This window comes from Alnus glutinosa, chromosome 4 (genome assembly GCF_958979055.1).
Source record: "Alnus glutinosa chromosome 4, dhAlnGlut1.1, whole genome shotgun sequence".
Lineage (NCBI taxonomy): Eukaryota > Viridiplantae > Streptophyta > Magnoliopsida > Fagales > Betulaceae > Alnus > Alnus glutinosa.
In genome coordinates this window covers 14,268,025-14,340,113 of record NC_084889.1, presented here as the reverse complement: position 1 = coordinate 14,340,113, position 72,089 = coordinate 14,268,025, and the positions used below count along the sequence as shown (strand labels likewise).

The 72,089-nt window shown below is 35.8% G+C and overlaps 2 protein-coding genes across 3 annotated transcripts; one reads left to right on the top strand and one right to left on the bottom strand.

Moving 5' to 3' along the window:
• Positions 1-22,586: 22,586 nt before the first annotated feature.
• LOC133867046 (glutamate receptor 2.8-like) lies at positions 22,587-50,641 on the top strand. 2 transcript variants are annotated; one of them, XM_062303720.1, is made up of 5 exons: positions 22,587-22,840; positions 32,716-34,046; positions 34,281-34,593; positions 49,532-49,938; positions 50,033-50,641. In XM_062303720.1, exons 1-5 carry the CDS (start codon positions 22,696-22,698, stop codon positions 50,591-50,593), a joined length of 2,757 nt encoding a protein of 918 aa, XP_062159704.1. In that variant the 5' UTR covers positions 22,587-22,695; the 3' UTR covers positions 50,594-50,641. The 2 variants fall into 2 exon arrangements, with proteins under 2 accessions (XP_062159704.1, XP_062159705.1); XM_062303721.1 differs by having other exon boundaries at positions 49,532-49,971; positions 50,006-50,641.
• Positions 50,642-54,095: 3,454 nt separating this feature from the next.
• On the bottom strand, positions 54,096-66,414 carry LOC133866147 (histidine kinase 5-like). Its single transcript, XM_062302698.1, has 13 exons — positions 66,033-66,414; positions 64,445-64,637; positions 63,279-63,335; positions 62,828-63,055; positions 62,649-62,742; positions 62,332-62,538; positions 61,133-61,263; positions 61,032-61,039; positions 57,478-57,554; positions 57,054-57,250; positions 56,191-56,757; positions 55,092-55,268; positions 54,096-54,537 (listed from the first exon to the last, which is right to left on the bottom strand). The coding sequence occupies exons 2-13, from the start codon at positions 64,508-64,510 to the stop codon at positions 54,415-54,417; spliced, it is 1,932 nt and encodes a 643-aa protein (XP_062158682.1). The 5' UTR covers positions 64,511-64,637; positions 66,033-66,414; the 3' UTR covers positions 54,096-54,414.
• Between the last annotated feature and the right edge of the window lie 5,675 nt (positions 66,415-72,089).

Here is a 72,089-nt window from a genome sequence, read left to right as displayed (position 1 = left end):
TCTGGTTGATTTCTTGGGTTTGGTTGCCCCGGAGTGATTTTTCTCTTTAGTACAAAAAGTTTCCACTTTGTAACCAAATATATGTGTCTATCTCTTTATTGCTTTACATATTTGGTTTCATGCTTGGTTGTAGTTAATTTAGGAGTCCAAATTTATTTTTCAGTTAACACCTATGCCAAGACAATTAGCAGTTTTAGGGGTAGGGGTAGGCATAGGCGGTTAATAACCGCTACCACCTACTCTTTTATATATATTAATAATAATAATAATATACAAAGACGACGTTATTTTGGTACGTTTGATATAAAGTTTTCATTTTGAGTTTAATGAAATTGATCTTTATTCATCAAAATAATAATAATAATAATAATAATTTTTAAAGTCTTCTAATTATTTGTAAAAATGCCCAAAACATCTAAAATTGGCCCTAAAAATAGGCTCAAGGAAGGTCGAAAATACCAAAATATGTCAATTTCTAAAAAGTGGTTATGTGGTACGATTATAACATAATTTTCCTACAAACTGGTTTATAGAAAATTTCATACAAACTAACTTTTAATAATGACATGTGTACCTTGTATGTGAGAAACACATGTTTTTTTTAACTGCATGTGAGACATGTCGCTTTTAGAGATTGGCTTGTATGAATTTCTTACAAACAAATTTGTAGAAAATTTTTGTCGCTACAATTATAAGTTTCAATAATCGCTAACCGGTGGTTATTGATGAGCTTTAAATATTGCATATTCAAGCCCCTTAACTGGCATATATTAGGCTCTTAGTTTAGTTATGATATGATGCTTTGCATTGTTTCTATATTAACAGCATTCTCATGACTTAAAGGGAAAACATAAGTACTTCTTTAGTTTTTAAGTTTTAAAAGTAGTAAAAGCGAAATCCAGCATTCTGCAAAGCAAATGGCTCGAACGCAGCTTACCTAAGCTCAACCGCAGCACCTAGCTGAATGAGCTCGAGCGCAATTTACACTGAGATTGAGCGCATTACCCAAAACATCAAGCTCGAGCGCACCTCAAGATAGGCTCAAGCGCAACCCGAGTTCGAGCGTAGATCTAAATGAGATCGAGCGTAGTCGCGCGGCAGACACTGACAGAAAGGCAAAATTAGAAAAGGAAAGAAGTTTTACTTCTCCTACTTGGACTAGAAGTCCTAGAAGACCACAAATTGGACTAGGGTTGCTCTTGTACTCTATAAATAGACCTTTAATTCGTGCTTTAAGGGTATGCCACAATAGAGAATAGAAATCAATAGGATTAGTGGCTAGTTTTAGGGAGAAAAGTGCTTCAAAGTTCCAGCAGCTTCTTGGGATGGATTTTTCTCTGACAAAGACAATTTCCAACAACTCCATGAGCAGCTAACTCCTCCATAGGTATTGATGTAGCCATTTCCAAATAATTATTGTGTAATTGTATTTTTCCTTGAGAATTTTATGAACATGAATGATGGTTGTTTAATCTTGAGATTATGCTTTAATGTTTATATTCGATTTTAATAAACCTCTTATCTTGTCTTAGAGAGTTGTTTAGGTGGACGATTCGTGCCAAACGAAGATAGGTTATTCTTATCTCTTAATAAAAGAAATTTATTGACGACATCTTTAGGTGCTTGACAAACACACATGAGTCATATCATTCATGTAAATGAAACTTTTCATGTTAAATGCAATTTACCATTATTATGAGATTAGTGGTGAAATTAATTCCATATATCTTCTCCATACTATCTTACTTTTATGTTTTTATTTAGTTTCAATTACCAAAAAAAAAAAATCAAATATCTTTTATGAATTATATTAGAGTTAATTTCAATAACTTAATAACAACCCACAGTTCTTGAGATTCGACACCTTCACATAGATCTTATCCTACAAAAATTCGTTCTATTGCGAGTGATTTTTATTATTGATACGCTCACGACCACATCAATTGTTTTAAAACCGCTAACCGCTTTTGGCGGAGCGGTTGCGGTTACGAAAATGCAATAATTGCTTAACCAGATCATTTATTAAGTGTCATCACATTAACTAAAATTACTATACATATCATCGATATAAAAGATCAAAATTAAACCTTAATACATAATTCAAATGCTAAGCTTACAACATCCCCCAAAAGTACTAATTACCATGAGCGGCTTCCAAAATCTTGCAATCAGTCTTCAAGGATTAATCGGATCGATATCACTCCATCAAAATGTGCAAATTTTAATTACTCGCAAGCGCACGAATCGTTTGCAATATAGTGTATGTGCAAGTGCGAGATCGTATCTACAGAGAATTGCGTTTTTGCAAACAAAATTTAAATCCAAATTAATTTAATCCTAACCTAGTTCCAAAAATTAAGAGATTGTTTTTATGAATAAAAACCAAAAGAATAAACAAAATTAACTAGAGTGAATGTAAAAAAAAAAAAAAACACTAAAGTATCGGAATCCGCACTCACAAACTCATAGCAACATATTTCCATGATCGGTAATATTTCCCAAAGTTCTCACAATAAAATCTTAAGTATGTTTTACTTTTGCTCCAAATAATTAATCAAAACCATCCCATGTATCCATTCTTTACACAAATCACAAAAGAAATTCAATTTAAATTAAATCATTAAGTGTATCCGTAAATCAAAACATCAATTGTATCCGTAGAATAAATCACAAGGGATATCCAATTTTTTTAAACAAAGAAAACCAAGCACAAACAATTCTATGGAACTATCTTAAATCATCAAATGTATCATTGAATCACAAAAGATATCCAAGATTCATTCCACAAATTGAATTAATTGAAGTAAAACAATTGAAAATCAAACTCATTAAAATTGGAAAATATTACATCACATGAGAATATTGTTGCTAATCATAAGTGATGCTTCATCATCAACTTTAGTTGAAGGTTTAGCCTCTCATGGCTAAAAATAACATGCTAAGGAATTGAAAACATTAAAAATTAAAAGAACTTACAAGAAAAATTGTTGCAAGAAGACATCAAAATTTTGCTCTAGCCTCACACACCTCTTTTTTACAAGAGAAAAGACTCATATATATATATAGTGCTAAGTAGGGTCTCGGCTGCTTGGATTAATTGGAAAGAATAATGTTTTCTTGCCTTGTAAAATATTGTCCGTGTCCTGCTTGGAGTAGGTCTTGACCTGTTATGGAAAATTCTCCTGTTCGGTGTTTTAAATCAAGCTGGACTTTCCTTGTTGGGTGCTGCATGTCTACAAGTCAGTGCCGAGCCAAGCTTGGAAATAAAAATGTAAGGGCTGCTGGCTGGAGAGTCCCATGCAGATTTGGTCTTCTATTCGGCCTTCAAGGAAATATTTGGTGCTGCTTTGTTTTGGAAGGGGATCTGTGTTGCCAGGTCACGTCTTGGAGAAAACGTGTGTGCTCTTAGTTTACTCACAGGTCTTCAGGTGCTGTCTTGGTCTAGAATTGCCCCACTTCCACGTACACTTGTTTACACAAGTTGGTGCTGCCTTGTTCTTGCATGGGAAATATCCGTATGTGTCCAGTTCTTAGCATGGAAAGAACCTGCCCAGGTGTGCTTTTTGGAGAGAAATACGCTGCCAGTTTTGGAAAGACAAGGAGAAAATTCAGTGCTGCCAGTGCCAGGTATGCGCCTCTAAGTTTCCTTGTGTTCAATGCTGGGTCACGTGGCATTCAAGTCCACTCATATCTCTGCTGCCAGGCTTTGCTTTGAGAGAAAAATACACTGCCTTGAGTGTTTCGGTGCTGGTTTGTGCATGAGTCCCATGAATTGGGTGCTAGAAATTAATTACGTGTAGAGCTGGGAATTTCCTTAGAGACCCACTTTGTCCACCTGTGATGCATGTGTATCTTCCACTAGACAACACACAAAATATAATTCTCTTCAAATTTGCAAATTTCACATAGAAACCGCTATTTTCTCTCAGAGTCCTGCAAGATACTAAAATACCAAAACTAACAAAAAAAAATCAGAAAATAACAAAACTAAGGTTTAACAAATGCAAATTAAGGGGTCCACATATGCAATATTTGACACTCATCAACGACCGCAACTGCTTCGATGTCCATCTTGAATCTAATATCTAAAGGTAATCCAACTATAAAACAACACATGTTTTGTAGGTAGAAAATATACAAGCGTAAGTCCACGATTGAATGAGCAATAATACACATGGTTGCAAGTTATCATGTAGTGAACTCAGTTATTTATAAATCACATACAGCAATGTAAGATTACAGTTTATAATTTGACAATGTTATCATGAATGCAATATGGATATAATATATGTTATAATAAGAGAATCATATCATAACTCAACACCCTATAGTCTACCCAGGATATTAACCCCTTCCCTACAAAGTTGGCATTGTCCCGAGGGACCTGTAATACAACACCGATGCCCCGGGTATTGTACGCTACCATCCATCATTAGCAGCCTAACCGAGTTGGACCGAAGGTGGCCCACGTTGCTAAAAATGTCAATCTACTAGACCATCAATCAAACTTGGTTGCACCAGTCACAAGAATCATTGGATCCAATGTCAAACATAAAAATAAACATTTAACCATAGGGTTAACCTGTATAGTAAGCACATGGTTGTTATCCCGCATGTACCAGTGTACCATATCATTCAATGCAATTTAATATTCGCCCTCTTTTACATGCATGCTTTTAAAAACTCATCATCCCTATTATCTTGTTATTCATCACTCATTTTCACAAAATAGAGTTCATATTAATCAAAAGTGTATTTCATATGAGTTATAAACATGCATGTTTGGTACACAAAATAACCATGCTATGCGGGAAAAATAATAACAAGTATCCATGTGAGTTTTTACTCACTTGTATCCTAAGGTTCTTCCGTAAAATCCTCCTAAGGCTCCACAACCTCGAAATCTGGTAAAAGACCTATCATTAGTCTTAATCTCGAGCTAAAACTAATTGTATGCTCTAAGCTCAAAGTAAGCCTTCTGCCTGACCCATGAATGTTCGGGACACAAGGATTGAATGTTCAACCACAACATCGATCATTCGGTCAGGGAGGGTCGAACATTTAGCTCTGGGCAAAAACCCATTTTTGAACCAAAATTCAACCAAAACACTTCTAAGCACGCCATGCGGTCTTAACATGACTCCTAACACGGTTCTAAGCCATAACACCACATTAATGCAAGAAAAATTGCGTTCAATATCATCAAAATGCTAAACCAACATTAAACTAGTATTAAGACCAATAAAACTTCTAGAGAATTAAGCCTACGAGCTTATGTTATAAAAACAAACCGACAGCATAACAACAACAATAGAAGCGAGTTAAGTTAGGAAGATTACCTTCTTAGAGCAAAAAGCTAAGTACACCTTCACTCCACCAAAACACTCTCACACACTCACTCTAGGATAAAGTTGGCTCAAAGGAGCGGAAATGAATTAAAGATGACAAGGGTGGAGGTATTTATAAACGCCAAGGATAAGGATGAACAGATTTATGTAGTACTGCCACCTGTCAAAGGTTTGGTCTCAAGGTCAAATGTTCGTGTACTATTAGGGTTCCTGCAAACGTTCGGTGTACGATTCAATTGTTTGATGTACGATTTGACATACACACCAAAGAGTGGGATATACCTTCTAACACACAGTCAACTTTGCATATGTGAATGCTCGAACATTTGGGCCTCCAACATTGAATGTTCAGATCTAGGGTGACAAGCAAACATTTGAACTTCCAACATCGAACGTTCGGCATTAGGGTTTGACTTTGAACGTTTGGCCATGAACAGAAGTCAGTATTCTTACTTCCAACAATCTCTAACGAACCTTATCAAACTCATTAGCCATTCCAAAGTTTAATTAAACCTATATAATTTGTTGGGGGGTATTACATTCCTCCATCCTTATATAAAAACTAAAAACTTTTTTTTTTAAAATAAATAAATAAATAAATCCTTAAACTAAAAAAAAAAATCGAGTGGTCGTCAAACCACCCCCAAGAATTGTTTAGGGTTGGCTCGGCCACCCCCATGTGATCTGGTGGTGGCCGAGCTACCCAAAAAAAAAATGTTTGAGGGTGGCTCGGCCATCCTCGAAACACATAGGGAGTGGCCAAACCACCCCAAAAAAGTATTTGGGAGTGGATCGGCCATCCCTGTGTGATTCGGTGGTACCCAAGCCACCCCAATGGTGGTTTTTTTTTTTTTTTTCTTATCTATTAATTTTTTTTTTAAAGTATTATTATTATTATTATTATTATTATTATTATTATTATTATTATTATTATTATTATTCAATTCTTTATTAATTTTAAGAGTATTTACATGAACTTAGTTTCTAAACTTAGGATATTTTGTCATTTTATGTTTTTTCAACGATTTTGACTAATGGAGGGGGGGGGGGGGGGGGGGGGGGGGGGGTGGAAGGGGGTTTATTAATAAATGGTAGTTCAAGTTGGTTGAGTGTGATAGGTAGTAGTTCATGGAGACAACTTGTAAATGAGTGTTAGTTTGAGGGATAAAGGTAATTAACCCCCCCCCCCCCCCTCTCTCTCTCTCTCTCTCTCTCTCTCTCTCTCTAACAAAATCATATTCATAGGATTATATTAAATATTAGATTTTATGAACTATATTGCAAATATTAATATAGTTTTAACGCATCATACTACATTGAAATATGGATTAAAATCTACACCCTCTTTAGCATAAATTACTTCTGTAAATAGAGATGGAGTTAGCAGCAAATAAAAACTCTATACTCTATAGTCAAAGAAAAGTGTTATTGTCAAGCTAGTGATTGATATCAAAATTTAAATGATCCTTTGTTTGTTACTACCTAATGATTACTTATAGCAAAAGGTCATGTGATCATCACATTGTTCATCAATCAATTAACACATGATATGTTTCTTAAGAAATTATATTTTTATTTTATTATGTTCTACATACAAAATAATTTTAGAAAATTGAAAAATTAAGTGATGAAACTCTCAAAATTAATCAAACATCAACCAAATATCAACATATGATAAATAAGATAATCAACACATGAATGAGAAAAATACAAAAATGATACCTCGTAGATCTTACTAATGAAGAAAGCCCAACCGCTTGGATAAAAATTTGAGACCTAATCTGGTCAAATGATGTCACTACTAATGAAAAACAAGTATATGACTTACTGAACTCGTATATTGTAACACCTTGCTTCGAAGACATAAATTTAAAACGTAAGATAATGAAAAAATGTATGAGAAAATATGTGATATGAGTTGGTATTTAGCATGGGTACTTAGGCAAGTGATTATTACAGCAAATAAAGTGTTAAGTTTGAAATTAAACCTCGTTCAAAAAGGAATGAAACTCAATCTTGTTCTAACGAGAATGAAACTCAGTCTCATTCGAAGGAGATGGAATTTAGGGAATGTGTTGGATGTGTGACGCGTTAAGTGAAGCCGTATTAGTACGAGATCATATGGCAACATTACGCAAAGTCACGACATAAACAATAAAAATAAGGGGTTTAGGGTTTAGGTCATTTGTGCTACCCTCGTCTTTCACACGTGTGTGTGTGTGTGTGTGAGTGAGAGAGAGAGAGAGAGAGAGAGAGAAGAGAAGAGACGAAGAGAAAATAGAGTGCTTTGAGAGAAAAGAAGGAAGGACTTTTTATCTTTTAAAACAATGTTATAGTCTTTGGCCAAGTGTCTCAGCTTCCCACAATAATAGCAAACTCCTTGCCCAGCGAGGCGGTTGCCAGTGTTCGACTTACCACACTTCTAACACCCAGGACATTGGCCTCCTACTCCATGGTGCTGACTTCTGTCCTGTTTGCACATTGCTCATCTTTTTGTTAGAATAGTTATGTTGCCTTTCTTGTCGACCTCCTCGTGGTGCAGATCTTTTGTTCTGATTAAAGAAATTAGAGTTGCCTTTAATGTTCTCTCCACCACCAAATCCTTGTTAATGAGATCAACAATATTTTTTAGCTCAAATCTCGCCACTTGATCCAAGATCCTAACCTGTAACCATTTCTCAAACTGTTGGGTATTCAATTTTTCATTAGGCATTAAATATGGGTCAAAATGCAACAGTTCCACGACCTTTGCGGCATATTGCTTCTCCATCATAAATCCTTTGACGAGATCTGTGAACTCTTGAGCCTTGGCCAATCGAACGAATTGGGGGAAGAATCGATCCATAAAGGCCATCATGAAGCCTTTCCATGTGACAGGGGCTCATTCCCCTATTTGTAACGCCTCAAAAAATTAACTAACTAGTAGTTAACTCGGCACGCCTCCCAAAACCTATTTACCACATAAATAAGCCATAAAGGATCTCTTCCTATTAACTCTAAATTAAAAATATGCATTAGAAAATTAAATACTTACACAGGACATTTGTCTAAAATAAACTATAAGCATTAAATTACCAGAGAAAAATACTAAGTCTCCAAAGTCTAACATAAATTAAACTTGAACCCCAAAACTCATAACAAACTACTTAAAAATAACCCTAAAACATCATAAAATAAGGCAAGTCTCCCAATATATCGTAATAAAATTAAAATATTCTTAAAAATCTAAGCTCTCTAAATTATTTACATCTTCAATGAGCCACTCTTTGATATTTGGTTGACACCGAATACAATATACCAAAAATAACACGTCAATAAATTCATCAAGCTTTCCCTTCTATTCATTCCACATGAAATTTCACAACTTAGTCTCAATATCCTCAAACAATAGTTTGGCTATATCCTCGTCATCTAACTGCTGACTAGTTGTAAAACACAAACATGATTTTACAGATCTTAAGAAAACAAGTGTAAGTCCACGACTTAATGAGTCAAGAACACATGGAAGGTAGTTATTGGTTTAGTGAACTCAAGAGTTTGATAAAAAAAAATGGTTTCGTGGCCTCAAACATCGTATCCTATGCAACACCCTTGCGGATAGTTTTAAAAACCAAACATTAAGTGCTATGCAATCCAATGATCAAACATACCCAAAGAACTCATCAATATCAATAACCATACTAGGTTCGAACACATATCACATTAAACCCCCAAGATAAATTGTTTAGAATCATTGACAAATTAAAAAAACAGTGTTTCTAGCCGATTAAACAATAGAACCAAGCCTATACGACAATATAATGGGCAAAGAGATCAAGAACACACACACACACACACACAAGGGTATTGACCTAACGTAAAACTCACATGCAATGGAATAGAATACAACAATAGAACAATTATTTCACATGCGGGACATAGAAACTCCCAAAAAGACCTTTGGAGCTGCTAGTTGTCTTTGGCAAAGCCCACGTGGCTCGGTCGACTGAGACACATGTCACCCAAAACTTTGGGCCCAAGTTTTTCCATGTCACCCTGCCACATCGTTGACATATCTTGGTCGACCAAGCTCCACCTAGCAAAATCCCTAGTTTTTGCACTCGGTCTAATTTCGATTCATTTTCGTGTCTCGTTTTCTCCTATTTTTCTAAGGTATTCTCATGCCTCATATTTAAGTATTCTAATGAGTTTCTTTATGCATTTTGATAACAATTTACCATTATTTTATATTATTTATTTTCTCTGGTGTCACATTAAGTATTTCCCATTTTCCATCTGTCTCATTTGATAAGTCAACGTCTATGTTATCACCTAATATCAATGCCACATCAGCATCTAAAAAAAAAAAATGATTTGTCATCACATATAAACCCCTCATTACGCTACAACCTCATTTGTTTCAGTTGCCTCTCCATAACACTCCAAATTAAGTTCATTGTTAGAGCTTCTTCAAAACAACAAGCAACAACCATAAACATTGCAAGATAATTCAGACTTCCGGAAACACATCTTTCGTGACCAGAAAGAAGATGTTGCCACTAGGACTAAGCACGGGGGCGAGGATTTCCCCTATTTTTCCCCAACCCTGCGGGTTCTGAAAATCCCACCGTGGCCGCAACTTTGTTCACTAAAGCCGCAAGGTCGCCCGGGGGGAGGGGGGGTGGTTTCTACGGGTGTGGGTTTTGCAGGTTTTGGAGGGAGATTGATCTGAGTCAGAGAGAGGGAGATCTGAGTCGATCTGGAAGATTAGAAGTGGAGGAGAAGAAGGATACAGAGGCCTTCCTCTGCTTTCAATGACGATATGAACGTTTGAACAATGAGGCCTTCCTTTGATTTCCTTTGGTTTCACCGTTTCAATATGTTGAGAAGAAGGAAGAAACAAAGGAAAAGGAGAGGAAACGAAAAGCGTGAAGAAACAAATGAATGGTAAGGATTTTGTCTTGATATCTAACAGTTAGGAAAGGCTTTGGAAAATGAAATTTCAGACGTAAAATCAAGCTTTGGGTAGAGGGAAAATTAAAGACAGTTCATTAAGGAAGGACGTGCGAGTGGAACTGTGGAAGCCATCAAGCTAGTTGGATTTTTGTCTTGAACGGACAAGATTGGCTAAACGTTTTATATTTACATGTTGGGATCCAGAAGTCATAATGGGTGGTCTACAACAATTTTTTTTGGCTTACAACTGTAAGCCATGGGAAATACAATAATTTTTTTTTTTTAATTGAAAATTTTAAATTGAATGGTACAGCTGCAAGCCACGCTTGGGTTTTAGAGGTGTCCCTTTTAACATTTGTTTTCCTTAGATCTTTCTCATTTTTAGGTTGCTTTCCTTAGAGCTTCTTCTATTGTATGGTAAAGATACAACCGTGAATTCGAAGGTAAGAATAAACTCTAACAATAAACTCATTATGGAAGCAAGGCGGCTGAAGAAAAAAAAAGGGTATCAGCGTAATGGTGGATTCAAACGTGATGCACAGATCTCGTTCTTTTTTTTTTCCTTTTTTTTTTTTTTTGTATGGATGACTTGAAACTTGTTGATGTAGCGTTGACATTAGGTGCTGACATAAACATTAACGTGTCATATGCGACACACGTAGCAAATGATAAATTGTTAACCTTGACAGCAAAGTGATAGATGGAACAATTTAAAATCTAGGCAAAACGTAAGGACCTTATTTTTTATTTTTTTTAATTAGAAACGCAATGACTAAATCCAAATCAAATAAAAACTTAAAAGACTTCATATGATTTTTTCCTCTTCTTTTTTTTTTTTAAGAAAAATATACATAACCCTCTCAAACTACTATTTTATTGTCAATGTTCCCCCAAAACTACTAATTGTGTCAATGTCCCCTCCTAAACTACCAAAACATGTCAATGTACATCCTAATGACAAAAATACTCTTCATACAATTATTAAAATCTTTTTTTTAAAAAAATAAAATAAAATAACAAAAATTTATAAAAAATAAAAAGTGGTTTTTCTTCTTTTTTTTCTAAAAAAAAAGAAAGAAAAAGAAATTTGTTTTTATAATTTTAAGTTTTTTTTCCTTTTTTTTTTCAATTTTTCGTTTTTTTTTTTTTAATATTTTTTTTTTCGTTTTTTAGTCTTTTTTTTTTTTTTTTTGTTAAGTTTTAGTTTTTTTTTCGAATTTATAAGGACATTTTTGTCTTATTAAAAAAAATTTATGGCTATTTTTGTCTTTTTGTTGGTCTTAGGGGGACATTGACATATTTTGATAGTTTTAGTGGAGACATTAACACAATTGGTAGTTTAGAGTGACATTGACAATTGAATGGTAATTTAAAAGAGATAAATGTATTTTTCTTCTTCTTCTTCTTTTTTTTTTTTTTTTTAATGGTTCTAATGGGGTATAAAAAGAAAAAAGTTTTGCAGACCAGAGGTACCCAGTGCCAATTATACTATAGTTTTTTTTTTTTTGAAAGGCAATTATTCTTTAGTTAATTAGTCATAGAACTAGTGTACATTTAATAAAAAAAGAAAAAAAAAACAATTTCCACATAAATAAAAGATATATAGAAGAGTTAAAAGAAAAGCAAAAAGTAACAAATCATCAAATCATGATTGGACGGTTATGGACTGTTGAAACGGAGAAATGGAAATATAGTCAAATGGAGAGGATAGTTTAGGTCTTTTTCTCGTACATTTTTCTTTACGAAATAAATAAATTTAAAGAAAAACTTCGTAAAACTATTTTGCATAATTTTTTATTCATCTTCTCGGTGTGTTCTTGCCCGGATACAGCAATGCAACTTTTACAAATTTTAGTTTCAACCTTTTTGTTGAATCATGGTATTAAATCTATAGTCAATTCTTCAAAATTAAGAGTGAAGATGAAACTTTTTATAACTTTTGTAAATAAATTTTGTGATAATACTATTTCTTGTCCGAATATGCGTTATCAGCTAAAACTCTTATTTGATATTTGAACACATTTCTTTAAAAATGATGTTTTTCAATAGAGTAATGTTAGAAATCATATTTTTATTCTACAATTATTTCATTATGCTGACGTGACACTGTCAATCTACTATTGGATCAACCCTATGAAAAAAAAAAAAAAAAAATCAAGGTTAGATTAGTAGTGCCACATCAACATAATAAGATAGTTACGGGATAAAAATGTAGTTTCTAACATTATTTTTTCTAATAAATATCTCGATTAGAGATAATATATACTCTATCTTTTTCAAAGTAGATAAGTGACTTCAAATGATGTAACACCCCGATCCTATATTGGGAAGAGCAGAACAGCCGGTTCCTGAGCAACCGTTCGGACGGGCCTTTGAAGGCGTCCGGACGCCCCGCGGTGTCTAGAAGCTTCAGCTGTTGCAGCTGTCTGGACGACCGAGCTACATCGTCCGGATGCTAGGTCAAGCTACTTCGAGTTCGACACGGAGTTGAATTTCAAAAGACACTATGTGAGAAAGTTCTGCCAGACGTCCGAACGATGTGGCAACACGTCCGAATGCTACCTAGTGTTCCAAAATATTCTGGGACTCCTTTACGGATGCTGAAAGGAGTGACAGCGTTGATCGTCTGGACGCTTGGTCAAGCTGTCCGGACGCGATCCTGTTTTGGGAAGAATATTGCTATTCTGAAAAGGCGGTTGCAGAAGACCGTCCGAACACAGCTAAGTGACCGTCTGGATGCTCCTTGCTAGAGTCTAAATTTGAACATAATTAAGTTTTCTGTAAGCCTATAAATAAATAGTTTTAGGCTTGTATTTTGTAAGAATTCAGTATAGAATTTCATAGAACTTTGAGAGGGTGTTTAGGGATAATTGAAGATCCGCTAGCTCTCTAGCTGCTACTAGTGTGTGCTCAACTGTTCGTGTGAAGTCTATCTTAGGGGTTAACCCTAAGGTAAAGGATTCCATTGAAAACCCTTTCAAGTAGGAGACTTGATTGGGAAGCGTTCACGATGAGTTTCGTGTCAGAGTCATAGGGATGATCGCTACATGAGGGTATGTAAGTGTTAATTTCTATGTACTAGCTTTGTCTTCTGAATAAAGGATATCTTGAGTTTGGCTGTCCCAGAGTGATTTTTTTTTCACAAAGTTTCCACTTCGTCAACAAAATATTTATCTCTTTTAAATTTCACAATTTAAATATTTTATTGCACACTATCACACACTTGGTATATTAGAAGTTAAATTTATTTTTCAATATATTCAATTAAAAACTAATAAAAATTAAAACAATTTAAAAATTAATTTTAAAAATCAAAGAAAAATTAAAATATATTAAAAAAAAATGAAATCTTGGCCAATGAGGGTGATTGACCACCCCCATTTTTGCTAATAGGGGTTGCCGACCACCCCTATTTTGGACAAAGGGGAGGCTGAGACACCCCCATGGTGAGTTTGGGGGTAGCTGAACCACCCCCATGGCTCTAGGGGTGGTTCGGCCACCCACAAAGAGCAAAATGGGGGTGGCTCGATAACCCCCATTTGGCCTGTAGTGAGTTCGGCTGCCCCAAATCATCCGGTCTGGGGGTGGCCGAACCACCCTCGTGGCTCATAGGGATGGTTCGGCCACCCCCAAGGGCCAAACACCCAAACCACAGGAGTGGTTTGGCCACCCCTATACCGGCCAATCTAAGGTGGCCGAGCCACCCCGAAGGCTATTGGAGGTTGTTTCGGCCACCCCCATTTTGCTTTTTAGGGGTGGTTCAGGGCCATGGGGGTGGTTCGGCCACCCCCAAGCTGGCCGTGGGGTGACTCAACCACCCCATTGGCCAAAATTGGATTTTTTTTTTTAATATTTTAATTTTTCTTTGATTTTTAAATTTAATTATTATTATTTTTAATTAATTATATGACACGTGTAAAGGGTATTATTGGAATATTTCCACAAAATGAGCCTTTTTGACACTCTTTGATAGTTTGGGGGTCATATTAGTACACTTGGTAGTTTAAGAGGCTACTTTAAAAATGACTAGTAGTTTGGAGGGCTTTTTTATAATTATCCCTTGAGAATAATGAACTGTCACTTAAGGCTCATTACATAAACTGGTTATTTAATAATTTACTTACCAAGTCATGGAGTTACATACTTACTTCTCTTCCACTGTAAAACACCTCGGTGTTTTCGAGATTAGTAGGTTGCCAGGCAGTAGAGTGAGAAATTCGCTGGAATAAAAATGTCATGTGAATGGGTAGTATTGTCAGGTTGGATTAGTTAATAGTTCACTATTATAGAATATTTGTTTGAAAGCTCTGAATCTATAATTGATGATAAATGTTTTGTTTCAAGATTTATTGTTAGAAATCTTTGATTATTTAATTCCGCTTTACATTATAGACACTACAAAAAATCAGCATTTTTGAGCCGTTTTTCGTTAAAACGGCTCCACTTCGATTTGTCTTTCTAAAACCGCTCCATGTTGAGCCGTTTTAAAAAAAATGTCTCCATTTATAATAACCCTAACACTATATACTATATATAGCACTAAATTAACCAAAATATGTATAAACCCTAACCTTATACACTTTATATAGCACTAATTAATATATATAGTATACTATATGATGTGCAAATTTTAATATGTTACTCGCAAGTGCACGAATCGTTTTGCAATATAGTGTTATGCAAGTGCGAGGTCGATCCCACAGGGAAATGGTCAAATATTAGTGTCTTATTTAATTAACTTCATTTTAACCTAGTTCCAAAGGTTTGAGGATTGATTCAAGAACAAAAGACTAAATAAAATAGATGGAATGAAATATGCAAATTAAAAGGAACTAAGGCTAAGGAATCCACCCAACCAAATCCAACAACTCACACTCTTGGTTTCCACTTGAACACCCAAAGAACATTAAGCTTAGGGTGTCATTCAAGTTTCTCAACCATAAACCCTAGAACTATTAAATGAATCCAACACAAAGACAAATCACAAAGAGTACCAATTTGAAATCAAATCATCCAATGTATCATTCAATCACAATGGATATCATCATTCAAACCGATAAAACAATGTATCCATCGGTTGAAACACATCAAATGTCCTATTTCCACCACTAACCACATTCATTGCAAAAGATAAAGCATTAAATGAATGGAACTTGAACAACAAATATGATATATCATTAAATATGCAAGTGGTACAACAAGAGTGTGAGTGTCATCAATGGAAAGGTTTCATCCTCAACCTTAGTTGAGGTTACTAGCCTTCCATGACTAAGAACACCACAAGAAAATGAAGAACAATCATGGAAATAAAAGAAAAGCTTTACAAATAGGAAGTGTCTGAGAACAAAAGCTACTGAAATACACTACAAAATGCACGAAATTAAACCTATCTACTGTTCTCTCCCTTCCTCCTACAAGGAGGCATGGCTATGGCTTTTATAGAAGAAAACTAGGGCTAGAAACCCATGTAGAATGACTCCTCTACCCTCCTCTAGGGTTCCTCTCTTGCTAGAGACAACCAAGAACACGAAACCAGCGTGTTCTGCTGCAAAAATCAGAGGGAGAGCTGCTTTTTGTCATGGAGGAGCTTCTGATTGGGTGTTCTGGCGCGCTCTGCAAAAGTAGGTTCTGGGAAATTTCGATCGATCGACTTCGGGCAAAGTTTCGATCGATCGATTTTTAAGTTCGATCGATCGACTTTTCAGGACCTCCGAATTTCCAGTCATTTCCTTATGAAATTTGCCATTCCTCTCTTATTGACCTACAGAAACAGAAAAACACAAAAACTAACCAAAACATCAGAAAATAACAAGGCTAAAGGTCTAACTAGTGCAAATCAAGGGGTTCAAATACACAATATTTGGCACTCATCACTATATATATAACACTACATAAGTTGTATTTAGGGTTGTAATCGAGACGAGTGGAACTTTTAAGATTTCAAGACCGACTTTTTTATAATTTAAGCTTAATTAAATAGTTGTACTACGGGTCTTTTGGGACAATGTCAACCCTACCAAGAAGAGGTTAAGGTCTTGGATAGGTCATACAGAGTAAAGCTATGATTAAACATTTATATATATATATATATATATATATATATATATATATATATATATATATATATATATATATATATAGCATGATTTCTTGCATTAAAATATGAGTGATTGTTTCCGGGACTATGTCACCATACTTCAAAATAAACCACACCTTTTACATAACTAATAATGGAGATGACACATATCATTTTATGAAAAACCCGCATCTAATAAATTGAGAATATGGATAATTGTAAAAAAGCCCATCAAACTACCAATTGTTTTTAAAGTAGCCCCCAGAACTATCAAGTGTACTAATATGACCCTCCAAACTACAAAAGAGTGCCAAAAAGGCCAATTTTGTCAAAATATTCCTATAATACCATTTCTACGTGTCATATATTCAATTAAAAAATAATAAAATTTAAAAAAATTTTAAATTAATTTTAAAAATCAAAGAAAAATTAAAAATATTAAAAAATAAAATCTTGGCCAATGGGGGTGTCCGGCCACCCCCATTTTTGCTAATAGGGGTTGCCGGCCACCCCCATTTTGGTCAAAGGGGTGGCTGAGCAACCCCCATGGCGAGTTTGGGGGTGGCAAACCACCCCTAGGGCCACGGTGGTGGTTCGGCCACCCCAAAGAGCAAAATGGGGGTGGCTCGATCACCCCCATTTGGCTTGTAGTGGGTTCGGTCGGCCCAAATCGACCGGTCTAGGGGTGGCCGAACCACTCCCGTCGCCCATAGGGGTAGTTCGGCTACCCCCAAGGACTAAACACCCAAACCACGGGAGTGGTTTGACCACCCCTAGATCAGTCGGTCGGCCACCCCGAAGTCTATTATAGGTTGTTTTGGCCACCCCCATTTTGCTGTTTGGGGGTGGCTAAACCATCCCCAAGGGCCATGGGAGTAGTTCAGTTACCCCCAAACTGGCCATGGGGGTGGCTTAACCACCCCATTGGCCAAAATGGGGGTGGCGGCCAAAATTTGATTTTTTTTTTTTTTTTTTTTTTTTTTTTTTTTTTATATTTTTAATTTTTCTTTGATTTTTAAATTTAATTTTTTTTAATTGAATATATGACACGTGTAGAGGGTATTATAGGAATATTTTGACAAAATGGGCCTTTTTGGTACTCTTTGGTAGGTTGAGGATTCATATTAGTACACTTGGTAGTTTAAGAGGCTACTTTAAAAACGACTGGTAGTTTGGAGGCTTTTTTATAATTATCCATTGAGAATAATGAACTGTCACTTACGTCTCATTAAATAAACTGGCTATTTAATAATTTACTTACCAAGTCATGGACTTACGCACTTACTTCTCTTCCACTGTAAAACACATCGGTGTTTTGGAGATTAGTAGGTTGCCAGGCAGTAGAGTGAGAAATTCGCTAGGATAAAAATGTCATGTGAATGGGCAGTATTGTTAGGTTGGATTAATTAGTAGTTAACTATTATAGGATATCTGTTTGGAGGCTCTGAGTCTATAATTGATGATACATGTTTTGTTTCAAGATTTATTGTTAGAAATCTTTGATTATTTAATTCCACTTTCAGCTATAGACACTACAAAAAATCAGCATTTTTGAGCTGTTTTTGGTTTGAGCAATTTTAACAAAACGGCTCCACTTCGATCCGTTTTTCTAAAACCGCTCCATGTTGAGCCGTTTTAAAAAAAAAAATGGCTCCATTTATAATAACCCTAACACTATATACTATATATAGCACTAATTAATGTATATAAACCAAGATATATATATATATATATATATATATATATATATATATATATATATATATATATATATATATATATATATATATATATATAAAAGTTCTTATTATATTTAGTATATATATATTATATATTATATGAGTATAAACCCATTATATATATATATATATATATATATATATATATATAGCACTACATAAGTTGTATTTAGGGTTGTAATCGAGACGAGCGGAGCTTTAAGATTTCAGGATTGACTCGTTTATAAGTTGAGCTTAATTAAATAGTTGATCTCGAACTAGAGTCGATCTATGAAATGTGTGTTTAAGCTTGGCTCGTTTAAAATTCGGGCGAGCTCATTGAGAATGCCATTCGAGTCGATCCGGGTTACTCGACAAGCTCGACTCAACATGTCTTCTTTTTATCATTCTAAAGTTGATGTAACTTTTAAAATTATCATTAAATTAAAATCAAATAGTGGTCCATCTCAAAACTAATAGTGATTTTAAAAGCCATATAAACTTTAAAAAGATAAAAATAGGACAAAAAAAAAAAAAAAATTCTAACATTACTCATGACCCGCGGGTTAATAGTTTAAAAAGGGAGTATGCATAGAGTCATCTAAATGCGTTTGTGTCTTTTCTTCAACTACAAAATAATTCGAACAAAAAAACTAGCAACTTGAGAAATTGGGGAATTTCGGGCAGGTCAAGTAAGAAAAAGTCATGTCCGCAGCGGTGGTACGTTGGAGGGGTGGAAATTTCACTTTTTTAGTTTGATGGTCTATGTGCCAATGGGTGAATTTTTTAGGCTAATTGTATTTTTTTTTCCATTTAAAATGAACCAAAATATAATTAATAGGACTTTGAAGAAGATTATGATATAAGTAGAACCTTTAAGTTTATTGGAGTTTGGGTTTGTATCTCATTTTGGTCCTTCTCTAACTCTATATAAACCCATTATGGGGCCACTGGCCATAAGGTTCTCCTAATTAACTCGAAATTCACCTAATTAATATGAGTATAAAATGAGAAAAGAGAAAGAGATTTTGTCTAGCCAAAATTAGAAATTGGAAAAAAGATTGAAAGGCGATTGGAGCTTTCTAATCAAATGATTTGATCTTTATATTATTTTAATCTAGGGAAAATACTAATTTTTCTCTTCTTATTTAGATTTGAAACGGAGAAAATAATTGATGAAATTTTTGTAGCCATTGGTTTAGAGTTATGCATGTTGATCCTTTTACATAATTCTTGATCGATGACCATCTCGATTCTTGGAAACTGGAAAGGCATGTACATTCTATATATTAGTGAAACACATATCGCAATTAGTGTATCTCATTAACTGGATATAAAAGTTTCCAAAATAGTAAATAAGGCTGTCTTTAATATTGCACCGTTACTCTGATTTTAAGGGGAAAAGATATTCAATTCAAACCTTGCAGCTGAAAATATCAATAAGGTTCTTTATTGTTCACATCCATATCTAATTAGGCATCGACTTTTCTAGTCTTGGGACTCTGAAAATTGAACATTTGAAGTCATTCTTTTATTTTATTTTATTTTTGAACAGGAAAAGTCAATCTTTTATATTAACACGTACACTGATGGAAGTATTTTTGGCTCGTTTTGTTTTGTCACCAACGAGCATCGACAATTATCCCCAATTTCCAGTAAGACAAAAGAAAAGAAAGAAATCACTGGATTTTACCAAACACTTTCATTTTCCACAGATACAGGGTGGCACTTCTAGTTTTGTTGTTGTAAAGTAAACAATGACGACTATAACTACTTTGACCGAAAAATGTTAGGTGTATTTACAAACTTTTACAAACAAATGCTTACAAGCTGACGTGGAGTATATGTAGTGTTTTCTTAAACATGTGTACAATTAAGAAATGTTATGTGGGTTCGAGAGAAAGAGGCTATACATCTGGCGAGAGAAAGAGGCTACAGATCCTGACCCCGACTACCGACTCAGATCCCAATCCAGATCCCGTCCACCGGCAAGCTCCTGACACTGTCGCAAACCCACGCAAGAGAAAGAGGCTACAAATCCGGAGAAAGATAGATCCGTCCGGCGACATAACCCGACCCTGACCACCGACACAAACCCATACTCGGACCACCGGCGCCTCGACCCACCAAACCCACGTGGGTTTTCTGCCGAATCTCTCGCCGGACAGACCCACCAAACCCATGCCAGACGGACCCAACCAAACCCACAGCTAATGCACTTCATGATCAACTATATCCACACATACACACAGCTAATGCACTTCATGATCAACTATATCCACCCGTTATCACATTCAAGCTTTCTACTGACTTCATCCAAAAAAATTCACTAAACTCTATTACATCTCGCTCGTATCAAGCTTTAAAGCCATATGGCCAGGGCCGGCTGGAGCCTTAGGCGGATTAGGCGACCGCCTAAGGCCCCCAATTTAATAAGGCCCCTAATTTAAAAATATTAATAAAAATTTATTTTAAAAAAAATAAAAATTGAGGCCTTAAATATGATCAATACACTTAAATAAGGCCACAAATCTTGGTAAAAATAAAATTAAAAAATGCAATAATATAATGCATGGCCCAATTTAATAAGGCCTCAATTAATGAAGATTTATTTTAAGAAAAAAAGTGCTTACAAAAATAAGAATCATCAAAGCATTGTTTTCGGTAATGCCCCTAGTCAATGCCTTAAAATATGCTGCCTAGGGGCCTTCTCCCGTCAAAAAACTGCAGGTTAAAAAAAAAAAAAAAAATTCAGGCCTTAATTAATTACCAACGATTTGTGAGATATGAAAAGTCTAAATTAAAGGCCTTTAATTTTTTGTACGTCTAATTACCAACGACTTGTGACTTATGAGATATGGAAAGTCTTTGCATTAAAAGCCTTCAATTTCTTTGAACGTTGACGTTCAAAATAGAATTAATGAGATATGAAAGCTTCTCGTCTAATTTCCAACGACTTGTGACTTATGAGATATGAAAAGTCTCTGCATTAAAGGCCTTCAATTTCTTTGAACGTTGACGTTCAAAATAGAATTAATGAGATATGAAAGCTTCTCGTCTAATTACCAACGACTTGTGACTTATGAGATATAGAAAGTCTCTGCATTAAAGGCCTTCAATTTCTTTGAACGTTCAAAATAGAATTAATGAGATATGAAAGCTTCTCGTCTAATTACCAATGACTTGTGACTTATGAGATATGGAAAGTCTCTGCATTAAAGGCCTTCAATTTCTTTGAACGTTGACGTTCAAAATAGAATTAATGAGATATGAAAGCTTCTAAATTGAAGGTCTTAATTACTCACATTAAAAATTGAAGACTTTATGTTCAATGTTCAAAAAATTGAAGGTGTTAAGTCCAACGTTCAAGAATCAAAATAAAATGAAAAAATAAAAAATAAATGCTAAGAAGATGAAAAGTCTCTAAGTTTCCATTTTAAATCCTATTCTTTATAAGTTTTTATTTTTTATTTCAATTTCCCTATTCAAGTCTTATTTGAATTTGAATTTCTCTCTTCTCAATTTTCATTATTTCCCAATAGCTTATCATTCAAGTCCTTAAAATCATTCCATATCTGATTAGTGATTAAAAAAAAATTAATCACCAAAACTCAATTAATCAATTGCATTAATTTTTTTTATTCGGTTTTAGGAAACATTCTAACACTAATTTGTCTTTCCTTTGACAAATCAAGTTTTACCATTCTATTTTTTAAATTAATTAATATTTATTTTTTATTTTTAAAAATGTCTCATTTAAACTTTTCGCCTAAGGCCTCAAAATGTATTGAGCCGGCCCTGCATACGGCTCCACCTTCCCCTTCAGATTAGTATGCATTGCATGTACGTATGTAAAGTTTCATAGGCAACTATTACACATTTTGTCAGTAATGAGCTTAATAGCCAATAGGTATGAATGCACTTTGGATGCATGAATGATCATGGTCCTCCGCCGTACTATTAATGCCTAGCTAGTACATCAACTGAAATTCCTAGATTATTTCTTTTATTTTAATTTGCACATATTTGTGAAACCAACCTCACGATGTCAGAATATTCGACAAACAAATTTGCGAAACACCCAACCTTATTTTTTTTTCATTAACAAACAACTTTAATTTTTTCATTTCTCTTTTAAAGAAAATTTAAAATCTATTTCTACTTTATATATAATCAATCAATTCATTCATTCTTTCTCTTTTCAAAACTTTTTACCAAACACATTGCACTTTGACACTTTGGGTAATTGCATAAAATTTCTGAACATCCATTGTCATTGTAGCATTCACCTTCTTGTGTTGACAATGATTTAATTAGTAGTTTTTTCTTATAAGTAGCAATCATATAATAGTTGGTTGGTTGCTTCCATCCTATACGCTTACGTACGGGGCTTACTGTTCTTACTTTTTCAAGTCCTACCTCTCGAAATCGTACCATAAATAGGACTTCTTCTGACTTAAGGCCAATCAAGCTTCCAAGATATTCAAACATAATAATCATGAACATCAATGCCAGATTTTATTTTTCTCTTTTACTCTTCATTATTATTTCTGAAAGGTTCTTGTCGGCCGGGGGACAAAACACGACGGTCCCAGTTAACGTTGGAGTTGTTCTTGACATGGATACATGGAATGGGAAGATCAGGTGGAGTTGCATAAATATGGCTCTGTCAGACTTCTATGCCTCTCATTCTTACTACAAGACAAGGCTGAGGCTTATCACCAGGGACTCCAAAAGCGATGTTGTTGGAGCGGCTGCTGCAGGTTCTCTCTCTCTCTCTCTCTCTCTCTCTCTCTCTGTGGTTTTTTTATCATTTCCGAACAGCAGTTTAGGTGATCATTACGTAAGAAACGCAGCTTTTGTTTTCATTTTTTCATTCATTTCCTCCAAGATGTTCTTCTTAAGGGATTAAAACTCTCTGCGGTTATAGCAATAGATTAATGGGATGAAGCCCACTATCATGCATGATGCATGTAGATATCGTTAAAGCTTCATCACCGGCCATAACATGTCATAACATCAGAGAGATTAGATTTAATAATTCGTTTTGGTTATTCTATTTAGTATTTAATAATTCGTCAAATTGAATCCAATTCAATTGCTTACTTATTCCATTTATTCATGTTCAATGACTGAATTTTCAAGTTCAACAAACCCATTTTCAACATCTCACGCGATGAATAAAAAACTTGAAAAAGTCTTTCATTTGACTATATTTCATTATATATAGACAAATACCATCCATATTATCTATTGAATTGAATTCAGAACTGCATGTATTTATGATTCATTTTCTCTAAACAAATAATCACTAAAAATCTGTCAAGTATAAGTAATACATCAATGATCAAACTATCAAGGTGTGGTCTTTTTTTAACTATTATATTCTTATAATACCTTTATTCTTTTAAAAATAAAAAATTAATAAAATAAAAAACTAAACTAAACTATTATTTAAGACAAAAAACAAAAAAACAAAAAAAAAAAGAAACAAAATGTAAAATAAGTCTATGTGATTGGTCTTCATTACAAATTGCTTCCTACGGAATAAAAAATAGGGATAAATGCAAAAATTAGTTTTTGCAATTGGCCTAAATTACAATCACTCAATGCGATATAAAAAATAATTCAGAAATCCTTAGGGTAGGCCAAAATGACAATTTAGTCCCTGAAGGCAAATTTCATCAAAATACTTGACGGATTCCTTTAGTGCGTTACATCAGCACCAATAAAATGATGACACGTTTCTCTCTTAATAAAAAAAATATTTATATGTAAATATATTAAAATTAAAATTATAAATTTAAAAAATAATATTTTTTATAAAAATAAAATTAAAAAAAAAAGAAAAAAAAAAAAAGAAAAAGGGAAAGGTGTGGCTGCCAGGGGAGGGGTGACCTGCGAGCTACCTCATAGGTGGCTGGGGTGACTCACCGGATTGATTTTGCATTTATCCACAAAAAATAGTTTGTTCCTTTCTATTAATTCATTCCCTAGGGTTTTTTTTTTAAAAAAATAAAAAATAAAAATAGTTCAGTTTTATTTTTTTATTTTAGTTTTTAATAAAATATGGGTATTATAGGAATATAACAAAAAAAAAATGATTTTTTTTGACATATCTTAATAGTTTGATGTATCATTTTAACACGCTTATCACTTTACGAGGCTATTTTAAATCGTACGGTTATCAGTTCTGGGAGATTTATTATATTTTTATTAGAAAATAAATCAAATAAAAGAATATGGCATAAAACACATTACGGGCTACGTATGGCTTGACCCGTTAAGTCTCCGGTCAATTGGAAACTGAGAATTGGACTAAAGAGCCCTGTTTGTACGAGAGAAATGCCTCGTTGGACTGAGCCTAGGGTAAACTTGAAGAACACGTTCTAGATGAGTCACATCCAGACTACAGAGATATCCTGTTGGGACGAGAAAGAATATCCACGTGTTGCAAAACAACTGAAGCGACATGGCTTCTAACACACGCCCTGTTCGGATGAGCATAAATACCCGTCTTAGACGGAGATGAACAGTAACAATAAAAAAATTTCGTTGGAGACAAAATCACCCCTCTTCCTTCTCGTTTTTGGCTTCCTGAGGCTGTTGAAATTCTAAGGAAAGCTAAAAGACTTATGCTTCGTGTTGTTTCTGCATAAAATGTTTTTGGTATTTTTTAGTGTTTAATGAGGGCGAAAATAATAGCTAACGAAAATAATTTTTAGTTTGACCATAAAATTCTATTTAAATTTTGAAAAACGATTTACGGTTGAAATCGTTTTTCAAATTTAAACTCTTTATTTTTGCACGCACGTTTATGGAAATTCGTTACCGCCGAGCATTTCAGTTTGTTTGTACCTCGAATCTACCGCAAAGGTTCATAATTTTGGTATCCGATTGTAAGAATCCGGCGGCACTCGCAAGGTTTTGGCGATGGTTGGCAACCGGAATACAGCGACATCCGGCCGCCGTTACCGAATTCTGGTGAATCAAATTCTAGTTAGTTTTGGCCGAAATCTAGCCAAACTGGTCGGATTCCGGCCAGTTCAGCCAGATCTGGCTAAACCGTCCGAATTCCGGCCAATACGGCAGGATCTGGCCAGAGGCCAATCTCGCCGAATTCTGACGATAGTTGTCGAATTCTATTATTCGCTGTTTTTTCATGCAAACCAAACGCCGAAAAATATTTAAAAAAAAAAATATTTTATTTAAAAAATTAATTTTGTCAAAAATATTCCACGACAAAAATCAATTTACGTCTAAACAATTATTAGAGTTTTAGTTTAAGAATGGAACCGATAAATAGGGCACACACATGCATCGGTAGGATAGAGCAAGGATGTACTTTAAGGTAGCTGTAACACTGTTTTGTTTTTAAAGAGTGGAACCGATTTAGGTAAAAGAATTTTTTATTTCAAAGTCTTGTTTTAAATATATATATATATATATATATATATATATATATATATATATATATATATATATATATATATATATATATATATATATATATTTTTTTTTAAGGATTTCAAGTGTTTAAAAAAAAATTAGGGTTTCGAGTAGTCGAACTTTCGGGTAAAGTGACGATCATTCGATGATGAGCGAATGTTCAATGAAGCCTAGAATGAGATAATTTTAACTTTTAAAAGCCCAAAACCCATTCCCAACTAAGTTTTTCCAAAACATTTCTCTCCTAATATGATTTTCGGCTAGATCACTCTCAAAATCTTCCAAAACCTTGAAGATCCAAGCTTTATTGGAAATATTTAACAAGGGTATCTATGCTTTTGACAAATTATTTTTCAAGTTTGTTAGATTTTCAAAGCCTAGGTTTTTAAATTGGGGTTTTCTAAATTTCTTGATTATTGTTGAAAATCATGACAAATATATGTTATAGAATTGTTGTAGGATGCATTTTGAAGGTTAGGTAGATTGATTTCAACACACCTAATCCTTAATTTTTAACCCATTTGGATTTGGGGAGATTTTTGCCCAATCCGGAATTTTAATCGATTTCCTTGAGCTTCCATGAAATTTTTTATGGAAAATGGATCTCACTGTTCTTGAGACTATATTTTGGCCGAGACCCAATCCCTTCGAACACCATGTGTTTGATGGAATGCCTAGGAAACCTACCTATCTTGTACCATCGGGTCTCTTACTCAATCGGGATGCCTAAGGAAAGACCGGTAGGGTCAATCGATCCCTTCATTTTCGTAACCATTCAATGAGATTGTTCTCATAAGATTTTATTCCGTACTCAAATTTAATTTCTCGCACGAGTACCTTAACCTACCCTAGCTTTTTGATCACCACACTCTGCTATGACCTAACCTGGTTCTTCACACGGTTATTGCTTTAGCTGGACCTAGACCTTGTTAACCGTGTTGGAATCTAAGGATTTATTAAGAATAGGAAGAGTCACACGTTAGATAAGATAGAGTTTTGATTATTTCAATCGTAACACGTCACGATGCAGCCGCCGGTAGGAGGGCTTAAGAGACAGCGCGCGGGTAGCAGAGACAGTAGCTTCATCCTCCCGTAACAGACCTGGGATTGAGGAGGTAGATGCCAAATCATCAGAGTTGGGATCTATCATGCCTGCCATTTCTAAGAGTACCTCACCGACCACCTCACTGGCCAGAAGCGAAAGGAGTGCCACCCATTTAGAGGTTTAATGCCTCCAATTTTGTTGATACAAATGCTTGAGAGAGGTACTACAATAGCTATGATTCGAGGATCGATCGTACTTGTTGAGGGGCAAGTGCAGTTCGTTGATTTCTATGAGCAGTACCTGAGAGTGACGCGGGTCTTTGTGCATCAGTTGTGGAAGGATATGGTCTATTACATTGTCTCAGTATCACCGAACCTAGTTTACGAGTTCTACGCAAACATGCACCGATGCACGGCTTCAAGGATGGATCCTTCAAGTCAAGACTGCGAGGGAAAACTTTTGATGTCACTCTCACTCTGATTAGAGAGCTCACCGGCACAGTACTCTTAGTCCGTGAGTTTCCATATCCCTTGCCTAGGGAGTAACTTCCATCACGACTAAAGCTCAGTTGGTGTTTTGCCAACGGTAAACCCACGATGATATCTAAGATAGGTGTAGGTTTTGGCCTTAAGGAGCTACTAGTGGATTTCTGCCTCATCTGCCGTATTGTCGCTGCAAACCTTTATCTGATCTCCATCACCGACCCTATTGCCAATGAGAGGGCTTACTTTTGGTATGCGATGTTGTAGTAGCATCTTATAGACTTCGGCTCATACACCATCGACTTGATTTGGAATCTGCTACGAGCCTGTAAGACTGCAGCGTTACCTTTCAAAGGTCTGATTATGCTCATTGCCAAGAGGTATGGCATTGATGCGGCCATTGGACGGGCCATCCGAAACGCTTCAAGGCCATTCAAGAAGCATTTCATCCAGAGGATGAGCGAGTCGCATCTACTGAGATTGGTAGCACCCGAGCAGCTAGCAGCACCAGTCTAGCCATCAGATGGAGCGACGACCTCTAAGCCTACTCCCACAACCCAGCGCTCGTGGCTCAGCTTACTTGTGAGGTTAGACAGCAACATGAGGTGGTGACCAGCTAGCTAGGGGCAACGATCACCCATCTGTAGGATTCAACAACATGAGGTGGTGACTAAGTGGTGATCAACTTGATGGACACATAGTCGTATTCGACAACGAGCAAGGCAGTTTTACAAACGATCGGCATATTCAGATTCGCACAATCGCAAGCGTCAACGAGATCCAGAAAGGGATGAAGAAGGGTGGAGATTCAATAGAGGATTTCTTTGATGGATACAAGCCACTTGATGCAGCCGTCTAGACATTCCTTTCTTTTATGTTGGTTTTCCAGAATTTTATTTATGTTATATTATTTTGTTATTTTTGGAGGATTGTATACAGTTTTTCGTACGAAATTTTGGGGATTGCATCTTTTTGATTACTTTGTTTGTCGTTGGATTACAGTTTCCACCATGACAGTACGTGGTAGCCTTTTGATTATACGCATTGTGACTTTATTTCCTTTTATAACAATTTCATCGTGCATGTGGTTTAAATTCATATTGTTGGTAAAATATTTAAATACATTTCGAAGTTTTTATTCTTTAAATCCTTAGAAATTAGGGTCCCATTGAAATTTCAAGGACAAAATTTTATAAGGAGGGTAGAATGTAACACCTTGCATAATTAAGTGCAATTATTTTAAATAGTTACCGATTTACCACTCACTTTAATTTTTAAATATTTTTTAAATGTTGAAGTGTAGAAATTATCTTTAAATTATAAACACAGTTGTACCTATACTTGTGTTTCACAAAAAGTGTTCAAAGATTTTAAAATTTCTGAAATTTTCTAAGTACCGAATGATAAATCGATGCCATTGATCATTTGATGCAAACCGTAGGGCAATGAACGTTCAACTCGGGCACCAAACTATCGACGGTGGCAATAAAGGTTAATTATGGCTTTATCCACATGATTAGAGTTCTACGTATAAGATAAGAGCTTTAAGCGTATTATGTGTTTAATATATGGTGGATTGCCATATAATGATGGTGGGTACTGGTACGATATATGCATTTTACCCTATGGTCCAGTTTAGTTCAGAGTCGCCTTGGTGCTAATGGTTTATAGTGTGACCAGCACAACAATGTTTGAATCGTAATCACTACGAACGGATGTCCTTAGTGGTGTGGATCACCTGGGATCGGACTTAGTCGGGTTACTTTTAATGAATGGTATGCGTCAACATTGGGGCTCGGGACAGTGCTAACCCTACTGAGAAGTGGATAAAATATCGAGTAGAATATATGGAGAAAGTTAGGATTAATATATATAATTATGTATATAATTTTTAATTATTATGTTTTTTGCATTAAATGTGAATTGTCCCGAAAATTACACTTACTTTACTCTAACACTATCGTTGCTACTCATCTAGTTATCGTTGAAGTTCACGATAACTAGACGAGTAGCAACAATAGTAAAAGAATTCGAGTCGAGGTACATAAGTGCCAACTTAATTAGTCGCGCATGAGTTTGATTATGGTTTTGAATTTTATTAAACTTTGTGCTTATGTTTAGAATAAATTTGCAACAAGATTTATGACATTATTACTGATATTTTATATAGATGATTTTATCAATGAAAGCTTTGGTTTTCGTATATAATATTTATGTGGTTAATATTTTGTGGTTGTTTCATTATATTTCCTTTTCATTAAGAATGACAGTTCACTGCCTTAACCTTAGAGGGTTCGGAGCATGACAACAATCCCCCATCACAAGTCATGGCCATTATCATTACCATCATCTTTATAATTACTATAATACTCTTAAATTTCTAATGTTTGAATCTCAAAGCTACTCATACTATAAGCCATGGTAACATCCTACTTTTTCTTTTTTCTATTTTATGTTGCTGCATGTACCGTTTATTTTTTATTTTTAATAAAGAGTAAACAATTGGATTCATTTTCATTATATAGAGTAAATCAAGCAATTAATTACTATCATGAAGAGCAAATGAAGGGAGTGATTTTAGGTTCCCTAGTTTTCAAATTGTGCAGACCTCTTTATAAATATAAGTTCATTGCAATGTATTACTTATATATCAAAGTGAATGTGAGAAAAGATGTAGTGTCCTTTAAGTTTTTGTAGATCATTAGGGTTGAACCAAGTTAATCTCGTATGGTACTCTACCTTCTCTATCCTTCAATCTTTTAACGTAGTAAAAAAGCGGGTCAATGAAGTCTTGCTTGAATCTCTTCACTTGCTTCATTTTCCTTGCTAATGATTTTTATTATCATCTTGTTAATAAACTACTGTTCGTTACATTCTTTTCATTTTTTTTGTATTTAATAAGAAATATTGAAATTTCTTTACGTATATTTGTAATTTTGCTTATTTATTTTTCGCTCCTAACAGCTTTCATTAAAGCAAATAATTTGAGAGACTAATATTATAATGGCATTTTTAGGGACCACCTATTGCAGATTAATCATTGAAATAGAGGTGCCATTTTAATTGCATTGTTATTTTTTTCTGTCTTTGAAGTTGTCATAGGTCAACCCAAAATAGGCATGGTGCATACTAAACACTAATCACTAAAAATCTCTCAAGTATATGTAAGGTATCTATAAATAAATCCAAATTAAGCTTCTTCATCTTTATTTTTTTTTTTTAAGTAAGAACTCAAATTATCATTAAAATCATGAAAAAATAATTTTCTCAGTAAGTACAATATCACATATAAAATCAAGATAATCTTCCATCCAAAATTCTCCATAGATTGTTTAATAGTCACCTTCACCAGATGAGAAGCTGCCATGTTTGCCTTCATTTTTATATGCCTCACATGACACGATTGAAAGCTCTTAAGCAACATCTTTGTGTTATCAATTAGTCCATATGATATTTTGAAGACCAAAATTTCTACAAAATTACATTACCTTGCATGATGCGAAAGCTTAAGCTATCGTTAGGTAAGTTATGTAAGGTTTTGAGGAACACATAGATACCAACACATTTCCATTATTGTCTCTAACAATTGTGTGAAATCCTATCTTTTTTGTTGATATATCTATCGATGCATCCAGTTCATCTACATTACCCCAAGAGGCGGTCAATCCATTTCGGGATCACCATAGCATGCTCTTGTTCAAAGTTATTTCTCATATTTTGTGCATCTCTTCAAAAGTCCTCAACTGACTCCTTAGCACTTCATACTAAATAGGAATGATGAGTGAGAGACCCTCCAAATAAAAGTGTATTTCTTCATATCCATATTCTTATAGCTATTGTGGCCACCAATTCAACATCCTTCGCTTCAAGTTTCTCCAATACCCTGTTAAATATGAGTAGGAAATCATCATCTTCACTTGAGCATTTTTGAATTTTTCGAAAACAATCAGCCCATAAATCATTGGATGACGGACATCTCCACATAATATAGCTAGGAATCTCCACATCCAAACCCACAGATAGGACAAAGTGGATCATGCACTATCTTCCTTCTTAAAATATTTTCTTTTGTTAGCAGCAAATTATTGCATGCCTTCCAAAAGAAAAACTTCACCACCCCTAGCGCCTTAACCTGCCATATCCTTTTCCACACATTATTAAACATGGGGGATTTTGAGATGCCTCCTCTGACCTGCATCTACCTTTCTTTATCTGGATGATAGGCACTTTTTACTAAAAATTCCTCATTTGATGTGTCAATCTAAATTACTTGATCAATTGTGTATTAGGGCTTATTGCCAGGCTACAAATGCTTTCAACTTCCTCTTTGTTTAAAATCTTCTTGATAAGGGGCACTTTCCACCAGTTAGTATCTTCATTTATTAACTCCTTCGCACTTGCATCCTGGGCTAGAATTCTCACTAGTGTTTGTACTGTATAGGATGAAGGAGTAAGAAGTCATTTATCCTTCCATATGTTAGTGCTAGATCCATCCCCCACTCACCAAACTAACCCTGACTTTAAACGATTCTGAGAGTTCGAAATACTTTTCTAAGCATAAGAAGGCTTATATCCCAATTGAGACTCCAAAAAAGTTCCATGCAGATAATACTCCTTAAAATTCAGGCCATAAACGTGTTTGGATTTTGTAGAAGTCTCACCTTTTGTTTAGCCAACAACACTTTATTAAAATTCTCCAAGTCTCAAAAACCCAATCCACTATGTGACTTTGATCATCCCATTTCGACCCAGTTCACCCATGCAACTTTTGCTTTGTTCTCCTTATGTCTCCACCGAAATCTAAGCATCAAAGAATTAATTTCCTTACAAAATGACTTGGGCATTTGAAACACGTTCATGCAATAAGTAGGAATGGCTGGAGGAGAATTTCCTTCCCTGCTTGAGATGAAATTTTTTCCTTACAACCATTTAGTCTACTCCAAATCCTGTCTTTTATGCTTTTGAAAAGTTCTGATTTTAGAATGGCCAACTACAACCGATAACTCCGAATACTTCTCATAACAATTAGTTTACTCCACCCTTGCCATATCTAGGACAGTATCCCTTACCTCCCTTCCTGTATTCCCACTGAAAAATAAAATGACGTTTTCTTCATATTTAATTTATGTCCTTATGCTTTAATTATCAAAAGTATACTTCTAGATCAAAAATACTTATTAATTTCAAATACAATTTATGATCAAATCCAGTCTAAGATAACTTTTTTCCCACTAGAAAAATCTAGATCCTTGACACTTAGAGTTTACAAAACTAGTCAATAATTAATTTACAATATAAATAAACGGTCGAAATCCTAAGTCTTTTAGCCAGTCTTAGGAATAACTCCAAGACTAATTATTCTCCAATAATCAGTAAGTTATAGACCATTCCGAAAAAAATGAAACAATTGATTTAGCACCCAGTAAGTATCATATGGATTGAGCTACATCCTACATGTATGCATGCTTAATTCCAAGAGTATGCACTCTTAATTCCAAGAACTTATAACCATTCATTATAAACCCCAATTCTGCCTAAACCATAATGGAAAGGTTTCATCAATTATTCTTAACCTATTGAAAATTGAGCTAACTATTATTGAAAATCACAATTAAGAGTTGATTGTCATATAATCATATTTCTCTTTGTTTTCAAAACACAGCTTTATACCTGATCAAAAATGCAGAAGCACAAGCCATCATAGGGCCACAAAACTCGATGCAGGCACACTTTGTCATCAATCTAGGGGAGAAAGCTCAAGTGCCCATTATATCATTCTCAGCAACAAGCCCTTCTCTTACTTCCCTACGGAGTCCATACTTTTTTCAATCCACTCAAAATGATTCATCTCAAGTGAAAGCTGTAAGTGCAATTATTCAAGCTTTTGGGTGGAGAGAAGCTGTGCCAATCTATGTAGACAATGATTACGGAAAAGGTATAATGCCCTACTTGATTGATGCCTTGCAAAAGATTGATGCTAGGGTCCCCTATCAAAGTGTCATTCCTCCATCAGCCACGGATGACCAAATTGGTCAAGAACTTTACAAGTTGATGACAATGCAAACAAGAGTATTCATTGTGCACATGTCACACAACCTTAGTTCTCGGCTATTTACCAAGGCGAAAGAGATTGGAATGATAAGAAAAGGTTATGTTTGGATCATTACCAATGGGATAGCCAATTCATTTAATTCCATAGAAGCTTCAGTACTAGACTCAATGCAAGGGGTATTGGGAATAAAGACTTACGTTTCAAAAACAAAAGAGCTTCAAAATTTTACAATTCAATGGAAAATTAAATTTCAACAAGACTATCCAAACTTTATCAATGCTGAACTGGATGTTGTCAGCCTATGGGCTTATGATGCTGCTTCCGCACTAGCCATGGCAGTTGAGAAAGTTGGGATCACAAACCTTGGCTTTGTAAAGAAAAATTCTTCAAGCAACCTAACTGATCTTGAAACTAGGGTCTCTCAAAATGGTCCCAAACTTTGCGAAGCATTATTGGGTGCAAGATTTACAGGCCTTTCTGGAGAGTTCAATCTTGTTAATGGGCAACTACAATCATCAACTTTTGAGATAATTAATGTGAATGGTAATGGAGAAAGGGGGATTGCATTTTGGACTCCAGAAAACGGACTCATAAGGAAATTGAAATCGGCAAACACAAGCACATATTCCACTTCAAAGAATAATCTAGGACCTATTATATGGCCAGGTGATTCAAGCTCTATCCCCAAAGGTTGGGAGATTCCAACAAATGAGAAGAAGCTACGAATAGGAGTTCGAGTAAATGGTTTTAGTGAATTTGTTAAGGTGACTCTTGATCCTAGCACTAACACAACACAGGTCACTGGGTACTGCATAGACGTCTTCAATGCTGTAATGGAAACATTGCCATACACTGTTAGCTACGAGTTCATTCCCTTTGCGAATCCTGATGGTGGAAGCGCCGGTACTTATAATGATTTGGTCTATCAAGTATTTCTTGGGGTAAGTAAAAATCTTCTTACTATTTTAACAACTAATATAACATTTCTAAACAAATCCAAGATAATATATACTATAAAAAAAAATTATGCTATTGAAGAAGAAATTAACACAAAAATCTCTAACTTCTCTCTCTCTCTCTCTCTCTCTCTCTCTCTCTCTCTATATATATATATATATATATATATATATATATATATTAATAGAAATGATGGAAGTAAATAATTTTCTTGACAGAACTTTGACGCTGTGGTAGGAGATACAACGATCATAGCGAACAGGTCTAACTTTGTGGACTTCACATTACCATACACAGAATCTGGGGTATCAATGGTTGTGCCAGTCAAAGACAGCAGGACAAAAAATGCATGGGTGTTCTTAAAGCCTTTAACTTGGGACCTTTGGATGACAAGCAGTTGTTTATTTGTCTTTATAGGCTTAGTGGTATGGGTTCTTGAACACCGAATAAATGACGATTTTCGCGGGCCTCCTTCGCATCAGATTGGGACAAGCTTATGGTACGCCTTCTCCACCATAGTTTTTGCACATCGTAAGTTCCCTTCACCATGTTCTAATTAATTTGAGCGATTCAAATACTCAATACAAAGCCTATGCACAATATACCACTTTCAAACACTTGTATGCCTATTACAACTATAAAAATTTCTTTCATAGAAATCAAAAAAGTATGGAATTTCCATTCTTCTACAATAATTTAGTACTTATCATAACCAACAACTTTAGGTTTGGTCATCGCTAATTGTGTTTCCTCCAACTTAACTACAATAGCATTTGTTGATATTTCATCGATGATATATTGTTGTTTGATACCTAGTTGAAATCCACTCCTTCTAAGTAGACTTCATTATCAAAATTCATTAAGACAAAGGACTCTCGAAAATCCCATTAAGCTTCATTATAAGACATGTTTTGGTGATCATTCGACGCCACCAAGTTTTCATCTGTTAAATCTTTCTTAAGTTGACAGTCTCAACGATAGTGTCCTTTTCGGCCACAACTCCCAATAGAAATCTTAAGTCAAACTAGATATTCTATCCCAGTAGGAATCCTAGTCAAACTAGGAATACTAGTGACACATGAAATTTTAATCTTACTAAGAATCCTTGTTGACTTGGAGTTCAGAATCCTTATCTAACTAGTGATAAGTACTCTAATTATATTAGAATACCTTAATTAAACCTTTTTAGAAATGGGTTTCCTAAATGGGAACCTAGTCCTATTAGGGAACCTTATCCAACAAGGTGTGGAAATCTATTCATATTAGGTTTCCATATTCCAATCAAATTGGAATTTTGTCTTGTCTTAGATTTAGGAATCAAACTCCAACTCCCACTAGGAGATCAACAAATCAATAATCCTAAATCATCTAGGAGACCAAAAAAAAAAAAAAAAGGGTCCAGATTTAATAGGATTACAAATCCTATTCCAAAAAGGAAAATTGTAACGCCCCGAATTTGAGCTGCAAATTCGTATAAATATGCATTGTAGAAACCATTTAGTTTGTGTTTTATAATCATCTTTCTTTAGACCTCTCGTTTTAGGTTATCTGAACTCGTTCATGTTCGTTGCCTCACACTTAATGTCTTACCTGCTTTTACTAGAATCCTACCTGTCCCAGCATTAGTTATATATTAGGACTTCGAACACCCCTGGGTCACTTTGGACCCTATAGGTCCACTGATTAGCCTTCCTTCCACTTGCTACTACATCAGCTTGTTGATGGCTATCTCCTCATCCATTTTATTAATTGGGCACAACATGAAATGCATGAACAAACACTCATGCAATGAACACACACCACACAATCCTATGAAATGTAGAATCATCCTCAATAAGTACATCCATACTTACTCTCCTTGGTGTAGTTTCTTAACTCATTTTTTGTAATAAATATATACAAAGAAGATAATATATTCATCAGTCCTTTTTCCAATATGAAATGTGTATATTTTTACATCACTTTATTCATTGTTTTTAGTCATCAATTAAAAGGTGATTACTTATAAGTCTTTTCATGTTTAAGCTTTATGTTCAAACACCGAAACGTGGTGACATAATGTTTAAACATAAGTCTTTAAGTCAAAGCACTTTAATAAGTATTTTTAGAGTAATTATGATTATCCACAAGAATTCTAAGTACTAAAACAAGACAATAACATGAGAATATAAATGTTACAACGATTCATGTTTAAGCACCGAAACACAGCATATTTCCCTTGGTGACATAACATTGATTCATGCTCAAACATGAATCTTAACAATTAATATGGAGTGCTATATAATAAATACATAAGTAATAAAAATTACCTATGATGATTCAAGACCATCACAAGGCTAAAATACAACAAGAATATATATATATATATATATATATATATATATATATATATATATATATATATATATATTTATATATATCCACAATTTCATAAAATTCACAATAATATCAAATAAGATCAAAGAGAGGTATATGTGTTCTTTTAGGTCATTTTCTTGAATTCTTTTCTTTTTAACCTTATTTCTTTTGTGATCTGTATTTTAGGCAGCAACTTAACATAAAATACATCTTAGAAATCACTTATGGAATACTTAAAAACATAGAAAACTTACCACACAATTTTTGAACAAAGTCCTCTTTTAAGCCCAAAGTGGCCGGTTTTGGAATTGCTAATGTTGTTTTGGTTTCTAATCTTTGTTCTATAAAGCTAGGCCATGAAAGGGTAAAGTAAGAGGTATATCTAGCTCCCCTAAGGCTGCTGGATAGAAATACAAAAGAGAGAAACATAAAAGTTTCACTCAATCCTCACCTTGGCCGAGTAGTGGAGTTTTAGGGCTGATTGAGTTTCTGATTTTTATTTATACCTTAGGCTGTGAAAGAGGAGGGACAGGGATGATCTTAAGCCTTCTAAAGGTGTTGGACAGTAGCTTGAACCAAGGGAGACAACAGCTTAAAGCAAAACAGATAAGTTCCACTCTTTTTCTCAAGTTAGCCGTGTGACTCTCCTAGGAAACATCTTTCTCTTTTACATGGATTTTTGAGTTTCTAAAATAAAGTAAAGAAGGCCAGCATGCTGAATATTTATAGAGGACCAAAAGGGGTGGGGTTGGTGAAGAAATCAAGCCACGCAGAGTGCAAGAAAGGCTCCTGGAATTCAAGAAAATGATAGCCTCCATTGTTGACAAAAAGTCTCTTTCACACTCAAAAGTCCTACTTTTCGTCTAACTAGACTTAGCTTTCAACTAAATTGCCTAAACTAAATAAATATCAACTTGTCTCAGTTGTGGAGGTAGTTATGGCCAACTAGTATGGAGATTTTAATTCATTTATGTTAAAAATTCGACAATTGGATTAATTAGGCACCAATTTTGACCAAAACGCCAACTGTCGCCAAATTGAATTCTGACTTCACAAGATTCAAATATAAACTTTATATATACTATATTGAGTCTTTATAAGCCCTAAAAACATATTTATCATGTCCAAATTTAGAGGTCAAAGTTCAACCAAAAGTGTCACTTGTTACTAAATAGTCAACTATAAATCTAAAAAGTCAACCAGTGGACTTTTCACCAAATTTTACCATGTAATATATATTTCTATTGTGAGGATAAGGGGCTTTGAATCGACTAATTCTAAGTTCGTTTGACCTATTTTTGATTCAAACAAAGTTTTAAGCTTAAATGCTAACTTTATGTTTTAAGGGTTTTAGAACTTGATCTTTTAGTTTTTTAAAAACACTCTAGGTTTGGTTATAAAAACTTATGGATATTGTCTTCCCAACAATATCAATAAGTTCTTAAGAGCTTGGATTTGCTGGGCGTTACAAAAATCTAAGGTCTAGGGTTTCATTGAAACGTTAGGAAAGCCTTCCAAGGGAGGCTGCACACCATGGGGTGCTTTCTCCCTTGGCTGAACCATGTGGTCGTGCTGCAACCCTGTGAGGCAGCCCCTCCACCCCCAGCCACAGGTTCAGCCCATGGTTGGTGGTGCACCAAAGTGCAGCCACAAGTTGAACTACTGTGCATGATGGCCATGGGTTCAACATGTGGCACCATGCATGGTGGTTCGGTCACCATAACTCCTAAGACTGGATGACGACACCATGGGCTGCAAGATTTATTTTTTAGTAACTATTTTCTGCTCAATAAGGATTTTTCCCAAATGGCAAGTATCTTGCTCATTTGGCAAGTATCTGTTAGTCTGATATTTTATTTGGCAAGTAGCTGTTGTTTATCATCTTGTATCCAATAAGGGTTCTACCCAAAATGGCTAGTAGTAATGGGTGTGGATGGCACGTAAATCCACTAGGGTTAGGATTAGGGTTTCACCCTAACACCATTTAATCTCCCTACTGTAATCAAATGGGGGTAGAATACATTTTATGAATAAAAGCCATTGTTTATTCCCTTGAGGTGTGATTCCTCCCCTTTCTAACGAGACGTTGGTTGATTTCCTCTATTCTTCCTGTTAAACTTCAGCATTTATAATCCTCTGTTGCGTCAATTTTGTATCAGAGCACCCTTGATTATCTTCCTCCAGATAATCCTTGATCCAGCTGCCACCATACTTCTCTGTCATACCTTACCAAGCAAACCACCAAACACCCCAAGCCACACCGACCCCCACCAATCCACACTATACAAACTACTTCCCTAATCGCAACAATCAACCTTTTATTCCTGATTAGTACTCATAGCGGAAGAGCGTACAACACTACCCAACTCACCCAATAGTAGGGAGATGATTTGTAGTTGAATCTGGCCAACCAGATAGGCGATCTGAGCAAGAAGGTGGACACAATGTGGAATCACCACGTGGAGAAACCAGGAGGTTCAAGCAAGAAGAAAGATGGTGAAGAAGCTAAAGGGGAAGATCAGAATGGAGACGATGACGCACAGCAGCGTTTTAACGCAGCCTTCCATGACTTGGACTATGCACCTCGCTATCCCAACAACACTAGATCACGTTACCACAAAGGAGAAGAGAATCCCTATTTTGAGGGCTATGCTAATCAGGTAGATAAGGCAACGAAGCGGGTTCGAATTGAAGTACCCAACTTTCATGGTAAACTCGATCCCTATGCCTTCCAAGACTGGCTAACATCCTTAGAAGATTACTTTGAATGGTTTGGACTAGTGCCTACACGACAGGTTCAGTTCGTGAAGATGAAATTGAAAGGGCAAGCTTGGGTTTGGTGGCAAAGCGTAGAAGAACACCTTAATCGCCTTCGTCGACCACCCATTGTTGATTGGGACGAGATGAAACTCAAACTCCAAGAAAAATACCTGCCGGTTGATTATGAAGGGTTCTATTTGAGGAGATGTTATTGCTAAGGCAGGGACACTTATAAGTCGAAGAATTCACCAACAAGTTTTATGAATTGTCCATCCTCAGTCCTATATCTGAGACAGATCACCAAACCATCGTCTCGTTATAAGTCAGGCCTACGGGAAGACATTAAGAAGGAACTCCTCACTGTGCGGCTTGTCAGTGTCAAGGAAGCATATCAGTTGGCATTGCGAATGGAACAGTAGTTACGTAATTCCACTACAAGCCGCACGTTCCAAGGATGGAACAACCTTCCATCTCACAGTTCCACAACCGCAGCCTCACGAATGGTCCCCAGTGGACCAGAATGCTTTCCCAACAGAGGGGGTAACCAGGCGAGTCGTAACACGGTGGAGCGTGATAATCTGAAAGGAAAAGGTGTAATTCATAGCCAGCCTTAAAAGGGTAAATAAGAGTGTTACCAGTGTGGTGGCAGAGGCCACTACGCAGTAGTTTGCTCTATAAGGGAGCAGAAGTTCACAATGATTTGCGGAGAAACTGAACCACAAGATGAACCCAATGAATCCCAACTAGCCCCAACTATGCACGAGGACCACAATGTGGAGGTGCTAGAGGAGGTCTTGGAGTGTTCCAACCTACAATTGTGTGTCATTCAAAGGTACTAACTGGGCAGAAGAAGCCGGAGCTAGAGGCGGACGACTGGCTCCGAAACAACATTTTTCATACTAGTGTTGAACATAATGGGCGGGCGTTGAATCTCATCACTGATAATGGAAGTGGTATGAACATTATTTCCAAGGATATCATGTGCAAGCTAAAGTTGCCTTTGGAGAAACACCCTCAGCCATACAAACTTAGATGGGTGGATGACACCTCCATACCAGTAAAGCACTGCTGCTCTATTACATTTTCCTTGGGTAATTCATATGAGGATACGTTGTGGTGAGATGTCATTCCCATGCAAGCTTGCCATATGTTGTTGGGCCGACCTTGACTATACGATCGACGGGTACTATATGATGGGTTTGAGAATACGTTTACATTTCTGCATAATGGCAGAAAAATAGTTCTAAAATCCATGAGAATCCATGATTTTAATGCCCCATTCGAAGAAACCGAAGTATTGTCCTTGCGGCAGTTCTCCATGGCTTGCCGAGACTGCAACATCATCCTTGCTGTGGTAGCCAAAACCATCGTGGATGAAGTGACAACGCTGTGGCCGGCAGAAGTACATGCCCTCTTGAAAGAATTTGTGGACCTGACTCCCGATGAACTCCCACAATCCCTCCCACCTATGAGGGACATCCAAGATGCCATTGATTTAGTTATGGGAGCTTCTCTACCCAACCTCCCCTCCTACAGGATGAGTCCAGAAGAAAACCGTGAGATGCAACGTCAAATTCAGGATTTGTTGGACAGAGGCTTCAACTGAGAAAGCCTAAGCCCATGTATTGTCCCGGCATTACTCACCCCAAAGAAGGATGGTAGTTGGCGGATGTGTGCTGACAGCTGCGCCATCAACAAGACAACGGTAAAATACAGTTTTCCTATTCCCCGATTAGATGACATGCTGGATGTCTTGTATGGCTCACAGGTATTTTCAAAAATCGATCTCCAGAGTGGGTACCATCAAATTCGCATTCGGCCCGGCGACGAGTGGAAGACAACTTTCAAAACCCGGGTGAGGTTGTTTGAGTGGCTCGTCATGCCCTTCGGGCTCACTAATGCCCCGAGCACATTCATGCGCATCATGACTCAAGTCATGCGACCATTCATTGACAAGTTTGTCGGCGTTTATTTCGACGACATCCTCATCTTTAGCCGAGACCATTCAGAACACTTGCAACACATTCACCAAGTCCTGGAGGTCCTAAGGTTTGAGAGTCTCCTCATCCATCTTAAGAAGTGCACATTTGCTCAAACATCTGTTTTGTTTTTGGGCTTTGTTATTTCTGTGCAAGGAGTCTCAGTGGATTCATCCAAAATTCGAGCCATTACCAAGTGGCCCACCCCAACCACTTACACGATGTCCGGAGCTTCCACGGGTTGGAATCCTTTTATCGTAGGTTTATCATGAACTTCAGTGTGATCATGGCTCCCCTAACCGAATGTACCAAGGCAGGGCCATTCATGTGGACCCTTACTGCCCAGTGGGCATTTGAAGTCATCAAGAGTAAACTCACTGAGACACCTATCCTTAGGCTTCCGGATTTTTCGCAGCCTTTCGAAGTCACCTGTGATGCGTCACATGTGGGTGTTGGGGGTGTTCTCAGCTAGCAACGCCACCCCATCGCCTATTTCAGCTAGAAGCTTAACGAGACAAGGTGGCGGTACCCTGCCAATGATTTGGAGTTACATGCGATCATCCAATCACTCAAATATTGGCGACACTACCTTATCCAGCGGGAATTCGTGCTCTACACTGACCACAACTCTTTATGCCATATCCAGTCTCAAAAGAAGCTTAACGCCAGGCATGCTCAATGGGTGGATTATTTGCAGCAGTTTACATTTGTGTTGAAACACAAGGTAGGTAGCAAGAATCGCATTCCAGATGCACTTAGTCGCCGGGCCCATGTTCTCACTTCACTCACGATGGCTATCACGGGGTTTGAAGAACTCAAACGCTGCTACCCGGGGGACCTTGACTTCGGTCTCATTCATGCAGAGGTCCTGAACAGGCCCTCGTCTGCTTACCCCCACTACACTATCCAAGATGGGTACCTCTTCTTCAAAAATCGGTTGTGTCTCCCCAAGATCTCTGCCCGTGAGTTCGTGATTCAAGAGCTGCATGAAGAGGGCTAGCTGGTCACTTCAGTTGTGACAAAAACATTAGTCTCGTTGAAGACCGTTTCTTTTGGCCCGGATTGCGGCGCAATGTTACCATAATGACCTAGCGCTGCCGTGTATGGCGACTAGTTAAGGGGCAACGCCAAAACTTGGGACTGTACACTCCCTTGCCTTTCCTCACAGCACCTTGGACGAACTTGGGCATGGATTTTGTACTCGGTCTTCCCCGAACACTTCGCAGTCGTGATTCCATTTTTGTGGTGGTGGACCGGTTTTCTAAGATACCTCATTTCTTGGCTTGCTCCTGCACCTTTGATTCATCCTGTATAGCTACTATATTCTTTACTAAGGTTGTTTGTTTACATGGACTACCCACCACCATTGTATCCGACCAGGATGTTAAGTTTGTCAGCTACTTTTGGAAAACACTATGGGCCAAGCTGGGAACAAAGCTTCAATTTTTCAGTGATTACCATCCGCAGACGGACAGCCAAATGGAGGTAGTCAATCGCAGCTTGGGCAACCTCCTACGTTGTCTTGTTACTGACCACATTGCCTCATGGGATCTCCTCATTCTCCAAGCCGAATTTGCATATAACAATTCAGTCAACGGCAGCACTGGGCGCTCTCCGTTTGAAATTGTCAACGGGCTTCAACCCCGCACACTAGTAGACTTGGTGCCTTTGCCCCTGTCTCCCCGAGTTAGTGAGGGTGCTGCCGACTTTCTTCGTCATATTCATGACATCCACGAGGAGGTTAGGAAGAAGATTGTTGTGAGCAATGAGCATTACAAAACTCAGGTGGACGCTCACAGGCGAGTGATGGAATTTTAGCGAGGGGATTTGGTGCTGATTCACCTCCGGCCAAAATGCTTCTCTAAGGGCTCCCTCCATAAGCTCCATTCTCGCCACGCTAGCCCGTTCCAGGTTCTCCAAAGGTTGGGCGATAATGCCTACTGCATTGGCCTTCCTTCCCACTTAACCTTTAGCCCCATCTTCAATGTGGCCGACCTCACTCCTTATCACGGGTCAGCGGATAGTGCCCTCTCCACTCCACCAGTCTCTCTCCCTGCTACTGTCAAGCCTCGGGATGAAATCGAAGAAATCTTGGATGACCAACTTGTTTCCACCTGCCATGGTGGCTACCAGAAGTTTTTAGTCAAGTGTAAGAACTGCCCCTCTTCCGACTGTTGTTGGTTGCAAACCGATGAGGTCCAACGGTTGAATCCCGACCTCTATGAATTTTATCAAGCCAGTCATTCGCTGAAGTCGAATGCCTATCCGGTGGGGGGAAATTGACTGCACCATGGGCTTCAGGATTTATTTTTAGTAACTATTTTCTACTCAATAAGGATATTTCCCAAATGGCAAGTATCTTGCTCATTTGGCAAGTATCCGTTAGTCTAATATTTTATTTTGCAAGTAGCCGTTGTTTATTATCTTGTATCCAATAAGGGTTCTACCCAAAATGGCTAGTAGTAATGGGTGTGGGAGGCACGTAAGTCCACTAAGGTTAGGATGAGGGTTTTACTCTAACACTATTTAATCTCCCTATTGTAATCGAATGGGGGCAGAATACATTTTATGAATAAAAGCCATTGTTTATCCCCTTAAGGTGTGATTCCTCCCCTTTCCAACGAGACGTTGGTTGATTTCCTCTGTTCTTCTTGTTAAACTTTAGTCTTTATAATCCTCTACTGTGTCACTGGAAGATTCAATGTTTCTTCTCAAGAATTATGTAAAGAAATTCAAGATCAAATATTGACATAAGACGACATCAAAAGAGATCATGTAAGCATCAATCATGCTTAAACATCGAAGGTATGTTTGCAATTCAAGAACATGTTGAATCAACCAAGAACATACCATAATCATGTAGAGCACTAATTTAATCATGTTATAAACATGTTATTCAGAATCCTAAACATGTTTTACAACCAAGGAAACAATCTTTTTTCATTAAACAAACAAGAATCATATGAAACCAAGAATTATAGAATCATATGAAACATGATTACATGTTGCTTCAAAAAATTCCAACAACCTTAACAATTTAAGAATAACATGAAACCATGTAAAAAAAAAAAACAATTCAAGAATGTGATTCTCATGCTAATATCATGTTAAACAATCTTAGACATGTTATATCAATCAAAGAAACAATCTTTTATCATTAATAAAGCAAACCAGAGTTTATTAACATAAAAACTAGTTGCTGAAAAAAAAAAAAATCAATTTTGATTTAATTGCATGAAACATAATTTAATCTTGCAACCAGCCTCAAGTAATGATAAAATTATGGTTCTAATGTGTTTCTAAACATCCCAAAGAACAAATAACATGAGAGAACACACATCAAATCTTTCTAGAAAAATTCTAGCAAGCGTTGAAGGTCACATATTGCAAAAAGTCTTGAAGTTTTCATCAAAACTTCAATCCGAGCCATGAAATCGATGAATTCCACTCTGATACCAATTGTTGGAAACATATATATAAACTAATCTCATCAGAAATAGTGGAAGATCCCCAATAAATGAGCTCCATGAGAGCATAGCACTAGAATTTTGAAACATAAAATTGCATGCAAGAGAAGGTATTAACACATACCTTAGGTGTAATCAAATAGAGCTTGGTTTGTCTCCCACTTGGTATTGCACGGCCAAGGCTAGGGTTTTGAGACCTTAAGATCTTCTCAATTCTGATTTGAGACCAAAGAATGCGGGCTCTCATGCACACATGACCCTTTTAAATAAGCATTTGAATCCTTGTTGAAGTTGGACTAGGAAAACCTAGTTTTTCTCCCTCCAAAACACACAACCATATGAGGTATTTTCCTTGTGCAATTAGGTCAAGCCCAAAAGGGTAATAATCAGCTTGAAAAATGACCTAAAAGGAAAATAAAACTAGCTCCAGCAGGCATAGGACACTTGTCAACAAATGACTTTTCTAGGTTACCATTAATTACATTAATTTATTATACTAAAAGTTTGTAATTGCACTCTAGTATTTATTTTATTAATCAAGAGCTCCCTTGACTTGTTATAATTGTATCTGACTCCTGCATGAAATATCCATAGTGAAATTAAAGTCATGTAAAATTTACTGTCACTTTATTTTACTATCTCTTAATCCTTGAGTTCCCGATTTAATCTCTTGATTATTCTTATACTTTTGAAATCATATTTCATTGGTTATATTTAATCTTGATAATTCTTTACTTAAATACTCAGGCCCAAGATTGAATAATCAATTCCCATCAAATTTCTCTTAATAAGATATTTCATATCTCTTTGATAATTACAATATCAAAGTAATTATGGATTCCATATTGAAAAGTAACGTTCCCACAATACTACATGTGATCACCCAATACACTAAGATTTTGACCATGAAAGATCTCACTTTGAAACGTATCAAAAGAACCTACACTTCACATTTATGTTCACATTCATCTCGGGATTGAAAGTTAATACTATAAGCAATCGTGAGTTCAAGTTATTCAATTGACAATTGTTTAGAGAATCACAACTCATGTGGTCCAGTTCACTACATTGTAACAACACTAACATATTAATCAAAAGTCTCAACTTTTATGATCAAGATAGATCATTATGATTGATATGTTATGGTCTCCTCAAATATAATGCCTAGTTCTATTACTAACTATGACTAGGGTTTATAAGTGACAAAGTGTTGGCTTAGATCTTCTGTGTGATAATCTCATTAACATACCTAAACCGTATTCAACATAACTTAAGGACTAGATATGCATAAATGTCACACACATGTATATAATGATATACCCAATGTTCTAAAAAATCTCAGAAAATATGTATATATATATATATATATTAATACACCGAAAATGTCATACACATCAAATTGAATTTTAGATCATTATTCCTAATATATTTAGCATATACAAGATTACTTTGCTTGTTGGGAGGTGTTTGCGTAAGGAGATTTATAATTAATAGTACTGTAGCAATTAGGGTTGTAAATAAACAAAGCTACTCGTGAGCTCGCCTAAGCTCGGCTCGAGCACGACTTGCATATTAAAAGAGTCGTTCATGAACACGAAACTATACTTGATTATTAAACGATACATATTGATACAGAAGAAAATCAAGCATAAAATTTGAAGATTATTTTTTTTTTTAATAAGATCAGCACAAGAATGGAAAGCATTATACAAAATATTTGAAGGTTATTTTTTGAATAATATATTTTACTTTATCTACAAGTATTTTGCCTTGTCTCAAAGTTTAGGGTTATTTTTGTATTTTTATTTCTTTCTTTTTCTCCAAGTATTCTGCTTGGAAAATACTCAAACTTTGCTTGTATAAAGACAGCTCCTATTATTTTGAAGTATTAATTAAATGTAAGTCTTTCAAAACTATTTCTCTGTTTGCTTATTTGGAGCAACTATGATCTTTCTCCTCCCTATTTGTTATTTTCTCTCTTCCTAAATTTCATTTTCAATCTTCAATTCTTAGTTTATGTTATTATCATACGTTGTCATAACAATCTTAGTTGTGCCTTGCGTCACATATGCGTTTAAAACTTGGCTTGCCCGTTTAAAGTTCTTGAACAAACTTATAATAAGGCTCGGCTCGCTTATTAGCATGATTTGTATATATTCATTAGTATACATATACATATATATATTAATAAAAATAACTTATATAGTATATTACTTATTAAGTAACAATAACTAATTGATATACAATATATAATTATATCTATAAGTATCTATATAATATACAATTTAATGAAGATAATCATATGGTTATATCTTATATGATCTATCAATTAAGTATTTAATGATCATTGAATTAACAATTTTAATTGTTAATCATATGATTTAATGAAAATTCTGATACTTAATCATATGGTTAATTATTAATATAATCATATCATATACAATGAAAATGTGATCGGTATAATCTTAAATTAAGTGATTAACATTAAAATAAACAATGTATTTTTTATAATAAAAAATTAAATATTATCATTAGAATTTATATCATAAAATGATATGATCATATGTATTATCACTAGAATTTATATCAAATGCTCATACAATCATATGATCATATGATCTAATAATTTATGTGATATAAAATCTTAAGGTGATATGGCACAATGTATCTTTATTATATAATGTAATAATCATATCAACAATACTTATTTTGTATCATTGTATGATTAAGTATGATCTAACAATTCATATGATCTAATAACAATAGGTGATATGATCTAACAATTCATTTAATTAAATTTAAGTCTTATCTAAGATTCTAAACACGTAACTTTGAATAATAACTATAGCTTATTTTAACTTAAGTATAGAATAATAAATAAGCATGATTATTATTATTATTCATATAATCATATACAATGATAATGTGATTGGTATACTGTATAATCTCAAATTAAGTAATTAGCATTAGAATCAACAATATGCTTCTTATAATTGCAAATTAAGTATTATCATTAGAATTTATATCATAAGATGATATGATCATATGTATTATCATTAAATTTTATATCAAATAATCATATAATCGAACAATTTATATGATATTACATCTTATGTTATATGGCACAATATATCTTTATTATATGAATCGTTAGATCATAGATCACGATTTGATCTAAGATCTAAGATTATATAAATCCTTAGATCCTATGATCATATAATAATATTTAGATCATATAATCATATGATCAAAGTATTATTATTAGATACTTATGACAAATATGATTCATACTTATCATAAATGATATTATCATATGATTCATTTTCATAAATATATAATTACAAATTAAGCTATAAGTATAAATTATAATCACATAATTTCACATAAGTATACGAATTCATACTTATACAATAATTAAGTATCTACACCCTTATACAAGGACTCATAATCTAAGATTTATTTCTAAGAAAAATTAAGTGAATCGAAAATTCCAATACTTAATCATATTTATTGATATGTGTATGTATTAATAAAAATAACTTAATTAGTGAATATGTTACTAACATAAAATATATTAATAATTTAATTACTAAACATATTAATATGTAATATGTTACTAGCCTATTACTTAACTAGGTAATAACATATTAATATGTTAGTGTATTACTAATATATGTTAGCATATCAATTAGTAAATATGTTGCTAAGAGTTTAACATATAACACATTAATTACTTAATTATTAAACATATGTTACTAACCTATTACTTGCTAGTTACTTAGTTAGTATTCATAATATAAATTAATATGTCAATTAGTTATATATATTTATATTAAACTAATTTATTAAATCAAACATTTATTCATTAATATACCATATTAGTCTGTATATGTTATAAATTACAAATGGTAACTACTTTACCAATACCTTAGGACTTTGCTATAACACAACCAATTAACATATAAATATATAATAACTACTTGTGATTCGTAATTTAGTACTTTACTATAACATATAAGTATATAAAATAGCTACTTGTAATTTTCGGAACAAAGACGAAAGCTAGCATACAATAACTATCTTACTATAATACCCATCAATGTTATTTTTATTAACAAAAAATAATTGCAATTGGCATCCACTTTAGCCCTTCACTAACCTTATAATCCACTTTACCCCTCATGCCCTCATAAATTCTAATTCATCAAAACCCAACTATTTTGTTACAAAACGCATGTTCTAACAAAATATCAAAACGCAAACAATTACACACAAAACACTCCAACACATATCAGTGGATGCCAGCTCCTTGAACAATCTAATGCCTTCTCAATCAGTCCACCACTAACACAGTGACACATGAGCCTTAGGATTTGCACCCCATGTGATCTACCAGTGCCTTGTCTTCTCTTCCCCACTCAACATGCTACTTTTCTTTTGACGCTTTTCTTCCTTCTTTTGAAACTTTCATTTTCTCTGCAAATTATTCAAACCTCAGCATCGTCTTCCTCTAATCAGACATACCCTTTGGGTAATGTTTGATACCCATAACATTTTAGCCACAAGAAGAACTTCCAAAATTACTCTAGCTTTTAGAAGTAATAAAAAAATTTGCAATTAGTTGCTATTATTGACTCTTCAAAGAATTAGTTAAAGTATTGTTGATCCATTTATTATTGTAATGGATTAAGGTTGATATTTTTTACTGTTGAATCATTTCTCTTATTGAGTTGTTGTTTGTCAAGTGAGGTCGAAGCTTTAAAGGTGTGTGCCTTTGTCACTTGTCTAGCTCATACGGTTGGGTTTGTGGCTTGACAACTATATATACTTGGATTAGATGCAATTGAAATTTGATACAAATGCAATTATGTTCTTTCCTAAAATCCTTTTGCATTTAATTTACAGGGGAGACAGTGTTAAGCAATTGTGCAAGGTTTGTGGTGATTGTATGGATTTTTGTGGTGCTCATACTCACTCAAAGCTATACTGCAAGTTTGACGTCACTCTTAACAGTTCAACAGCTGCAACCAACTGTTACTGATGTCAACCAGCTTATTAAGAATGGGGATTATGTCGGATACCAAGAAGGTTCTTTTGTTTTAGGAATCCTAAAAGAAATGAACTTTGACACAAGTAAGCTTCAGCAATATAATTCTACAGATCATTGTGATGAACTTCTATCCAGAGGAAGTGCAAATGGTGGTATAGCTGCTGTTTTTGATGAAATCCCATACATGAAGCTTTTTTTAGGACAATATTGCTCAAAGTATGCCATGGTTAAATCAATATACAAAACTAATGGCTTTGGCTTTGTAAGCTCTCTTGTTTCTTGTGTGTGTGTGTGTGTGTGTGTGTGTACTCATGTAGTTACTCATGTAGATTCTTTATTATTTTTATGACTTGCAGGTCTTCCCAAAAGGTTCCCCTCTTGTCGCTGATGTTTCAAGGGCAATCTTAAATGTGACTGAAGGACAAAAAATAAAAGAGATCGAAAATACATGGCTAGGAAAAGATTCCAATTGTCCAGACTTCAACCCCCAGGTTTCTTCTGATAGTCTCAGCCTCTCTAGCTTTTGGGGCCTATTCCTCATTGCCGGTGTTGCTTCCTTATCAGCCCTTATCGTGTCCGTGTGCATGTTTCTTTACAATGAGAGGCGGCAAATCTTGATGTGTTTTGGTAATTCAGAAAGCTCAATACAAAGAAAATTTTGGCGTACATTGAGAATCTTTGACAAAAAAGACCTCAACTCGCATACTTTTAGGAAAAAAGCATTTGAAGAAAAAAGTGGCATTGATATAGGCACAAGTGAACCCGCACCAAACACCAACTACCCAGCAAGTCCATCAAGCCATTCAACATGCCAGGAATCCCACTTTGGTTTCTTGGGAGATCCAGGAACGCCTTGTAGAGAATACGCTGATCTCAATCCAAACGATCAAGTGTCTCAACCAGCGGCAATTATTTAGATAATTGTCGAACCAAATCAAAAGGGACCTAGAATTCCAAGAATAAGTTTTGAAAGCATTTAATATGTATTTTCAATCTAAACTAACAATACAAAGCCACCAGATATCATACTTTCATTTAGGAGTAGTATTCCTAGCATATTGGAGGACTAAAGTCGTACATAAATGTGGTTTTAAAATGTATTAATTATAAGTAATTATAGATTCGACTTCTAATTAATTCCATGTGTTCTGCTAGTATACAATATCTGTTCGGAATATAACGTTGGTAGTTTCTTCAATGCTTTTCACCAAATCACAATGGCATCACAACACTAAAACGATATTCCAACAGCAGCAGAATCCACTAGTCAAAATTTGATGTTCCTAAAAATCGCACATTTTCCAAATAGCAGAGGCCCATTAACTGATCATGGTGTTTACAGGTACTAATATGTTTGAAACAAGCTCCTTTCAAATTAACTTGCGCCTGAAGCATAAGAAATATAGTTGTTCGTTTGGGACGAATGCTCTATACCATGGCACATATTTTGGTCAAACGCTTTAACGAATCATGAGTAATTCTATCTAAATATTGTGGGGGTATAGTAGCAACAACTTAATTACACATTCTTCAAAATATTGGTTATTATTGGAGATAATCATGACATTACAATAGTACACCAACAACTTGACACTTCAACCACATAGGTGAAAATCTAATCTGTAAATCTACATCCTTTTAACATATACAATAGTTTTGTTAGCTGTAATTTTGGGATTTGTTTATTAATATTTGTGAAGATTCATTGTATTAAACATCTATGTTGACAAATTGAATATGAAATTCTCTTAATAAGAAGTGATAAACCCATTAAAACAATTTTTCGTTTACAAATTGACTATGAAATTCTCTGAACAAGAAGTGATAAACCCATAAAAACAATTTTTCGTTTCCTGTCATATTTATTTTCACATGGTATCAGAGCAATGAAAGATCTATCTCACAAAACCCGATGGCAGATACAGAAGGTTCCAATGTTGATGACCAAGTATTGAACAACGATCCTAATAATCTCTTCTTTGTTCATCACTCTGACTATCCCATCGCAGCCCTTGACTCTCCATTTCTTACATGAGACAATTTCAGCACATGGCTTCGCGCCATGACAATAGTGCTCCGTGCAAAGAATAAGTCTAATTTCGTTAATGGTTCCATCGAACGACCAATTAATGTCAAAGAGCTGCAACAATTGCATAGATGCAACGATTTGGTGAGTTCATGGATCCTCAATTTGACAGACAGCGAAATTTGGGCAAGCATATTTTACGCTGAGATTGCTAAGGAATATGAATTTTGTAATGGGATTACAGGACATCATCTTAAGGATATTATTAGCGTAATAGTTGATCGATTGACAAGGACCACCCACTTCATTCCAATGACAGTTAAGGATCTGATGGATAAGCAAGTAGGATTGTATACTTAGAACATATTACGACTGGAAGGGGTGGCGACCGCCACTGTGTCAAATTGTGATTATAGAGTTACTATTAAGATTCTGGCAAAGTTTGCAGCAGATGGGCGTGCAGATGAACAGGATAAGAGCCATGGGCTACTATTATACAAGTTAACCTTATGGTTAAAGATATTTACTTTTATATTTTGCCTTGGATCCAATGGTTTTATAGGTGATCAGCGCACCATAAACGGATGGGATTCACAACTACGGCATCGTTAGTGTTGTGGATCACCTAGGGTTTAAATCCAGTCATGCCACTAATGATGATGGTATGTGGCTTCGGGTCAACCCGCTTCACCCGCCAACCGATTAAGTGTCAACCCGAACAAGACCCATTTAGTTAAATGGGTCAAACCCTTCAACCTTGACATGGCTCGCGAATGACCCGACACGACCCAGTTTAACCTATTTAACATGTTTTACCTAACCTAACACGACCAGGTTAACTCATTTTCGATCCAAACATGACCTGTTTGACCCGTTTCTACCTGTATTTATTATATTAAAAATACCTATAATTTCATAAACGAGTCAAGCAAGTTGACCTATGATTGACCTGCTGATTAAATGGGTTAAGCAAGTTGACCCATTTATGACCCGAACCCGTGTATACCAAACCCTAACCCTCTAATGTCGTGTCGGGTTCATGTTGGATTTACGGGTCTTATCATAATTTGCCAACCCTAGTTGTACTATAGGACCCTCAGGCGCCAACCATGTAAAGGATTTAGTATTACGGGTAGACCATATGCATGTTTAACATATGGCTTGTAGACTTAATTTATCATGTACTATATCTATAATGCATTACCATGACATTCCTTTTATTCAACAGAGGACTTCATTTTATATTATTGCTTGTGATTTATAAAAAACTTTTGCTAAATAACTAAGTTCCACTACATGATAACTTGTACACCCTGTGTGTTATTACTCATTAAGTCGGGGGCTTACACTTATATCTTTTTCACGTTTAAAATATGTATTGATTTATTGTTGGACTACTTTTAGATGTCATATTCAAGAAGGACCTCGAGGTAGTTATGGCCGTTTGGAGTAATGATAATGATCTTGTCAATGCTTGATGACTTATTGCAGAATTTTGAAGGCCGCTCATGGTAATTAGTAATTTTAGATGATGTTTCAAACTTAGCGTTTGTGACAAGTTTGTGTATTAAGGTTTAGTTTGGATCTTTTATAACAATGGTATGTGTAGTATAATTTCAATCAATGTGGTGATTCTTAATAGATGCTCTGGTTGTAATAATTAATGTTAATAAAATGATAGAAAATCATATGTTTTCAGTACTTAGTATTCCGTTTCTGAGAAGTAGATATCCCTTGATCTTATTCCTTGTAAATTTTGTCTAGGAGGAAAACTGAAAGGTTAATTACCAGTTAATTAATCTCTTGGGGCATTACATATGGCAGCCTCTATACCTTCAAACCCCTTCTGCACATCTCTTCACCATTCACATTGCTGAGAATCCGATGTTTCATGAGCACACAAAACACATTGAGCTTGATTGTCATTTCAATCCCAAGAAAATTTACTCCAAATTGATTTCTCCTTGTTACATTCGATCCACTCAACAAATCAGATTGTGATAACCAAATGGCCATTCACAATGCCGAGAATCCAATGTTTCATGATCACACAAAACACATTGAGCTTGATTGTCATTTCAATCCCGAGAAAATTTACTCCAAATTGATTTCTCCTTGTTACATTCGATCCACTCAACAAGTCGGTGACATTTTTACAAAGAATAATGCTATTTAGTAGACTGTTATACAGCTGATATATAACTTGATGATGTGGCAGTGAAAATCATATAACAATTTACCCTTTAAGTAAGCATTCACGTTTTGCTTGCTGATGAGATAATGAAACCAATCCTTACCCAAAGGTTTTGTAAAAGGACATTTGAATACCACACAAAAATTAAATCACTCTATTGTTTCCTGTATTGGAGGATTAGAACGAATCTTATCTGGCCTGGGTATTAGCAATGAGAATATAAAAGGAAGACTTTACTGTCAACATATCCAATCATATTTCATGCCAGCATATTTTCATAAAACACTTTCTGCCTGTGCTTTCACTTCCTATTTCCTAACTAAAGTTCACAGATGCCTCCCATCCTTAGAAGAACAGTATTAAAGGCTCTTGGAGAGAGGCAAAAAAAGAATGACATAGACCTATACAGCTTCTGAGGAGATACTAACGGTTGAGAAGAACATGATGATGCATATTGGTTACAAAACTTTCCTAACACGCTTTAATTTTTATACACAAGCATTAATTTACAAGAGATATCATGGTAGATATTTTGCAAGACACTCTTTCAATTTTTGCAAAGTTACAGGCTTTGGCACGAATGAGTCCATTCCATTTGCCAAACACTCATCTGTACTCTCTGCCAATGCATTTGCTGTCATCTGCATTTCTACCAATTGATGAGTTAGTGGATGCTTCACACACACACGTGTATATATATATATATATATATATATATATATATATATATATATATGTGCATGCTATGTACGTAATTTAAACAATGAAAATGCTGATGGTGATGGTTATTAAAAAATCTAACAAATAACATAAGCGTCTACATCAGAAGTTGCAGAGGGTGAAGATCATTGAATAGAAAGATAATTCCTTTGAGAAGTCAATCCGTTTGTCAAATGTAAAAATTATAACTTCTTTATTATTTGGTGTGTGGTAGAACTATGCTTAGAAAGGATCACTCACTGCAGAAATTTTATTCATCAAATTAGAAAACAACGGTTGATCAATTCAAGCCAATCAATGCCACTATATAAGCAGATGCAAAGAGGATAACATCGATAGTATCAGCGAAACTCAGCTAGCATACAAACCATGTAGGTGAGTTTTTGTTATATATATTACCAAAGATTAGAAGACCTAGAAAAGATAAAATACTATAGTACCAATTTACGGGGCAAATAAGATTTGAGGTGCTCACCGCTATGATAGGCATCCGCTTTGCAGATGGTGTAGAACCCAGACCATTTTGTAATGAATCCGGAAACACAGCTTGTTCGATTCCTGCCTTCACTGCAGCATCCCAATTACCAGTTTCCTCAAAAGAACGAATTAGTCTTGTAGCTTGAAGGCCATCCATAACTGGCATGCAAACATCCTGAAAAAATTCATATATTACACAATTACCAAAAATTAAAAATTCTTGTGCCCAATACAAACCAACTAGGCCTTTAGCATTACAACTAATTTTCAGTTTCCTGTATTTCAGTTGAGCTGTACCGTCTATGTTTATGATGGTGCATAGTTGTCATTCCATTGTATAACAGCAAAGATGCATGTCTTCAAGAAAAAGCCCCACCCTTCTAGCAGCATGTTTACAGTTGCTTTGAGGCACTCAAAATATATAGAGAATCTACCAATCTAACCCTGTTTGATTAAGGAAAATTTTTGGATGTCCCATGTCATATGTTTTAAAATATCTGCAAAAGTTAAAATTAGGCACAAAGAAGTGGCAGTAGTTCTATAATAGTTGGTAACTAGGGCATTTCGTGTGGCCAGCACACTTGGCTATTGTTTGGACCCATCACATGTTTTCCATTCAAATGTGTGTAGTTCTCACTGTATCTTTTAAAGTTTTAGAATGGAAAGCCTTGAAAGAAATATACTCATGTTTGTTATCACAGAGGCATACACCTATTTCGCTAGTTCCTATTTTGATATCAGACTAAAGATTTGAGTTTCTAGAATCAGGATAAAGAGGGGAAGCAAGAGATTCTTAGGGCCAGTTTGGGAAGACTTGAGCCTTTTTAAGAGCAACGACCTTGCTGAGAAGCTGCAAGTATGTTGGAAAGCAACTTTTGGCTGCTTCTCAAAGCTACCTTAAAAAACTGTCCTTTTACAAAACCAACAAAGCACCTTTCAGTTACCAAACAACTTGTAGGCAAATTATATTTTTCAAAGGCTACAGATAGAGAGTGGCAAGGATGGATATGTGTGTGTCTGTTTGTGTCCTGAAACATGACTGACACCAAGTCAAATGAATGCAACTGTAACAAGAAAATTGGGATTCAAGAAAGTACCATGAAAATGAGATCATAATTATGATGCTGAACTGCACACACAGCTTCAACTTCATTATTCACAACATCTATGCTATGGCCTAACAGCTTCATCATTGACTGTGTCACCATTACGATGGTCTTGTTATCTTCAACGAGAAGGATCTTAGGTTTTATTGTTGATTTGGGTACTCCCGTACTGCTGCTAGAAACGCACTGGGAACTTATGTCAGATTTCTCCTGCCTCTGACAAGTTCCTTGGGGTTCTCTTGTCTTTGCCGCTACGACGACTTCTCTGTTTGCTTCTTTGTGATGTGTGGAATCTATAATAGGATTTTGGAACTGAGAATTTGTGTCATCTTGACATAGTTTGCCTCTACAAACTGTATCTTGGTTACCAGGGTCTGGGCTATGGCTTGATGAACTCTCTGGTTGATGTAGTGTCTCTGCATCATCAACCACAGAACAGGCCTCCTCAACTGAAGTTGTCTCCTTTGATCTGACACTATTAGATGGAAATGAATAAGAATTGTCTGAGAACCCATTGAGTTTATGTGACCTAGTATACCCTGTCAATGGACAGCTGTGCTGTCCATAATTGTTCATTGTTTCCTTACTTTTCAGCCCACGATTCTTTCCTTATTTCTCCATCTCTAATTTTGTATAGTTGGCATATATATATTTGACCGAATATAGTTTATATGTATAGGGCTAGAATCATGCGGGACTTTATTTTCTTTATAATAGACAGAACTCAAGGCTAAAGGTAGCCATTCACATAATATTTTGTCATCGTATCAGAGCCCAATTGCTAAATTTTTCCTTCTGAATTTTTTTTCTTCTCGGTTCTCGGTTTCTGGTCTTTCGCTAGTCTGGGTACTCACCGCACAGTGGTCTGTCACTCTCGGCACAATTTTCTCGGCCTCAGTCTCTCGGAACAGTTTTCTGCAGCTTGTGTTGGTGTTTTCGGCAGTCTTTGTTTGATTCTCGGTGGTTTTCTCAGCACTTCTCTGGGCAACAGTGCGGTTTGTCCCTCTCAGTGGATTTCTCGAGTTCTCTTTCTTCCCTATGGATTCAGCTCCTGTGTGTGTTAAGTTTACCGGCACCAATTATGCTACCTGGGCATTTCAGTTTGAGTTCTTTCTCAAGGGCAAAGCGCTTTGGGGTCATATTGATGGCACGGATGTTGACTCATCGTCCACTTCTGAAAAATCTAAGGCTGACGGGTCTTCTCCGTCCTGGGCTGTGCTTGATGCACGTATCATGTCCTGGCTTCTTGGTTCAGTGGAGTCTCATATTGTCACTCACTTGCGGCCTCATCGCTCTGCTCAAGCCATGTGGGCTTATTTGAAGAAGGTTTATCATCAAGATAATGATGCTCGTCGCTTTCAGTTAGAACATGCAATTGCCATGTTTCAGCATAATAGTCTTTCCATCCAAGACTATTACTCGGGTTTTTTGACTCTTTGGCACGAATGTGCTGCCTTAGTTACCGAGGAAGTTCCTGCTGCTGCTCTTTTTGCTATTCAAACTCTTCACGCCACTACCCAGCGTGATCAGTTTCTTATGAAACTTCGCCCAGAATATGAATCTGTTCGCTCCTCTTTACTGAATCGCTCTCCGGTTCCCTCTCTTGATGTTTGTTTTGGTGAGTTACTTCGCGAAGAACAATGTCTTAGTACTCAAGCTATTTTGGAGCAATCTCATGACAGTTCTGGGGCTACAACTGTGGCCTTCTCTGCCCAAGGCCGTGGACCGCCTATGCATTCTTGGACCTTGCAATGTTTCTGCTGCAAGGAATCTGGGCATATTGCTGTTAATTGTCCTAAAACATTCTGCTCTTATTGCAAGAAGAAGGGTCGCATTATCAAAGAATGTCGTATTCGTCCCTCAAATCGTCCAGCCCAAGCATTTTAGACTTCAGTTCTTGCCACGACTACTGCTGCTCCTGCCACCCTTCCTGCACCAGATTATTGCACTCCAGCAATGGTGCAACAGATTCTGATTTCAGCCTTATCAGCAATGGGGTTTCAAGGTAAACATTCCCCTAAACTCTGGTATGTGGACTCGGCAGCTTCTAATCACATGACTCCTACTCACACCGCTTTGCGTCATGTTCGGCCCTATGCTGGTACATCTATTATTTAGACTGCCAATAGCTGCTGTCGGAGATGCCTCTTCTACACTCACTGATGTGTTTCTTGCTCCTCAGCTTTCCACAAATCTTATTTCGGTTGGCCAATTAGTTGAAAACAATTGTGATGTTAAATTTTCTGGTGATAGTTGTATTGTGCAGGACCAGGTAACGGGGGAGCAGATCGCGAAGGGACCTAAAGTGGGGCGCTTGTTTCCACTATTTTTACCTGTTCCAGTTTCTTCTCCAGTTTCTTCTATTAAGTCTTTTGCTTGTAATAATGTTTCCGATCTTAGTAGGGTGTGGCATCGTCGTTTGGGCCATCCCAATACTCAGATTTTATCTCATGTATTGAACTCTAGTTTACTTGGTAATAAAAACAGTTCTTCTTTCTCTCTTAAGTGTGTTTCTTGCAAACTTGGTAAAAGCAAAATTCTTCCCTTTCCTTTGCATGCTAGTCGGGCATCTCACTGCTTTGACCTTATCCATAGTGATGTTTGGGGTCCTTCCCCAGTGAGTTTACATGAAAAATTTAAATACTATGTGACTTTCATTGATGATCATAGCAGATTTACTTGGGTCTACTTTCTTCGCTCTAAATCTGAGGTCTTTCGTATTTTCACTGAGTTTTTTGCGTATGTTACCAATCAATTTTCTTCTTCTATTAAGACATTACGCACCGATTCCGGTGGTGAATATTTGTCTACTGAGTTTCAGTCTTTCTTGGCGTCTAAGGGTATTCTTCATCAACGTTCATGTCCCTCTACTCCTCAACAAAATGGAGTAGCTGAACGCAAAAATCGTCATCTCCTTGATGTGGTACGTACTCTCTTGTTAGAATCTTCTGTTCCGTCCATGTTTTGGGTAGAGGCTATGAAAACTGCTACTCACTTGATATTCCGTTTACCTTCTCAAGTCCTACATATGGAGTCTCCCTATTTCCGCTTATTTGCTAAGCAACCTAGTTATGATAACCTTCGTACTTTTGGTTGTGTATGCTTTGTTCATTTACCTCCTTATGAGCGACATAAATTATCTGCTCAATCCGTCTGTTGTGCTTTCTTGGGATATAATGTGTGTCAAAAGGGATTTGTTTGCTATGATCCTATCTTACATCGTACTCGCATTTCTAGGAATGTTATTTTCTTTGAAAACCAACATTTCTTTCCTTTGTCCTCTCTGCCATCATCTTCTACTATGGTTCTCCCCTCCTTTGAGAAGCGGCTCTCAGATCTTCCTCCCGTCAGTTCTCGATTCAAACCAGGTATTGTGTATACAAGACGCTCCCGCCCACAACCTCTTCCGGTAGCTCACCCGGTATCTGATCCTACCGCGCTCCAGATTCAGTCTGTGGCAACACCTCCTATGCCTTTGGTTCGTCGCTCTTCTCGAGTGTCTGTCCCTCCGGATAGGTATGGCTTTTCTTCTTCCAGTGCTGAAAATTCTATTTCAGCCCTTACTGCTACATTGGCCAATTTTGATATTCCCAACTGTTACTCACATGCTGCCAAGCATGATTGTTGGCGACAAGCTATGCAGGAAGAAATTGCAGCTCTAGAGGCCAATCACACCTGGGACATTGAGCCCTGTCCTCCTACTGTTGTGCCTCTGGGATGCAAATGGGTTTACTCAGTCAAAGTTCGATCTGATGGAAGTTTGGACCATTACAAGGCTCGGCTTGTTGCTCTTGGAAATAATCAGGAGTATGGTGTCAATTATGAAGAGACTTTTGCTCCAGTGGCTAAAATGACAACTGTTCGTATGATTCTCGCCCTTGCTGCTTCCAATGATTGGCCCCTACATCAGATGGATGTTAAGAATGCTTTTCTCCATGGGGATCTGAAAGAGTGTATTTACATGAAGCCACCTCCAGGCTTGTTTTTATCTCCGACTTCACATGTGTGTAAGCTTCGTCGCTCCCTTTATGGTCTCAAACAGGCTCCGAGGGCCTGGTTTGATAAATTTCGCACCACTTTATTACAATTTTCATTCAAGCAGAGCAAGTATGACACCTCTTTGTTTCTTCGGAAATCTGACATGGGTATTGTTCTTCTATTGGTTTATGGGTGGTGGTGCCACTTACCTACGGTGGAATACGGTGGAGTAATAGGAATGACGTGTATGGTGAAGTTGAAAGTGCAGAAGCTTCTAGTAGAATAGTGAGCTGGCTTTTTTCCTTTGCGTTTTGGGTATTTCAGCAATCGTTTTAATTGTTTTCTTGCATGTTTCGGTTATGAGCGTTTGATACCTTGTATAGCATTTGTCCAGCTGTAGACCGTTTTATTATTTGCCTTGCTGTTAGGACAGCTGCATTTTTTTGGTTGAGGATAGATTCTCGGTTGATGCTTTTCCAGTGGGTATTTAAGAAGAGAGCTTTGAGGAGAAATGTAAGAAAAGAAATAGTGAACAATGTTATTTTATGAGAGATTGGGCCTCTTTCAAGTGCCCGTAGCTATCAATAGTGACTATCCAAGAGCATTTTCTTCATCTCCTTCCCAAAAATCACTTCATTTCCTTCCTATTGAGCTGTTATTTTCGCCATTTGAGGTCTTTAACCTTACAAATTAAGTTGTCCCACTTGAAGTTCAGACAAAGACATGTAAAGTCTAGTCCGCGCTAAGGTACTTAGTACTTACTGCTATAACGTGAATGATTTTAAAAGTTTTACAAAAAATAGAGTGGGGAAAAACATGTAGGTGCACCTTATTAGGTAATATAGTTTACTGACAAGATTGCCTGCAGTAAATTTGTAGCTTTTTGAAAAAAGAACAATATAGAAAACGTGGATCTCTTTGACAATGCAGCAGGAAAACTCATCTAAGTTCTCACCTCTATAGGAACATCATCTGCTACATGTCCTTCCAAGGTCAAAATTTTCTGCAATGATGCTGCAGCAGTCTGAAGCACATGCTTTACTACCTGTCTAGGCCGAAATTTTGTAGCTTCCAACTTCATAACTCCTAAAGAAAAAGGAAAACAGATAGGAATAAAATCATCATATTGGGGGAGTGCATCCATCAAGGAGAAAGAACTTCTATGCATAGAATGCAAAAATATGCATGTGTTTTGGCACCTTCCGGTGCCCATAATATGAATGTACATCTTCGCAAACACATATATTACATACATATCGATAAATTTAGATATATGGATCGAATTCAAGTTACATGTAATTTGTTTTCAATATTGCACCATTCAAAAACTTTCCATTGGACGAGTATTTTATTAACATACCTAGTGTTGGATTAGATGCTCTCCGTAGAATATTATTGCTTGCCAAATATTAAGAGAATTAGAGATTAAGAATTATTTCATCTATAAAATGTTCACAATTTTATTTTTTTCATTTTAAGTCAATGTTGACCCATCACATCCTAGGGTTGAAAAATATGCAAAAACAGATGAATTGATGTATTTAAAACTAAATTACATTTATTGACATGAAAGTTGACTAAAAGTTATTGAGTGGTGTAATACTAACAAAAAGTCAAACTAGGTATACCTTAAATCTAACCCTATATATGTGTTTGCATGTGTGTGCGCGCGGCAATGCAGTTTAAACAAATCCTCTTTTTACAGAACCTAATTAGTTAAAGGTAGTCAATTTCCACTTAAAATACATTCGTTGTGTTTGCTAACTGATGAATTTAGGCTTAGGAAATGAATTTTTAAGCCCCTTTAGTAGTGATAAAACATATACCCCACAAGTCGATCTTAGACGGTTAAGATCTTTTTCATTATCTGTAACTAGTCATTTCGCAATCTCTGTTGGAATGAGACCAAAACCAGAATATCTTTCATAGAGAATCTAGCTTTAACCCATAACAAGCAGTTGAAAAATTATTTGTTTTAAATAGATAAAATTGACAACCTGACTAGCACGCAAAACCTGATTATCTAATAAGATATATATCAGTATGAAGTTATTGTTAAAGATACTGAAGTAAGAGTATAGATTTTAAAACGTATAACGTGTATACAATACGAACATGCACTGGAGTGAAAATGAGAAGGGATGAACTTCAAACCTGACTCAACCTTCGAAAGGTCAAGGATTTCATTTATAAGTTGAAGAACTAAATCTCCAGAAGATAGCATCCAATCCAACAGTTGCCGTTGCTCCTGATCAACTCTTGTGGTGGAAAGAATCTCAGCCATGCTAACAACTCCAGATAGAGGAGATCTTATCTCATGGGACATTGTAGCTAGCATTTGTTTTGCTCGCATTGTCTCCTCTGCAAGAGAATTAAAAATAAAATAAATAAATTTCAGAGTAAACTTTGCTTCTCCAGAAGCACACCGAAGTGAAATTCACGACTACATATACTTCACCAAGCATTTGAACCTGTTATATGAATTGTTTTGTTCAGTTCTGTTTCCTTGGCCTTTTGTACTGCTATTTCCTCTCGAAGTTTTGCCATCCTCTCTCGTTTTCTTACCTGTTGTGCATCAGGAACATAAGTAGCATTAGTTATGTTAACAAGAGAGACTTAAAGAGTGACAACTAAAAACGAAGAAAGTTACCTGATCAGTTACATCCATTCCCATAGAATTTATACCAATTGTCTCCCCTGCCTTGCTAAAGACGGGTTCCACGTATATCAGAAATGTCTTTGACCCAAATAATTCCGTCTCAAATGTAATTTCCCTCTTTGCTGGTAATCCTTTTTCCAGTACTTCTCTCTTGAAATCTTGAGATTCTTTAACACCAGCTCCAGTAAAAATTTCAACATCTGCTCTTCCAATAATGTCCTGGGAAGAAAAAAAGAAAAAAAAACTTAAAATTCAGGTACTTCAGTGGCATTTGACAGAGAAACAAAAGAAATTATATGAAGGAAAAACTCTATCAAAAGATGAATTACCTGCTCAGGTTTCAAGTGGAAACTTGAATAAAAGATGTAACTTGTAAAAAGGAATAAAACTATAAAGCAATCTCATCAAACCTTGAATAAGAACATCAGTTGCAATTACTTACGTCCTCATGCAAACTTGGAAACTGATTATAGATAAAGCGATAGCGCAACTCTTTATCCTGAAAGAAATTGTCATCAAAGAATCATTCCCATAATGGCTAAAAGATTGAAAGAAATCTATGGTAGTGGAAATAAAAGCATAAAGGACTAGTGTATACAATATGTATATACTTATATATGTTATATGTATATGTATATGTATCTAAATAAATATATAAAAGAAATTTATGGAGAAGTTATACAGTAGATCAAAGTTACAACATGAAAAGTTATCTTATCATTTATCGCCAAGTGAAAGCTCATTATTCAAAAACTACAGGTTTCTGAAGGAATATTTCCACCTTCACTGGCAGTCACCGGCATCACAAGAGTGAATGAAGGAATTTATTCAAACTGCTCATTAATTACCCTCATTCTCATAGAAGTTCCACCGTTTACCCAAAAAATTAAGAAAAGGAAGATCCACTCCCTAGATCTCTGATAAATGCATTTATGCATATAGAAGAATACCTGTAATCTAATTTCAAGAGTAGCATAATTCAGATTGAAGGGGAACCTAAAAGGAAGTGGGTAAGTTCTGTGAGAAACAATAATATAGCTGTGAACAACAAATGACACAGCCTCATATGAGCAGAAAGATTACAAAAGATCTTTTTGAACCCAAATAAGATCTTACCATGATGACTTGAGTAGTATCATAGCAGTTACTAATTACCAATACATTAGTGTATCTATTACTATTGAATGTTTCATGGGGTTCCTCCTTGTTCCTCCTTGAAGGAAGAGTTCAAAAAAGGATGTTGTAAAAGAAAATAAATATCAACAGGTACATCTTGCTTTTTATTCTTGTAAGAACATGACGCCAAGCTATTAGAAAAATGATAAATTCCTAAAGCCTGGAAAAAAAAAAAAATTGTTTACAGAAAAAAATTATCTTCAGTTATCAACTCAAGTAAAAAATTGATTCTTGATTTTTGCAATCAGCTGGGCTAAGCCCGTGACTGTGAGTCACAACAATATATATCTACAATTTCAGATGTTATAGTGCTTAAAATCCCTGCTAGCAAGCAATCAATAACTGAGTATGAAAGATCCTAGTACCACAACGGAAGATAATCTTGAAAAGTTGTTGCAAACAGAGCATTTACATTATATATGCCAAATTTACCTGATGGCCAATGACAACGGGGGCATTTTGAAGTACAAAATGCAAGAAATTATGAGTATGCTGCATTATATCTTGTGCAACATTTCAAATCCAGGAGATAGAGTTAATAGAGTTAATACAACATTATATCTTGTGCAACATTATGAGTATGCTGCAGTTTTATTTGGCCACAAGTTCCCGATCAGGTCACCAACTGCATAAGAAACAATATAATTCGGAGTGAATTTTGTTTGTTGGTACTGAAAAAAATAAAAAATAAATAAATAAAGCAAAAGCAAATTAAACCTGAGTAAGTATATGAGTAGGCGATTTCTTTTGGATGAGCCATGCACATTTGGTCATAATATTATGAAAGCAACAAAGATGCCTAGAACTAACAAGTAATGGCTTAATTTCAGGAGTAAATTAAAGATAAGATGACTTTACTGAGAAATTAGAAGTAAAACATGGTTTTTGAGATTTCTAAATTTGTTCTCTTCTGATGCCATTGGCAAATATAAGATAGGTCTGACATTATCTATAATCTCATTTGCTAAACAACTCTTTTGTTTCAGATATTCAATTTGATGAATGCCAGTTTCCTAGCTAAAACGCAAGCCCCTATGACCCTTACTTCTCCAAAGTGAAGACCAGAATCCTTGATGTACAGAATACAATTTTTTATTTTTTATTTTGCCTTTTGATGAATAACGTACAATTTTGAATCTCCCAAAGAAACGCAGCAAAAAAAAAAATTGAGAAGAAAAATAGCACGTTCTTGGCCAACTTGAACAAGTTCTTCCACTGTGAAGGGGGAACATGATATCAGAAATAGCACAAGCTTTACAAAGCCATTGTCAGTGAACCCACCCCACATCCCACATCAACAATCAAATAGCTAAACTAATGGAAAAGGCAATAGTAAAATGAAAGCATATTTAAAGTATTGGCAATATCAAAGGTGATAGCATAGAGCTTCTAAACCCGTCTGGCCGTGCTACTTCACAATTGAGTATAAGCCGAATTTTGGCAGATAACCCAAGATTATAAACAAACAGAGATAACAGATTGGTTTTTTCTTTTTCTGGATAACAACAAGGGAAAAGGGGGAACGGAAGATAACAGATTGGTTACATGTAAAATCAACCAACTAAAACGCTGAGAAAGGCCTTGATTGTGTAATGAAAGTTGTGACGCAAAAAGAAATTAGCAGAAACAACAATTTTCCACATTCTTTATTTTTAAAAATAAAGTGAAAAGTTGTGATACATAACAACATTCAGCAGAAGATTGAACTAGCAAAAGGCGTTACTAACAAATTCTCAAACATTTTACACGCAAAAATAAGTTAATTCTGTCATTTTCAAAACAAAAATAAAATCTCGTACTGAGATTAAATTACGATTAACCAAAATGGATTCTGGGATCCATTACAGAGAAGCGAACCAAATTCTGCAATGAAACAAAATGATTAAACAAATTCTACAGAAGCAGTGAAATGGGAATTGAATTTGAGAAAATGAAGCCGAAATCCATTAACGAAACAAGTCAAAACACAAAGAAAAGCCGAAACTGGATTGAAGCGTGCATTTGGAGAAAGAAAACATACCAATATATAGAATTAAGCTTAAAGAGAGGCCCATCAAGAGGCAAACGTTTTGTGGATGAATAAAAGGCCACCCTCAGAAGAAGAAGAAGAATTGGGAGTGAGAATAGCGAAAGGCTTTCACTGTAGATCTGAGGAATCTCCGTAACTGTTCAGTCAACAGCCTTCAATGGCATTGAAAAAGGAAGAGAGCTAACTACCGAGGAGAGAGAATGTGAGGGAAAAGAAACACCAAAAAAATGTGGGAGAGAAGAGAAGCCCAAGACGCCATGTGAAATAGGAGGTAAAAGCCTCCCACAAATCATCCTAGTATTTATGTTCCTTTTTCAGTGCTTTTAGCTGCCTCTCTCTCTCTCTCTGGACAATGATTCGAGGAATCACAAAATTGGGGAATCGCAGAGGCAGAAACAAATTGAAAGGTTTGTTTTTATTTATTTTATTTTCTGAGTTTTAAATTGGGGACGCAGTTTTCCGTTGTTCCCCGCCATTTCCAACGTGACGTGGTGGGAAGGCGAGTGGTGCGACGCGCGGAAGGAGGGGACTGAGTTTGACATCGACACGTAATTATGCAATACCCATACCCGAATAGATAGAGATAGATCCCGAGTTCCGGACTCTTTTCTCGTTGCTTTGAGAATGCATGCACTAGACAGTATAGAGTTGAAGGAAGCAGAGGCGAATATGTGAAGAATCTTATCGCTGTGGATATAGTACTAGCAATAATCTTTAATTAATTCAATTGGTTATTTAATCCAGTGCTTTAGCCGAAGCCCATAGTTAAACAAGTATTATTAACTGTTGGACCATGGAGCGGTGGTGGCAATTGGTGTTTGGAGGAAGCCGAGCCTACTCACTCTACTAGCAAGAACAACCTTTTTCTACTTGTGATTTTTTTGGCTAGTTCAGAAGGGACAGAAGAGACATTTTCTATTAGTTAAAGGCAGATAGCGCACATTCAGGCTTCACTTGGACACATCTGCGCTCGGAGCCGTGATACATGGGAACAAACAACCGTCCCCCTCACTCAATTTTTCATTTTTAAAGCTAAAAAAATCGAAATTTATCCTTTGATGTGACATCAAATGACAAATTTATATATTTTTTTTTATTAAAAAAAAAACAAAAGAGGGTGATAGGGGACGGTTGTTTGTCCCCCACCTATCATTTTCCCTGCGCTCGTGATTGCCGAGTCCCTCTTTCTTCTTTATGTCATTTGCGTGAGTGATGCATAAGCAAACGGTTATTAATCCCATAATCCTTTTTGTAATTGGTTAGAAAAAAAATCGTTAATGTTGGTTTATTTTATTGGTTGTATTTTGTCGATAAAAATACTGCCTTATCAGGAACATCGTAATTCCAAAAGACCATATTAAAGAATATTTAATCAAGAATGAAAATGGCTTAACAAGACAATTGATCAAGAAAGAAAATGGCTAAACAAGGCAATATATCTTCCAGATAAGGATAGAATAAATTCTGAAGACTTAACAGCTCAGCAAAGTCGGCTAGAAGCAGCATACAGACGCAAGTCATAGAAAGTCAGTGTTCGATACCTATCTGGATGGCCTAGCGGACGTGAACCACAGAGAGCTACTGTTCGCAACCTGTCCGGATGGCCAAGTAGATGCGAACCACTGAGAGCACCCGTTTTCAAAGATGTCCAGATGCAAAAGTGAAGACTACGGATGGAAAAGCTTTTTCATGCAATTGTCCGGACGCTAGGTCAAGCCGTCCGGACACCCTTCAGCAAAACATAGGGTTTGTTGTTACCCATCCGAACGTTGAAAGTCCTGCCCGGACACCGCCGAGTAGAAATCCGAATTTGAGTAGAATTATGATTTCTGAAGCCTATTTAAAGGAACTTCTAGGCATTGTTTCTTTAATAATTCCTAAGAGAATCATATTGTGCTAAGAAAATGTTTATTAGGCATAAAAGTTATATGTATCTTTCTTAGAGTTTATTTTGTATTGTAACCATTCAACTGTTTGAATTCTAACTAGAAAGGAGCTCTAGTTAAGGAATCAATTGATGAACTCTAAATACAAGTCTGGTAGAGAGGCGTTCAAGTATAAGTACTTGTTAGAGTTCAAGGTACGACTACTGCATAGGTATTGTAAGTACGACTGTCTTGTAACTAGCTATTTATTCTATTAGTTGATTTCCTGGGTTTGGCTACCCCGGTGTGATTTTTTTCTCTTTGGTGCAAAGAGTTTCCACTTCGCAACCAAATATCTGTGTCTATCTCTTTATTGCTTTACATATTTGGTTTCATGCTTGGTTGTAGTTAATTTAGGAGTCTAAATTTATTTTTCAGTTAACACCTATGACAGGACAATTAGCGGTTTTAGGGGTAGGGGTAGGCGTAGGCGGTTAATAATTGCTACCACTTACTCTTTTATAATAATAATAATAATATACGAAGACGACGTTATTTTGGTACATTTGATATAAAGTTTTCATTTTGAGTTTAATGAAATTGATCTTTATTCATCAAAATAATAATAATAATAATAATTTTTAAAGTCTTCTAATTATTTGTAAAAATGCCCAAAAAATCTAAAATTGGCCCTAAAAATAGGCTCAAGGAAGGTCCAAAATACCAAAATATGTCAATTTCTAAAAAGTGGTTATGTGGTACAATTATGACATAATTTTCCTACAAACTGGTTTATAGGAAATTTCATACAAACCAACTTTTAATAGTGACATGTGTACCTTGTATGTGAGAAACACATGTTTTTTTAACTGCATGTGAGACACGTCTCTTTTAGAGATTGGCTTGTATGAATTTCTTTAAAACGAATTTGTAGAAAATTTTTGTCTGTACAATTATAAGTTTCAATAATCGTTAACCGGCAGTTATTGATGAGCTTTAAATATTGCATATTCAAGCCCCTTAACTCGCATTTATTAGGCCCTTAGTTTAGTTATGATATGATGCTTTGCATTGTTTTTATATTAACAGCATTCTCATGACTTAAAGGGAAAACACAAGTACTTCTTTAGTTTTTAAGTTTTAAAAGCAGCAAAAGCGAAATCTAGCATTCTGCAAAGCAAATGGCTCGAACGCAATATACCTAAGCTCAACCGCAACACCTAGTTGAATGAGCTTGAGCGCAATTTACACTGAGCTCGAGCGCATTACCCAAAACATCAAGCTCGAGCGCACCTCAAGATAAGCTCGAGCACAACCTGAGCTCGAGCACAGATCTAAATGGGATCGAGCGCAGTCGCGCGGCAGACACTGACAAAAAGGCAAAATCAGAAAAAGGAAAGAAGTTTTACTTCTCCTACTTGGACTAGAAGTCCTAGAAGACCACAAATTGGACTAGGGTTGCTCTTGTACTCTATAAGTAGACCTTTAATTTGTGCTTTAAGGGTATACCACAATAGAAAATAGAAATCAATAGGATTAGTGGCTAGTTTTAGGGAGAAAAGTGCTTCAAAGTTCTAGCAGCTTCTTGGGATGGATTTCTCTCTGACAAAGACGATTTCCAACAACTCCATGAGCAGCTAACTCCTCCATAGGGTATTAATGTAGCCATTTCCAAGTAATTATGGCGTAATTGTATTTTTCCTTAACAATTTTATGAACATGAATGATGGTTGTTTAATCTTGAGATTACGCTTTAATGTTTATATTCAATTTTAATAAACCTCTTATCTTGTCTTAGAGAGTTGTTTAGGTGGACGATTCGTGCCAACCGAAGATAGGTTATTCTCTTCTCTTAATAAAAGAAATTTATTGACGACATCTTTAGGTGCTTGACAAACACACACGAGTCATATCATTCATGTAAGTGAAATTTTTCATGTTAAATGCAATTTACCATTATTATGAGATTAGTGGTGAAATTAATTCCCTATATCTTCTCCATACTATCTTACTTTTATATTTTTATTTAGTTTCAATTACAAAAAAAAAAAAAAAAAAAAAAAAAAAAAAAAAAAACCAAATATCTTTTATGAATTATATTAGAGTTAATTTCAATAACTTAATAACAACCCACAGTTCTTGAGATTTAACACATTCACATAGATCTTATCCTACAAAAATTCGTTCTATTGCGAGTGATTTTTATTATTAATAGGCTCACGACCACATCAATTGTTTTAAAACCGTTCTGCCATAGACCGCTAACCGCCTATGGCAAAGCGATTGCGGCTACGAAAACGTAATAATTGCTTAACCAGATCATTTACTAAGTGTCATCACATTAACTGAAATTACTATACATATCATCGATATAAAAGATCAAAACTAAACCTTAATATATAATTTAAATGCTAAGCTTATAACATCTCCCAAAAGTACTAATTACCATGAGCGGCTTTCAAAATCTTGCAATCAATCTTCAAGCATTAATCGGATCAATATCACTACACCAAATGACCGCAACTGCTTCAATGTCCATCTTGAATCTAATATCTAAAGGTAATCCAACTATAAAACAACACATGTTTTATAGGTGGAAAAAATACAAGCGTAAGTCTACGATTGAGTGAGTAATAATACACATGGTTGCAGGTTATCATGTAGTGAACTCAATTATTTATAAATCACATGCAGCAATGGAAGATTACAATTTATAATTTGACAATGTTATCATGGCTGCAATATAGATATAATTTATGTTATAATAAGAAAATCATGTCATAACTCAACACCTTATAGTCTACTCAGGCTATTAACCCCTTCCCTGCAGAGTTGGCACTGTCCCGAGGGACCTGTAATACAACACCGATATCCCGGATATTGTACGCTACCGTCCATCATTAGCGGCCTAACCGAGTTGGATCGAGGGTGGCCCACGTTGCTATAAATGTCAATCTACTAGACCATCAATCAAACTTGGTTGCGCCGGTCACAAGAATCATTGGATCCAATGTCAAACATAAAAATGAACATTTAACCATAGGGTTAACCTGTATAGTAAGCACATGACTGTTATCCCGCATGTACCAGTGTACCATGTCATACAATGCAATTTAATATTCACCCTTTTTTATATGCATGCTTTTATAAACTCATCATCCCTATTATCTTGTTATTCATCACTCATTTTCACAAAATAGAATTCATATTAATCAAAAGTGTATTTCATATGAGTTATAAACATGCATGTTTGGTACACAAAATAACCATGCTATGTAGGAAAAATAATAAGTATCCATGTGAGTTTTTACTCACTTGTATCGTAAGGCTCCTCCGTAAAATCCTCCTAAGGCTCCACAACCTCGAAATCTGATAAAAGACCTATCATTAGTCTTAATCTCGAGCTAAAACTAATTGTATGCTCTAAGCTCAAAGTAAGCCTTCTGCCTGACCCACGAATGTTCGAGACACAAGGATCGAACGTTCAACCACGACATCTATCATTCGATCAGGGAGGGTCGAACATTTTAAGCAGGCCATGCGGTCTTAACATGACTCCTAACATGATTCTAAGCCATAACACCACATTAATGCAAGAAAAATTGCGTTCAATATCATCAAAATGCTAAACCAACATTAAACTAGTATTAAGGCCAATAAAACTTCTAAATGATTAAGCCTACGAGCTTATGTTATAAAAACAAACCGACAGCATAACAACAACAATACAAACGAGTTAAGTTAGGAAGATTACCTTCTTAGAGCAAAAAGCTAAGAACACCTTCACTCCACCAAAACACTCTCACACACTCACTCTAGGATAAAGTTGGCTCAAAGGGGCGGAAATGAATTAAAGATGACAAGGGTGAAGGTATTTATAAACGCTAAGGATAAGGATGAACAGATTTATGTAGTACTGCCACCTGTCAAAGGTTTGGTCTCAAGGTCGAACGTTTGTGTACTATTAGGGTTACTGCAAACGTTCGGTGTACGATTCAATCGTTTGATCTACGATCTGACATACACACCAAAAGAGTGGGATGTACCTTCTAACACAGTCAACTTAGCATATGTGAATGCTCGAACATTTGAGCATCCAACATTGAACGATCAGATTTAGGGTGACAAGCGAACATTTGAACTTCCAACATCGAACGTTTGGCCATGAACAAAAGTCAGTATT

Excerpts from the sequence above, each read along its gene's own strand:
- LOC133866147 (XM_062302698.1), bottom strand. The coding sequence starts at position 64,510 with ATGCAGCATACTCATAATTTCTTGCATTTTGTACTTCAAAATGCCCCC. Across the intron at positions 61,264-62,331 it reads CCTTTCGAAGGTTGAGTCAG|GAGTTATGAAGTTGGAAGCT; the intron begins GTTTGAAGTTCA and ends CTTTTTCTTTAG. Across the intron at positions 55,269-56,190 it reads ATTATGATCTCATTTTCATG|GATGTTTGCATGCCAGTTAT; the intron begins GTACTTTCTTGA and ends GAATTTTTTCAG.
- LOC133867046 (XM_062303721.1), top strand. The coding sequence starts at position 22,696 with ATGGATACATGGAATGGGAAGATCAGGTGGAGTTGCATAAATATGGCT. Across the intron at positions 22,841-32,715 it reads TGTTGGAGCGGCTGCTGCAG|CTTTATACCTGATCAAAAAT; the intron begins GTTCTCTCTCTC and ends TTCAAAACACAG. Across the intron at positions 34,047-34,280 it reads TCTATCAAGTATTTCTTGGG|AACTTTGACGCTGTGGTAGG; the intron begins GTAAGTAAAAAT and ends TTTTCTTGACAG.